We start from the raw sequence: 72089 nt of genomic DNA on the forward strand, positions 1-72089 counted from the left end.
TTAATGGTGTTCTAGGGTTGCGGTGGTGGTGGTGGTGGTGATTGCATGGAAAAGTGAGGCTTAGCTATAGCCAATTAGAAATGTCTGATTCCATCAAGACAGATGTTATTGGGCTCAATATAGAAGTAATAAACAAGTTAGACTCACATTTATCATGTGAATTTTTCTTTTTGTGGGCATTTCGAGATGTCAGGGGCAATATGCTGTACATTTCTGTGTATACACTACGGACAATATCCAGAAGGATAAGCTGGGCACTTGTTTGGTCTCCTGAAGGGTAATGCAACAGGTGATCCCTATTTTGAAGAACTTCGGAGAGGAGGGTAAGTGGTGCTACCACATTGTATTGTGTGTGTCTGCAGAACAGTGGTATACGAAGACCACCTGTTTTCTCTATCCTGAGCTGCTTTAGGAAGAGATGACAATCAACAGTTCTGGTTTGAACGCCATCATTGTGGGCGTGAAAATAATGGTGCGATAGATTGATTATTGTCTACATTTTCCAATGTCGTGTTAAATAAGTGCTGAAAGCAGATAAAGAACACGAGTTATGTCAGCAGTGAGGATAAAAACACTAAGCGGAGGAAGCTGTCAACGTTCCACAATAATCGAGCTTGTGAGTATTGTTCTTAAAGTGTTCTGTTTTTATTCATGTAAAATGTGTATTTCTAACTTCAGTGAATGCATTTACTGATGTATATGTTTCTTAGTACCATTTTACGAAGAGCGTACTTTTATCACAATCATTGTGTTCGTCTAAATGTAGTGAAGTTTAAGTCATTCAAATTCGGACACGCCCTCTTTTCTCTCGGCCTCCGCTTGACAGATAGATACAGCGTTGCCAAGCGTACCTTCCGGCTTTAACTGTAGATGGCTCTGGTGGTTTGCTACTAAGTTTCAGTACCATTCCTTGGCTCAATTTGAGTTGGTATTATTAAATGAAAATGAATGAATGAATGAATGAATGAATGAATGAATGAATGAATGAAGGAATGAATGAATGAATGATGTTCTAGTTTAAAAAGCCTAAATGCTCTCTATGCGTTATGTAAAAAACTTTCCACCTTACTGAGCTATTTCCCCTTTTGTACGGTAGCAGGAAGCCATGCAATACCGGTAAGACGTATAATCATATAGATTCGAAATTGTAGCCAAGACAAATCTCAAATTTGTTCTAAAGCAAGCAAAGGCATCTACTGTGGCAGCAGGAAATTATATCAACACACTAGGGAGCTAATTGACAAAACCTGTACGGGAAAAGCATTATCTTCTTGAATAATGGCTTTGCAATTGCTTCAGTAAATTAGATAATGGGGCTTCATAACCTGGCAGATGTACCAGTTAGTAGTAGTAGCATCAAGAAACACGAAGGGCTTGATTGGTGGCGCCTTCAATCAATCACTACTGATATGCATTTCAGGCAGTAGCTCTGGTGGTAGATCCCTATCTGTTATTTTCCTAGCCCTTTCTTAAACGATTTCAAAGAAATTGGAAATTTATTGAACATCTCCCTAGGTAAGTTATTCCAATCCTAACTCCCTTTTCTATAAACAATATTTGCCCAAATTTGTCCTCTTGAATACCAACTTTATCTTCATATTGTGATCTTTCCTACTTTTACAGATGCCATTCAAACGTATTAGTCTACTGATGTCATTCCACGACACCTCTCCAATGACACCTCGGAACATACCACTTAGTCGAGCAGCTCATCTCCTTTCTTCCAAGTCTTCCCAGCCCAAACTTTGCATTATTTTTGGAACGCCACTCTTTTGTCGGAAATCACTCACAACAAATCGAGCTTCTCTTCTTAGGACTTTGAGATGCAAGAGAAAATAGGACAGCACTTAAGAATAATTTATTATGCTGCCTTTTTATGGCTTATCAAACAACTACCGAATTCCTGTAGCATATTTCCTCTCAAATAAAGTTTCTAGTCTAACGCTACACTAACGCTATTGGTAATTAAATGAGGCTTGTGGGACAATCACAAAACTTATGCAAACATGATGAGACAATTGTCGGAAGGAAAAGAATTAAAGCCACAAATATGTCATTCAGAAGAGTAAAGCAGACCTTTAGTTCTAGTTTTTGACCAAAGCTACATCTTAAATAATGTTAGAAACACTTTTTCTAGGAAAGATGGTGACTGATGAACATGAAAAAATAACTAGAAGGCATCTAGCAAGTTTTATAAACAACAATCAAAAGAAGTAATTAAGCCGTTCCTTTCCTGGCAAGCAAACACTTTGTGCCTGCGAAGTTAGAGAAGATGACTGTTAAAAGAGCTAAAGAAGTATTCTCTACAGAGGTCATAACTGTTCTAGACTATTTGAAGGAAAGCATTTCCCATTTGAAAGCACAAGCTTTCCAGAATTACGGTTCAACGATTGCTTCATTGAAATTCATAAAGAAATGGTTCCGTGGGACATAAACAGTACTAATGAACTTCACCATAAAAAGAACATGTACTTTATTTAGATAAGCGACGAGATATTATCTTGGTTGGAAAATTAAATTCTGATGCATCTGGCAGGAATTAAGAAATGCAGTGAAGAAGGGAATACAGGTTTTCTCAGTAAATAAATGTATGAAGCTATTCTACAGACTGCTTCTTCAACTGTTAAATGTACTAAGCACCTCCTGTCTTCTAGATTTCATTTCGTACTGTACTACCGTACCATTACACTATTCCGAAAGTGAACTTTCAATCAAGTCAGAGTAAACACGATTACCCGTAAGGAAATTAAGTAGATTGAATAATTCCATCGTATGTCACAGAAGGCTAGATTAAAATACTGTAATATTGAAGGATATATAATCATGATGGCAGTGTAAAGACAAAAACATGGGATTTGGATTTTTGAGCAGACCCAGAACTGAGAAGGAAATGACAAATTCATTGGCAATCTCAGCATACGGACGTATCGAAGATAAGAGGAAAAATTATTCCTATAAAAACTGCGTAAAAGAAGAGAATTGAACACAAGGAGCATATTAACCATACTGATCAATTATGTATTCTAATTTCATAATCGTGCATCTCAAGATGGTATCACATTAGGAAGATGGGCGACAGGTTACCCGAGGTTACCTTAGCCGAACCATGACGAGCCCGAATCGCAGAGAACGTCTGCCTAGCCAGCCACCAACCACGAGTATCGCTCCCAGCTGCAGGGAGCCATTCCAGGAGCGGACGGACATAAAGTTAGATTCTCGCGTGTGATTTCAGTATAGATTGGTGTAAAAAGAGTTTGGTAGTGTTCCACATAAGTAATCAAATCCCAGTTAGATATTAAAAGAGATATGCAATCCAAAAAACGTTATGCCATAGCTGAAGACGAAGTTATTATAAGAAGAATGTGTTTTGAGATTATATAATTTCCAAATAGTAATATGAAAGGAATGTAGGTGATATGTTCTGAGAATGCAAAGAGGTAATACGTTGTTATTTTAAGATGTTATGAGATAAAGAAACGTCATCAGATATTCTATTACAAATTAAGATGTTAATAGCATATGAGAATAAGATTAATTGTGCGTCGAGGGAAATAATTATTATGAAACGTTGAGGTTAATAAGAAGTAATATGAGTTGAAATGGATAATCTATGAAGGCATACGGTCACTATAGAAAAGAAATTAAAGTTGAATTCAATGAAAGGATATACGGTACTGTACCGGTAAAAGAGCCCGACTCTCAGATTATATTTTAAAGTAAGCAAGTATATAGTTCTCAGGGCAAAAACTGGGTGACTAGTAGCTAGGGATCGGTACAGGAGGTAGGGTCCTATCTACAAGAAAACTTTGACATTGACTGAACATGAGTTTATTCATATAAGACATGAAATTGCACATCACCTCCAGGTAGATATAAGCTGTCTTCCACATAGTCCTATAATATGGCTCGGATTCTCCAGTTCACCAAGCCGAGCAGGTTGGAACACGTTCCAGAAGATTCCAGGGACTCCGTACAGAAGCAGCTGGACTGTCTGGGTTGGTAGAAGGTAGAGATGCCTCGAACTTTCGAGGCCCAGGTTGAACCCCGATGATCCAGGTGATGTTGCAGATGATCATTTATTACCTCAGTCCAACATGACTGAGAGGGTTGATGTCTCCAAGGTCACTCGCAGTACTGATAAATCTGAGTTCATGAAAACCTTGGGTGATTAACCTATTAGCGAAGTCACTGGTTATTATTCGTCAAGACTTTCAAAATTTAACACTCGTAAAATGATATGTCTCTGTATACGAGGATTATGAGTACTTTCAAAGTCCTCATCTCTGAATAAATACTGGCAAAAATAACACAAGTCCCTTCTCATGAAACTATGACCAAATTTAAAGTTCATCACTGGCGAAGGTACAAGTCTTTGAATGAACACGGACGAAAAACACAAGTCCACCCACATGAATAAATTTACAGTCTATCACTGGCGAAATTTATAAGTCTTTGAATCAACACTGGCGAATGTACAAGTCTTAGAGTGAACAAGGACGAAAAACACAAGTCCATCCACATGAATAAATTTACAGTCTATCACCGGCGAAATTTATAAGTCTTTGAATCAACACTGGCGAATGTACAAGTCTTTGAGTGAACATGTACGAAAAACACAAGTTTATTAGAGGAATGAGTCTCTTAACACTCGCAAATATTGCAGGTTCAATTTATGAAGAATTCGTTCTTTAACATACGTAAATAACACAAGTCAAATTATGAATTTAATACACGTAAATAATACAAGTCCATTTCATGAATAATTGGAAAAATTCCAATCTCGAACACCCGTAAATATTGTAAGTTCAATTATGAAGACTTAGAAAATGTTCTTTAACACTCGAAATATTGCAAGTCCACTTGAGAATACTTGGAAGAATTCGTTCTCCCACACTTGGAAAAAATACAAGATCACTTTATGAATACTTAGAAAATTACAGAGTTCCTCGTCGGGACTGTCAGTACACGACGATAGTAGCAGCGAGAGTGTCCACACTGACTACTCAGCTGTAACTGAGTGAACAGGCTACAGTGGGCCCTCCTTTTATTCGATCCGGGACGTCTACGTCACAATACGGCTTGACTAAATATCTCCTGAATCCCTCGAGGAATTTACTTCAAACTCGAGCATTGCGACGTTCAGGTGATCCCAAACAAGACGACATATCGCTCAAGCCGCTAGCGTAATTATTACGGGAGTTACAAAATTTTCCCCGTCGAACAAACCAGAAGATGTGACGTGGAGTCTAGAATATACGAGTCCAGGCTGGGAACACGTGCGTGACCGGCGGGTGGTCTAACTAGACCCTGTAGCTACGTCACAGCTCACAGCTGTCCTTCACTCGTTTGCTTGCCCCGCTGACGGTAAACAAACCAAGCGTGCTCAGAACATCACACGTGATAATTAAATGTCATTTATACTCAAAAAATACTCATGTACAGGTCGTAACCGGTACATATCCCTCCCTCTCAGGGAAAAGAAAATACGATGAGGATTTTCTTTAGCTAACCTTATTCAAAGTATTTTTTTGAGATTGGAAGCATTGTAGATGCCTTCAAGGTTGCCATCTAATCTTGTGATCTCATAAGCACCGTTGTCCAAAGATCTAGAAATCCTGAAAGGTCTATGTCCATACCTGAAAATATTTCTTTCCATAAAATCGCTTAATGACATTTTTAAGCGGAGGAGGGTGGTCATATTGAAGGACCAGTCGGTCATTCAAGATACGAGCGTCCAAACACAAACGTAGATTACCATCGGGTTTCCTTACTATGGTAAGTGGATTAATATAAGGCGTAACGCATTTTGAGATAATTCCGTCAGCCTCCATCTGACGAATCAGTGTCCTGGTTTCATCCATGTACTTCTCGGGCACTGGATATGGTTTGCGTTTATAAGGCGAAGCATCCTTGACGTTGAAGTGGTGCTTAAAATTCTTAATTTCTCCGGGCTTCTCATCAAATACGTCCGGACAAGCCTGATATCTTCCACCGCCGCTGCTATGTCAGGGTGGTAATCTGGGGCTTCAGTTACACTGGAGATGTAGGTGAGAAAATCGGGCCCTTTGTCATTTAAAATTTCATCAATGGGTCCCTCTTCATCGGGATCTCCTTCTTTTTCTGACACGGGTCCCTTTTCTTCCTCGGGATCACCCTCTTCTTTCAGTACCTGGTCGACTGGGGCGGCATCGCCAATCACACCATCGACTTGTGTACAGGGTAAATCAATCCCTTGAAGCCTAAAATCTTCACCATCCACCAGCTGCAACTCTACAGATCCAATCCTACATAGATGAATGGTGTTGGCAGAGTAGTCAATAGTAGCCTTATATTTAGACAAATAGTCTGAACCCAAGATAAGGTTGAATTTCATAGGCGAAACTATCAGAAAGACATGTTCACACACTTCCTCATTAATGGTGAATTCAAGGAATACTTGCTGCTTGCATTTGATGTTCCGGTCAGGAATAATGCCCTTGATCTTCACTTGTGCAACAGGCAAAATCAGAAGATCACATTTATCCTTAATCAATGTTATCAGTTTGTCAGAATTTAGGGACACTTGCGCTCCCGAGTCCACTAATGATGATACTTGGAATCCTCCAGTGGTAATACTAATTACGGGTAAACTTCGTTGGACATGTTGACGAATAGGTAACTCGTCCTCAAACACTAAGTCATCATCGATATGCCAATAATTTATTATGTCTACGTGAAATGACACGACCTCATCTTCAGGCAATCTTATTTTTGAAAAATTTAAGTTTTTTTGGTAACAGCACCTGTGGATTCTGGATTTTGACCAAAGGTGTTGTTTCTCCTATGATATTCTTGATATTCAAGAGAAGTCGCTCCAGGTTGTTGACCCTCTTGTTTCATCTGATGGAGGTAGTCCTGTGTTTCCTTCCATCGTTTGTGCAAGTCCGAATTATTTGAGTCTCTACTCTCTTGTTTTTTTCTTGTTTTAACCAAGTAGGTTTGGTTTGGTATGGCATCTGGCCACGGTATGGGCGTTTCCTAAACCCTCTATACCGCGTAGGTGATGATTGAGTATCCCTTTCTTCCTTTCTATCCGTTCGTTCTGGACTTTGTCGTGGTTGTTCAGAAGCATTAACCTGAACTGGATGAGCAGCTATGTCCTTACTCTTGCTCAGTTTCAAAATTCCCTGCGCATGAGCAGTATCAAGACGTCGCAATACGGCATGTAATTGATCCAAGTTCTGAATGTTCGCAGCTACTAAGATCTCTTGAACGTGAGAAGGGTATTGTAATGTAATAACCTGAATAAGTTCCTTCTCAGGCAGAGGAGGATCTAAATACTGCATCTTCTTCAACTGAGATAATAAAAAATCTGCGTATCGAGAGGTGTTAATGGAGGTGTTATACCTTCTCGAATATAGTTGAAGTTTGATAAGGTGTTGAGTTTCTGCGTTCCAAAAACGGTCAATTAAAGCCTTCTCAAATTCGGAATATGCCTTGAAATTAGATTTGAATACGGAATACCAAGAAAGAGCTTTGCCTTCAAGTAATCGGGCAACTGTTCTTAGCTTTCTATCCTCGCTAATCTTATGTTCTTGAAAATATTCCGCTACATTAATCAGAAACTCGTTAGCAGTATAATCTTCTTTACCGGAGAATTTAGGAGGTTGTTCCTCTTGGATTTTAACGATAGTCGTCTGGTATGGTTCCTTCGACTCCTTCCATCGAACTAGAAATAGGTCTGGAAGTATCTCGAGATTCAAGATTAACGCCCTTAGTGGCTAGTTGTTCGAGATTATTTTTAACATCTCCCAACTGGAGTTGGACTATTCCTTCGACTTGTTTGACATCGTTCTTCAATTCAGTTTTAAGTTCACCAACATCTTTACAAATACGACTAATTTGTGTGGTCGTATTATCGGCTTGCTGCGTGAATCGTTTGTCAAACTCGCCCTGCTTAGCTTTTAATAAAGCAACTTCGTTTCCAACTTTGGACATGCCATTCTTAACCGTGTCCCGAAGAGTATCTTGGACAGAAACAATTTTAGCCTGTATTTGCGAAAGCTGACCATGTGACTCTTGAAATTCGGCCTTGAATTCCTCAATATCCTGTGAAAGCTGTTGAACGGAAGGAACAACCTTCTGTAAATCTTCCTTAACAACTTCTAAGACTTGATCTTTAATAGTTTTTCTCATCTCCTCGATGTTACGAGTAAGCTGAGAATTAATTTGCGTAAATCGGTTATCAATTTTCTTATTGGACTCAGAGAATTTTTCTTCTATTCTATCACTTGCTTGGTCGAAACGTGATCGTGTTCATTTCAGTAAATTGGGATTGAACCACGTCATATAAACGCTTATCTAACCTGGCATCAGATTCCGCTAACCGCCTATCTAGGTTGGCATTAGATTCTGCTATATTATTTAAGCACCTATCTAGGTTGGCATTTGATTCTGCTAAATTATAAAACTTAGCATTTGATTCAGCTAAGCGCCTATCTAGGTTGGCATTAGATTCAACATTTGCTTGGGCTAAGTTATTTAAACGTTGGTCTACATTGGCAAGATTAGCATTAGTTTGAACATTAACCTCAGCCAAGCTAGAAAGATTAGTATTAGTTTGAACATTAGCTTCAGCCAAGCTAGAAAGATTAATATTAGTTTCGGTAAGACGTCGCTCTAAGTTAGCACAAGTTGAAGTAAGCCTAGTCTCTAAATTGGCATGAGCCTCACTCATATTAAGCCTAAGGGCTTCAATTGCTGCTAGTATATTTTCCATGTTTAGAGCAATGTAAATATTTCAAAATGTGACACTTAGAAAATTTCAAATGGAAATTGCAATATCAGTGGCTTTAAAAGTTCAAAAGCACTCAGTTCATCATATATCAACACACAGAAATCAACCATATGACAAAGAACACATAAAACACAAATTATTTGCCACGTCCAGGGCATAAGTTTCACTTTGTAAACAAAAAAAGAAGAACACCACGTCCAGGGTGTTGTGATTGTCTATTAATTGATAGCACTGTTAACCTAGCTATCGTGCCCCAACGTGTAGGGTGCCACGTATATTACCCTCCTCTCTGTACCGGTAAAATAGCCCGACTCTCAGATTATATTTTAAAGTAAGCAAGTATATAGTTCTCAGGGGAAAAACTGGGTGACTAGTAGCTAGGCATCGGTACAGGAGGTAGGGTCCTATCTACAAGAAAACTTTGACATTGACTGAACATGAGTTTATTCATATAAGACATGAAATTGCACATCACCTCCAGGTAGATATAAGCTGTCTTCCAGATAGTCCTATAATATGGCTCGGATTCTCCAGTTCACCAAGCCGAGCAGGTTGGAACACGTTCCAGAAGATTCCAGGGACTCCGTACAGAAGCAGCTGGACTGTCTGGGTTGGTAGAAGGTAGAGATGCCTCGAACTTTCGAGGCCCAGGTTGAACCCCGATGATCCAGGTGATGTTGCAGATGATCATTTATTACCTCAGTCCAACATGACTGAGAGAGTTGATGTCTCCAAGGTCACTCGCAGTACTGATAAATCTGAGTTCATGAAAACCTTGGGTGATTAACCTATTAGCGAAGTCACTGGTTATTATTCGTCAAGACTTTCAAAATTTAACACTCGTAAAATGATATGTCTCTGTATACGAGGATTATGAGTACTTTCAAAGTCCTCATCTCTGAATAAATACTGGCAAAAATAACACAAGCCCCTTCTCATGAAACTATGGCCAAATTTAAAGTTCATCACTGGCGAAGGTACAAGTCTTTGAATGAACACGGACGAAAAACACAAGTCCATCCACATGAATAAATTTACAGTCTATCACTGGCGAAATTTATAAGTCTTTGAATCAACACTGGCGAATGTACAAGTCTTTGAGTGAACAAGGACGAAAAACACAAGTCCATCCACATGAATAAATTTACAGTCTATCACCGGCGAAATTTATAAGTCTTTGAATCAACACTGGCGAATGTACAAGTCTTTGAGTGAACATGTACGAAAAACACAAGTTTATTAAAGGAATGAGTCTCTTAACACTCGCAAATATTGCAGGTTCAATTTATGAAGAATTCGTTCTTTAACATACGTAAATAACACAAGTCCAATTATGAATTTAACACACGTAAATAATACAAGTCCATTTCATGAATAATTGGAAAAATTCCAATCTCGAACACCCGTAAATATTGTAAGTTCAATTATGAAGACTTAGAAAATGTTCTTTAACACTCGAAATATTGCAAGTCCATTTGAGAATACTTGGAAGAATTCGTTCTCCCACACTTGGAAAAAATACAAGTTCACTTTATGAATACTTAGAAAATTACAGAGTTCCTCGTCGGGACTGTCAGTACAAGACGATAGTAGCAGCGAGAGTGTCCACACTGACTACTCAGCTGTAACTGAGTGAACAGGCTACAGTGGGCCCTCCTTTTATTCGATCCGGGACGTCTACGTCACAATACGGCTTGACTGAATATCTCCTGAATCCCTCGATGGATTTACTTCAATCTCAAGCATTGCGACGTTCAGGTGATCCCAAACAAGATGGCATATCGCTCAAGCCGCTAGCGTAATTATTACGGGAGTTACAAAATTTTCCCCGTCGAACAATCCAGAAGATGTGACGTGGAGTCTAGAATATACGAGTCCAGGCTGGGAACACGTGTGTGACTGGCGGGTGGTCTAACTAGCCCCTGTGGCTACGTCACAGCTCACAGCTGTCCTTCACTTGTTTGCTTGCCCCGCTGACGGTAAACAAACCAGGCGTGCTCAGAACATCACACGTGATAATTAAATGTCATTTATACTCAAAAAATACTCATGTGCAGGTCGTAACCGGTACAGTACTACGATGAAATGAAAGAAGAGATGGAAGGTTTAGAGTGACGGTACGTAACGATTGACGCAAACTAGGATCGCATGTGCTACTAATTGAGTAATATTGTATGACATCAAGAATCCACGCATTATAGTACTGGCAAGGTATAGTTTTTTAACCTCGATGAAGTAGGATGATAGGTCGTGGTCATCTAAGGGTGTCACGAAAGCAATTGTTTATTGTACTTGGACATTTATGTAGAAATTCTTTTCAATAGCTACAATTATTTTAAATGAATCATAGCATCATTAGATTATCGTAGAGGATCATTGCTACTGGATATGAGAATTCGTACGGGATTGATATCGTATTTGTCTTCAAGCATGAGTTTTCCCTAACGTTAGTTATTTTGCGCGAGATATGATAGTTCTAATTATAATTTAAAGGGCGGTCTCCTCTGGTTAACATTTAACAACAACATGTTAAATGTTAAAAGTGTTAAATGTTAACTGGTGATACCATCAACATGTTAAATGTTGAATACTGTTTCATTTAACATTGTGTCGACACTTAATAAACATCTTAAACTTGACTTTCTTTGTTTATATATAGGTAGTCCATCATATCAATTTGTGGTAATACATTTAGGTGGTGTCTGGTATTTTCAGACAAGGACAATGGACTCAGATGAAGAGGATTTTGCCTTTGCTATTGCCACTGTTGCTTCTTGTTATGATTTAGAAATGCAGTTCTATTAGACACATTTCCTCCCGTCATCCTGCTCATTGCTTCAAAAGCAAACCATTTTGAAGTATAAATTTTGTCCGCTCCCGCTGATAGTTTTTTGCAATACTCGACTGTACTGGTAGCGGAGGGACGCTAGATTTTTTCGATGCACTCGCGGGAACAATTATAGATAATTTAGAATTCCTGGAAAATGTCGGCTTACTTCGCTTTATCACTGGATTCATTTGATGAGACATCCCGCAAACAAGGCCTTTCTATTATATCATTAATTAATTCCAAAGTAATCATGCTCTACTCCATTTCTGACTATAAATTTTAGTATAGTGCAGAGAGAACGACACGCGCGCGTGTATCGGTACCGGTACTGTATTTGTAGCTTATAACAAAGCGAATGAGTGTTGCGGAGTGTTGTAACTATAATCCTACTTCACGAGAAGCACGTCGTTTGCATCGTTTGGCTATCTGTTGACATGGAAACGGAAAGGAAGTTGCCGAAGCTGTGCCAACATCTCCCGAACAACGAATTGACTTGACATGTTTTCCACTTGGAGCGGAAAACACGCCAACATGTTAAAAGTGTTAACCTCAACATTCTGAGTTAACATGCAAAGTCAATTGGAACACCCAATCACAATAGACATGTCAATTGTAACATGTTAAATTTAACATGTTGGTGTTAAATGTTAATCAGTGGAGACCGGCCTTAAGGTTGCATATGTCAAACCAGATTTTTGGTAGCTTTATTTTGAACAGGAATAGTCAGTTTATGATATACTTATGAATGATAGAATAGCATTAATTTATTGTCAGCATATTTTTGGCTGAAAAGAGAACAATAAACTTATCGAATTTCCTGATGCTTGTGAACCGAGAGAAAATAATATAAGATAATTCAAGAATAAAGTTATTAAGCATTGTGTTTTAATGAACTGTGGTATTAACATGTAAGAATATTTCAGACTAGCAAGATACCCGTGCTTCGCTACGGTATTATACTGAAATTTATAATTGAATGATTAACGTTTTATCCGCCGAAATTCGCGATCTAACTCGTTTCCTGAGAGAATCCGCCAAAAATATTGATCTGACTCGTTTTCTGAGAGATTACGACAAAGTACCTACCATTTTTCAATCCTTCTTTCCAGCAATCGATTTCGTACCTCCCGGGCTAGATCCAGATATTCCAGCGGGTCCGTTGGGTCCCTAAATCTTCACCACCTTTTCCTATAAGCATGTTTAATATGGATCAAATGCTTGAGGAGATTCGGCGTGGTGTCGTCTTCGGTGTTTTGGCGGTACTGAACCCGCGGCCGGCCTGCATTCGTAGTCATTAACCGGCCAGGACCCGTTACCAGCGCGGTCCCCACATTTTGACGACGGTCCAGAACTTTATTATTATTATTATTATTATTATTATTATTATTATTATTATTATTATTATTATTATTATTATTATTATTATTATCTATGTTCTGGACCCCACAGCAAGTTGCAAGACCGCTACTTGGCGGTAAATTACATCTGCTGCCATTGTTATTGCTGACAATGTGACCAGAACCATTGCCGCGCGTAGGCAAGTGTGCGGGATTTCTGGGACACGAATGATATACTTCCGTGCATTATTGAAATTATAATAGAAGTGAACAATTGCACAGTCAATATCATTCCTATCGTTTATTTCAAATGTGAAGACAGTTTTCCGTGGTTTCCCATTTTCAAACCAGGCAAATGCTGGGGCTGTACTTTAATTAAGGCCACGGCCGCTTCCTTCCCAATTCTAGGCCTTTTCTGTCCAATCGTCGCCATTTGACCTCTCTGTGTCGGTGCGAAGTAAAACAAGTAGGAAATAGCTATTTCAAATGTGTTCAAATTTTTATTTATATGCCAGAAGAATCTACTGCAATCTAACTTTAAATTTTCCAACGGAAAAGATGGCTCTTGAAAACGAACCCAGGAAGGATTAAAAATGACCGGTTTATGATCAGAATAATTACATTATGAACAGTAAAATTATTGGACTCGTCTCCTTTTTCACCGACCGCCGTTAAAATGATTTACCCCCTCCCCCCGAAAAAGGATGGCGTGTTTCTTTATGTTTAAATATGTTTAAAGGAGATTCCAAATACCAATGTTCACGTCTGTTCCCTTCAGTTTTGAGATATAAGTATCCCCATCAAAAGAAATCACTTATTTTCACTTTCTTAACTGATTTTCCGGCAAAAAATATTTATTTCTTTAATAGTAAAGGATCTTCTAAATACCAATTACCACGACTCTAACATCTTCCGTTTTTGAGATATGTGCCGTCATGAAAGGAATTCAACTTCTTTCCATCCCCGCCCCCAAGATGATTTCCCCCCAAAACGCGTTTTTCTTTGTTTTTAAAGGGGATTCAAATACCAATTTTCACGTCTGTAACAACTTTAGTTTTTGTTCCGAGGTGTCTGTGGAAGAGCAGAGGTGAAAGAAGGTGCCGGGGTGAATGGGTCTAACTACAAAGCCGAGATATGAATTAAAATTTCATTGCAGGTTATATTTTCGAAATTAGCAAAACTTAACAATTTTCACATAGAATTTCAAAATTTAACAAATAACAACAAGTCAACAAATAACCGACAATCAGGTACAAGACAAGGAAAAGCCAAGATACAGAACAATTCTGGCCTTACGCCCCTCGCTTTACAATTCCCTTGAGCCCATAGCTCAAATATACCAAGCACAAGACCTTCAAGGGCAGAAAACCCCTTCATTCAAGGAGCACTTGCTCCTAATTACAATATCAAGCCTCCTAGAGGCACTTTTCCAACAATAGAAAAGAGCTGACACGCTCTCAGTTTTTCAAGCCTCTTCAAGGCCATACCATACTTTACAATTACTTGCCATCAAGGCACAAATTACACCACTGAAACGGGGGCATCTTGTACTCAATCTACTGGGCCTTAGCCGAAAATGAACAGGTTAAGTGAATGGCTCGCAATACCAAAGGAATGGATGCGAGTACTTGCACTCCTAAATACACATTTTAAAACCTGACAGGCACTAGGCCGATGAAAGAGTGGCTATTCCCAAACTATGGAGGTGACTCGTATAAAAAATAAATTTAACACATTAAGGAAGATTAGAAAATCAGTTACCAAAACGTAGTCACCTCAAATCAAAATGAAGGGGAACTCGAGAGGGTAAAGCACTCTCTATTCCCGATTTACAGTTATGACATATGAAGTTTTTACATATGCCGGCACAAATTTACATTTTTAGAAAGGTAGGTTACATTGTAAAAATTTCGGACCTTTCCCACGGGTTAAACTGCTGAGCTAGCAAGAAATAAAGATGTTAAGCGGCTATTACCTTACTGAAGAACTGCTGCCTGAAGAAAGAGGCGCTTCCCGCCTCCTGCTACACGTCCATACACTAAGTTAGATGTTGATGAAGTGGCCGAGAGACAAGATAATCAGCCGTTTTTGTACTCTCGTGGAAGGTTCGAGATCTATCATGAATAATTAAGACACAACCACGGGGGTTTATTGGGTAGCTTACAGTTACACATCAAAATAGAAGAAGAAAGACACGATTGGTCAAAAATTAATTACAGAAATTCTGGATTGGCTAAGTTCAAAACTGGCGGAAGGAAAGATTAATATTGCCAACCCACAAATGAAAGAACGAAATTTAGTAAGGACAAAAACTTATGAGTACAAAATTTCTTCAAATAAAACTTCTTCACTTCGCACCAGGGTGCATGATCATAGTTTTTTAGTAGAGACATCTATGAGAGAATGTCCACTCTTCTTGATAAATAGTAAACAAAAACAAGTCGAAATTCGCACAGTGACATCTTCAGAGGAAAAGTTTAAGTTTGTCTAGTTCCAAGTTCAGTGTTTCTCCAGTAGAGGAGTTCTAATTGGCGCAAGATTTAAACGTGCGGCGTAGAGATGTACCACCCGGTACAGTTTTTATTAGATGTAAGTATCCTCATACAATTAATTCAATTAAATTTTTAATACTTTCATCCACCCCTTCATTGGATTTTCCGAGAATACATGTTTCTTTACTTTTAAAGCAGATTCCACATCCTAATTTTCACGTGTGCAGAAACCTTCGTTTTTGAGATAATAGTATTTTCATACAAATATTCAACAAATTTTTAAATTCCCCCATCCCCTTTTAAGTAGATTTCCTAAAACAAAAATTACGTATTTCTTTATTTTTAAAGGAGATTCCAAATACCAAATTTCACGTCTGTAACATCATCTGTTTTGGAGATATCAGTATCCTAATTAAAGAATTCAACCCCACTGTAACAGCCCCTTCCTTAAGTTTTTTTACCGAAAACAGAAATATACATGTTTCTTTACTTTTAATAGAGATAAAAATACCATTTTTCACTTTTGTAACATGTTAAGGTTTTGAGATGTACTGTAGAAATGCTCATTTTAAAATTTAGCACACTTTTTAGTTCCCCCTTATGTGGAGTTTCCAAAAACAAATCATCTATGTTTCTTTACATTTACAGGAGATTCCAAATACCAATTTTTACGTCTGTAACATTTTACGTTTCTGAGATATACTGTAGATATAGTCTTTCTAAAAATTCACCCCAATTTTTCACTCCTGTTTAACCCCCATTAATTGGATTTTCCAAAAACAAAAATACATGTTTCTTTATTTATTTTTATTTTATTTTATTTCAATGTAGGCACCTGATCCAAGGCTCTTCTTGGTGCAATACAAATAAATTACAATGACAGCTATATTCACAATGTAATTACAAAATAAAATACAGTAAGTATATAATTTAACATGATGTAATAGATAAGATAGGACAAAGCTTCCTAACCAAAATTACCATACTACTTCAAGTATTTAGTTACATTACTCTTGAAGATAGATAAAGTTGGTAACATTTTTATACTTTTTGGAAGCGAGTTATACATAGTTATAGAAAAATGCCAAAGGGAGTTTTGTCCATAACTAGTGGAATGAATCTGATTGTAGTGAATATTATGAATAATTCTTGTTTCATAATTATGAATCTGTGAATTGGTAATTACTGATGTGTTTGAGCGGACCAATTTGTTTTGAATTTTATAGATCATAATTATAGAAGCCTTTATGCGGAGGTTTGGAAGTGATAATATATTACAATGTTTATACAGATCTTTAGTCGGCGTCAGAATGGGCAGTTTGAAAATTATTTTTAGTGCTCTCTTCTTAAGGACCTCTACCTTTTCAAATAATTCTTTATTACAGCATGCCCAGACATGTATTATATGCGCCGTTCCCGCGTCCAGGCATGGACACAAGAGATCCTGACTAGCTCTAAATTCAATTGGTCCGGGTGTGAGTTCCGTAATAGAAAAACGTCCAGGACGGTTAATGGTAGATTCTAACTAACGCTGAAAGACGTCTCTTACCCGTAACTAGTTAGATACCATACTGTTACTAGCTCTTAGAGAAGTTGTCGTCAACTGAAACTACTATAGTCTTACAACTAATACTTATTCTAGGAACACGTAGAAAGAATATTGAGGTTTCACTATCCCATATTTATTCAAATATTAAATCAGACATTTAATAAAAATTATCTCAAATTTTACCAATGAATACTTCTTGAAGTGAGTGACTCATTGTCATTCCTACAGTCTATATTCGTCATCAACATTTCAGAAAAATTACGTCTTCCGAATTCATCATAAATAAATGTCTCCTCGGATTACATTATTTCACTTCATAAGTCCATTGATCTCTCAAAATCATATAATATTAGAATAAATATTATGTAACATTTGAGAACTATTGAGAAACATGTGTTTTCATCCGTATGCAACTCACTTACGAAGTTGGGCGATAACGAATTAAATTAATGTGAATGAAATTAATTATATTTACATGAGCCGCACTGGCAAGAAAATAAACATTAAAATCAAGAATACTAAGAGTATAGGATGCATCCGTTAAGAAGAAAAATAAAAATTGTATCAATTACTATTTGCAATATCTCTGACTATACTCTACTAAGAAATAAAGAACGCTTGTGGAATCGTCGAGTTAATGTTCAGTTAAGAATTGGAGTTCAAGTTGTCTGAATATCAGTTATTCTTGGAATAAATATGAAATTCTGTTCGTTACCACCTATTCCTTACTCTTTAAACTGACACATTATTTAATTTTCACTAACTGTCTGTCTCGATGCAGGTTTAAAATTCTCAATAAAAATTATCACAAAAGTTTCTTGACTTTGAATTGACAAGTACTCTCTTGTATGTTTCACAGTTTAAATATTCACTTTCACATGCTTAATTGCTTCTTAGTTACTCATATTTCCCTGTGTCACACCATAAGCTAAGCTACGTCCATTGTAAGTCGTAATCACCCTTCAAGTATCGTTATCGTAAGATTTAACTTATGAACTTAAGGTAATGTGACCTTAATTTTAGTGATAAGTATTAGTCTACGTGCGTATTTGGTTGCAAGAAACGTCACCACACATATACTATGTAGTTATCATCACACATACTACTAACGAAAAATCTACTTGGTCAGAAGACACTATCTCCGACTAAAAATAATTCTCTGTTGAATATCTATGTCACCAGTGATTAGTCTAGTAGGTTGAATTTTGTCCAGAATAATGTTATACACAGTAAAAGTTTTCAAGATCATCCTAAATTAATCAGTGAAGGCTTAAATCTTATCATGACTACATATATGACTCTCTAGGCAATCCTAACATGGATAAAAACATCGCTCTACCAGTCTCGAGATCATATCCTAAGCTATGTAAAAATGCATAGGATCAAGAATTATCACATGGAATTGGCGAGAATTCACTGACACTCTCAGAAACATCATTTGAAATCACGAGATCTCACTTCGCACAACCATGACTATCTCTCTCGAAGAAACTAATAAATATGACCATAAATCACTATCATCCTTATACAATATCTATAACGCGTTAATTATTACACACATTTCACGTATAACAAATCTCTCAGTTCATCATATTCAAATCACTTCCTTAAACCGCACAACGTGCCTTGACATTCATAAAATGCATACTTTACTTCCTAGTGTCATAGTGCCAAATTTAACATCATAACTCTGAGTAGTCTACTGCCTAATTCCTTCATAAAACACTTCCTATATACGATCTCGCACCGAGTGACTTTGATTAAAATAGGGCACACTGTCTTAATGCCAACTTCACTCTTTACTCTTCACTGATAGTAATAATAATAACTCTAACTATCTATCCTCACATATCACTGGAAACATTACGATCGGAATATCACTTGGTGACCACGCCTACTAATGGAATTGACATTTCATATAGATGAATACCTACTTCCAATCATCTCAGCTAGACGTTTATCTACGCACTGTCTTCGAACAAAACACACATATCAACATACAATAATAAAAGATAATATTCTCTTACTTACGAAAACGACTTAGATAATGGACTTAGCTTTGCTCAAGGTGGTCTCGATGTCTTCTCATCTCCGGTCATCTGAGATTAGGATCTCGTCATCTGGTTCCTCCACAAGTGATCGGGTACATCGTAGCTCCTCAACACTGATTACTGGTCATCCGGGATAGCCAACATCGTATCGCCTCATCAGGATCCAAATAGCGTTGCCTTGCTTCTTTACAGGCTCATAGTGGAATCTCGTACGTATGTAACAGAATAATAACAAAATATGTGATTCATTGCTGTCATTCTTCAACTAATATATCTCTTGTGAAGCTCAGATTGTATGGACTTCGGTATGGTACAGTTAATCCAATAAACTAGCTCCAAATCGACTAATATAGATGTTAAATATTTATTCCAATTTGAAAATGAATTTCTTTCCTTTATATTTTTGTTGGTGTGAATGCACTCAACAGCTGATCAGTAAGTTTCCTTCCCTATTAAGCGGTATCGGGCAAATTTATTGAAGCTCTGCGCCACTTCGTGTAATCTGTTTATTTCCTTTTTAACGTATTTAATCTTCCGCGCAGCGATTAAATCTTGATAACGGCTGTTTGGCGTGTAGTCGCGAATTATATTTCGTTTCCAAATTACAATATTCAGTTCAGCTGGATAATCCTTTTCAATCTAGTCTTGCGTCTTCTTACTGCTTCGAGGTCAGATTATATAGTAGGTGATGAGCAAATTTTTCTCTTGAATAAAAGGTTTAAATAATGTCCATTTGTCATTCTTTTCCTGCGCCTTCTATACATGGTTATTTCCGTAACCGACTGATGAAAATACATTTCGGCCCGTACTGACGTTAAATGCATTTTATTTAACATTTTGATCGCAGAGACTCCATCTTTGTTCCTACAGCTCTTATAAAGAACTGTGAAACGGCATACATGTAAGAGATGTGGCTTTCAATAAGAGCATAGTAAATACCCTTCAACAACCCACGAGAGAACTTATATTGCAATCTACTGAGGATACCAATCACAGGGATAATTTTATTACAAATGGTCTCCACGTGATTACTCCACGACAGATTTTCATCTATAATCAGTCCTAATAATTTAGTACTGTGTACTTTCATTACTTTGTGATTGAAGAAAAGCAGATTTTTATCCAGATTTAATACATATAAAGGTTTGTGAAAATTTATGTAGTTTGTTTTTGTTAGATTTATCGTTAATCGGTTGGAATTAAGCCATGTTTCAAGTAATCGAATATCCTGCTGCATATTTTGTTCAAGTTCCTGATTGCTAGAGCCTGTATACGAAATATTGGTGTCATCAGCAAAGATGGATAGTCTTCCATTTAATTTAAGGTGACCAATATCATTAATGAAGATAAGAAACAATAAAAGCCCCAGCACAGAACCCTGAGGCACACCAATGGATATCACATTTACATTACTCTGAGTATTATTACATGTAACAAACTGCTCCCTATTAGAGAGGTAATCAACAAACCAATCCAATGCAATACCTCAATTGCCTGCTACTTCTAATTTATGTAATAGAATTTTATGATCAACTGTGTCAAAAGCCTTTTTAAGATCTATAAATAAGCCAGCTGCTAACATACCTGAGTCTAAAGCTTGTTGTAGTTTAATAATAATATCCTCAATAGCATTACTGGTACTCGAGTGAGGTAGGAAACCATACTGAAATTGATAAAAATATTTATTATTTAACAAAAAAATCGAATATTCTTTTTTTAACCACTTGTTCTAAAATTTTAGATAAAGGAGGTAGTACCGAGATTGGTCTGTAATTACTTACAATAAATTTATCCATGCCTTTATAGATTGGTACAACTCTGGCGATTTTAAGTTTGGCTGGTATTTTGCCCTCTGATAGAGATTTGTTAACTAATTTTGTGATGTGAGGTATAAGAAATTTAGAGAGTCTCTTTATAAGAGTATTACTAATACCAAAACAGTCAACACTACAACTGTTTTTAAGATTATTAATTATTTGTTCAATTTCATTTTCATTAGTAGGGGTTAAAAACAAGGAATTAGATGGGCCAGGTTCAAGGTGAGGGTATTTACACTGAGGAATGTTCTTAGCTAAAGACAGACCCATATCAGTGAAATAGTCATTAAATATATTTGAAATTTGGCTAGAGTCAGTCACCAACTTATCATTTACTTTCAATTGTATTTCTTCATTGGTACAGTTATTAGTTGTTAAAACATTATTAATAACTTTCCACTGATTATTTGTGCTGTTGATATAATATTGATATAATAATTATTTTCTAGATCTCTTTTCATTCTAGTAACCCTGTTGCGTATGTCTTTATAGTCTTGTATTAATTGCTGTGAAATATAGCCACATCCCATACTAAATCTCATCTGTTGTCTTTTAATTTTATAATATATTATTTTTGTTTGATTAAATTTAACAGCTCTGAAGTAAACCATGGGCAGAAGGGTCTAACTTTCTTATTTAGATTAGGACTTTTATTTTTAACTAAAGCAGTACTTTCTTTAAAATATGTCATTAATTTATCTGTTATGATATCCGAGCCATCCTCTTCATTTATAGTTAATGGCGTTTGAGACATGTATTTTTCCATAGATGGGACATGGTATTTTGGTTGCATTACATAATTTCTTTGTGTATTCATATTGGGTGTAATATTAATATCCAAGATGAATAAATTGTGATCACTCAGATCATTTATTATGCTATATATTTTGTATTTGCAGACTCTGTTTACGTAAAAATGGTCTATAAGTGTATTAGTTGTCAATGAAATTCTAGTAGGGAAGAGAGTGTTACATGAACTCTGATTATAACACCCACACAGATTCTGAAGCTCAGCAGATATGTGACTGTGTTCTAATTTATTTATATTAAAGTCACCAACAGTAATGCAAAATGTTTTGCCACCTTTATTCCAAATATCTTCTAAACATTTTAGAAAATCTTTCGAAAATTTAGTATGAGGGATAGATACTGCTACTAAGTGAATGTCATTCACAAAACCCTTTATCTCAATTAATAATATACCATATGAACTAGAATTACTGTTAATAGATAATAATACATTAGCCTTATAGGTTCCTTTATATAAATGGCAATTCCACCACCCCTATTATGTGATCTAGGGCAAAAGAGACCAACATATCCATTCAGATTGAAATATTTTTCTTCCTCAGGAGAAACCCATGTTTCAACAATTACAATGATTTCAGGATATTGTGCTTCCTGTACTGTATAAAGTAAATTATTCCACTTATTACGAATACTTTGGGAGTTGATATATAGAATTCTAGTTCCATCTTTGCTAGTAAGCTCTTGTAGTTCACTTAGTTGGAATTCAGAACCTTCCATAAAAATAACATGGATTATTCATCTACCTACAAGTAAATAGCCTACCTAAGTCCTAAGGGGAAGAGAGAGCTAAGACATCATCTATGTTTCTGATATGTGTAATGCTAGAAGTATCATTTCTCCTTGCAAAAATTCTCCCTTCCCTTGACCACACATACTTGAAGCCTTTTGCTCTAAGGTCTTTAGATCTCTTAAGAAGAACTTTAGATTTAGCTGTTAGGTGGTCATTGATGTAAATAGTATGGCTAGTGGCATTAATATTAAGTGCAGTGGATGAAAGTTGACTAACATTTTTCTTTGCAACCATAAGTTCATGCTTCTCCCCTATTCACGAACTTAACCACAATAGGTCTAGGCAGAGATTTATTGGATGTCGGTGTTCTATGAGCAATGTCAATGTCTGTTTTTTTGATCACACAACCAACTGCTGACCCAATATCCGTGACTAATTTGTATACAACTTCACTTTGTAGTTCTGGTATACCATGAATTTCCACGTTATTACGTCGCGAGTATTGATTGAGTTGATCAATCTCGTCACAAGATCTGGATTTCATAGTTTCCAATTCTAATTGCAGTTCTTTTATTTTTGTATCTTTTTCGTTTACTACCTTTCTAAGATCTTCAATAATCTTCGTATTGAAGTCGATGCTGTCCTTAAGCCTATCAATTACTTTATCGATTAGTCGCTCAAGGATACAATCGAAGAACGTAGAAGAACTCAGTATTTCACGAACAGTTGATTCAAGATTGTCAAGTCCACTTTCAGCAACTCGGATGTTAGTTTCGTCCACTTCGAGACACTTTAACTGACCCTGGGTATTCATCATGCTGTTGTTCTTGTTCTTATTCTTTTGCTTTTGCTTTTTCCGTAACATAACCTACAATTACACTATCACCAAGTGAGAATACGAAATTATATAATTACACAGCACTTTAAGGTTAGCCAGCAGTACGTGATTTTTCCTTTCAATAGTCACTCGGAAATGAACATTACTATACGTAGGAAAACTTCAAATTCCTTTAATAACCCGCCACGAACACTATTATAAGAGACAAACATACACCACACTATATTAGAGCCCAACTACCAATTTTCAGGTCTGTAATATCTTCAGTTTCTGAGATATAATTATCCTCATTAAAGACTTTCAACCCATTTTCAACCTTTTTCACCCCTCCCATTGAGATTTTCCGAAAACAAAAAATACATATTTGTTTATTTTTAAAGGAGATACTAAATTCCAATTTTTGCATCTATAAACCTTCGAAGTTTTGAGATATAGAAAACTCATTGTAAAAAATTAACCCTCTTTTCACATCCCCATTAATTGGATTTTCCAAAAACAGAAAATACGTGTTTCTTTATTTTTAAGGAGATCCCACAAACGGCAATTTTCAGGTCTGTAATATCTTCAGTTTCTGACATATAATTATCCTCATTAAAGGCTTTCAACCCGTTTTTCACCCATTTACACCCCTCGTATTGAGATTTTCCGAAAACAAGAAAATACGTGTTTCTTTATTTTTACAGGAGATTCTAAAGTCCAATTTTTACATCTGTAAACACTTGAAGTTTTGAGATATAGGAAAATTGTAAAAATTGACCCTCTTTTCACACCCCCATGAAATGGATTTTCCAAAAACAAAACATACGTGTTTATTTTTAAGGAGATCCCACATATCAATTTTCAGGTCTGTAGTATCTTCAGTTTCTGAGATATAAGTATCTTCATTAAAGGAATTCAACCCCTTTTCACCTTTTCACCCCTACTATTGGGATTTTCCGAAAACCAAAAAATACGTGTTTCTTTATTTTTAAAGAAGATTCCGAATACCACTTTTTACATATGTAAACTTTTAAAGTTTTGAGATATAATTACACTCATTATAAAATTTCACCCCCTTTTACACCCTCTTAGCGACGGAATATTCAAAAATCCTCCCTTAGCGAGCACCTACACTGTAATATAAATGTATCCTCAAAATTTCATTTCTTTATGTCCGGTAGTTGTGGCTCGGCGATGATGAATCAGCCAGTCAGTCAGTCAGTCAGTCAGTCAGTCAGTCAGTCAGTCAGTCAGTCAGTCAGTCAGTCAGTCAGTCAGTCAGTCAGTCAGTCAGGACATGCTCTTTTATATATAGAGCCTAGCAAGATACCCGTGCTTCGCTACGGTATTATACTGAAATTTATAATTGAATGCTTATTGTTTTATATATAATCCGTCGAAATTCGCGATCTAACGCGTTTTCTGAGAGAATTCGCCAAAATTCGCGATCTGACTCGTTTTCTAATAGATTACGGCAAGTTTTCTCCAATTTTGTAATCCTTCTACCCAGCAATCGATTTAGTACTTCCCGGGCTAGGTCCAGGTATTCTACCCGGTCAGTTGGGTCCCTAAAACGTTCCCATCTTTTCCTATAAGCATTTTTAATATGGATCAAATCCTTCAGGAGATCCGGCGTGGTGTCGTCTTGGGTGCCTTGGCGGTACTGAAACCGCGGCCGGACTGCATTCTTAGTCATTACCCGTCCAGGACCCGTTTCCAGCGGGGTCCGCACATTTGACGACGGTCTACATTATTATTATTATTATTATTATTATTATTATTATTATTATTATTATTATTATTATTATTATTATTATTATTATTATTATTATTATAGATGTTCTGGACACCACAGCAAGATGCAAGACCGCTACTTGGCGGTAAATTACATCTGCTGCCATTGTCATTGTTCACAATGTGACCAGGACCATTGTCGCGCGTAGGCAAGTGTGCGGGAATTCTGGCGATAGGAATGACATACTTCCGTGCATTATTGACCTTATTATAGAGGTGAACAATTAGACGGTCAATCTCATTCCTATGGTTTATTTCAAATGTGTTTAAATTTTTATTTATATGCCAGGAAAATCTACTGTAATCTAAGAACGTTCTCCGAAGGAAAATGGCTCTTGAAAACGAACCCAGGAAAGATTAAAAATGATCGGTTTATGATCAGAATAAGTACATCGAATATCTACAGCCTGTGTCCAGTCATTCGACAGGGTCAGGAATGGAATGAATAAAGCCCCATCTAGCGGCGACAATAGGAATTGTGCCGGCTGGCGAAGCCTGTCCCACTCCTCTGGGGCAAAGATTAATGAATGACAAATGAAATGATATTGGACAGTGTTGCTGGAATGAATGATGGCAGGGAAAACGAGGGTATCCAAAGAAAAACCAGTCCCGCCTCCGTTTTGTCCAGCACGAATGTCACATGGAGTGACCAGGATTTGAACCAAGGAACCCAGCAGTAAGAGGCCGGCGCGCTGCCGTCTGAACAACGGAGGCTCCTTATAACTATATTATGAACAATAAAATCATTTGGTCTAACCTCCTTTTACACCCCACCGCCGTTAAGTTTCTTTAGCCCCACCAAAAAAAATTAAAAGAATGCGTGTTCCTTTATGTTTAGAAGATATTCCAAACACCAATGTTCACGTCTATTACCTTCAGTTTTCAGATAAAGGAATCCCCATACAAATAATTCACTTTCTTTCGCTTCCTTTCACACTCCTCCCCACCCCCCAAGTGAATTTTCCTGCAAAAAATACACGTTTATTTAATAGTAAGGGAACTTCTAAGTACCAATTATCACGACTCTAACTTCTTCAGTTTTTTTATTTATGTGTCCTCATGAAAGGAATTTAACTCCTTTTCACTCGCGCCCCAAAATGATTTCCCCCAAAACGCGTTTTACCTTTGTTTTTAAAGGAGATCCAAATACCAATTTTCACGTCTGTAGGCCCTAATAACTATGGTTTTTATTAGATGTAAGTAGGCCCTATTCTCATACAATTATGTCAATTAATTTTCAATTCTTTCACCTACCCCCCTCCTTAATTTGATTTTCTGAGAATACGTGTTTCTTTACTTTTAAAGCAGATTCCAAATATCAAATTTCACGTCTGTAACATCTTCATTTATGAGATATCTGTAGCCTAATTAAAAGAATTCAACACCATTTTCAATCACATTTACCACCCCCCTCCACCCAAGTAGTATTTCCGAAAACTAAAAATACACGTCCCTTTATTTTAATAGAGATAAAACTACCATTTTTTAATTCTGTAACATGTTAAGTGTTTTTGAGATATACTGTAGAAATTCTCATTTTATAATTTCACCCCTCTTTTAGTTCCCCTTAAGTGGAGTTTCCAAAAACAAATCCTATGTTTCATTACATTTACAGGAGATTCCAAATACCACTTTTACGTCTGTAACATTTTACGTTTCTCAGATATTCCGTAGATATAGTCTTTCAAAAAATTCAGCCCAGATTGTCACTCCTGTTTAACCGCCATTAATTGGATTTTCCAAAAACAAAATAATGCGTGCTTCTTTATTTTTAAAAGAGATCCCAAATACAAATTTTCAGTTCTGTAATATCTTCAGTTTCTGAGATATATTTATCCTCATTAAAGGCATTCAACCCATATTCACCCTTCTACACCCCTCCTATTGGGGTTTACAGAAAACAAAAAAAATACGTGTTCCTTTATTTTATTTTTAAAGTAGATGCTAAATATAAATTTTTCTTGTGCAAACTTTTAAAGTTTTGAGATATAAATACACTCATTTTAAAAGTCCACCCCCCTTTTCACCCCCCCCCCCGCCACTATTTGGATTTTTCAAAAGAAAAGAATGTTTCTTTATTTTTAAAGGATATCCCAAGTACCAATTTTCAGGTCTGTAATATCTTCAGTTTCTTTGATATAAGTAGAGGCGTGATTTTTTCGCATTCATTTTTGAACGATTTCGCGAGAAGGATACTAATTTTCGCGTTATTTCGCGAAATAGATATTGCCATATCGCTTTAATTTCGCTTTGATGAAATTCTAAAATTAATCATTAAAGGTTTAATTACTATCACTGATCGTTGATTGTGGACGATTAATTGATAGACTGTACATACCTGATACATTCTTTTGAAGCCATTTCCGAACTGCAGGGTCGTCCTTCTCCAGCGGGATGTTGGCTTTGAGTAGCATCGCTGTTGTTTCGTGAATACATTCTATTTATTTACTCTTAGCTTTCTTTTTCATATCTAATGAGAGTTCTATTGTTGCCTGCCGTTTCACTGTTGGAGTACTAAATTTATGTTCTGAATATTCCTTATTTTTAAGACAATGTTTTGAGACAGTATATTTTTTCTCCCACTCGATACGAACATTACTAAATTTACACATTAAAAACTGTGGTTTCCGAAACGTATAAACCTTCACTCGCAAACTGTTTAGCTCTGCTGTGCACCGTAACAATTGTCGAGCGACCCATCTTCACTATTGTCTGTGATCACTTTCTTAATTTTACCTGACCACGAAGCCGAAATACACCAGTCAATTGTGCTGCTTGTAGACGTCATTAGGGATTGCAGGATTGCACAATGCCGTGAGGAGACAGGTTGGGGTGGGATTACCAGCCACCACAAGAACAACATTCCAAACATTTCGTTTGGCAAGAAACCTGGAGCCAACCCCTTTTCTTTGATGCCATGTCCTAAAGAGATTTTCCAGAACATTAATGATACAGTAACATATCGACGCTTCACTGGTAAAACGTTGTATCCCACAATACTCTTCCTATCCATTATTCTCCTTAAGACTGTTCAAGCCTCCCAGTCTTATATGGATACGCAGTCCATAAGAACAATGTCCGTTGTGTTCGTTTTCCTATGTCGACGATTAAACGAAAATGTACCTTACATGCATTGTATACTAGGAGTGCCTAAATACGTAAAGCAAACGTACATGCCTACAGTACGGTACAGTAAGGTTCATTTTCCTTTACACTTGGGCATAGGAAAATGAACACAAAAAAATTTGTTCTGATGGACTGCATATCCATACGTGGCTGGGAGGCGTGACCAGTCTTAAGGAGAATAATTGATAGGAAGAGCTTTGTGGAATACAACCTTTTACCGGTCGAGCGACGATATTTCTTTCCTGTTGATGAATCTTTCTTCGCTCTTCCTTTTCTTTTCATACATAATCTTGGAACAAGTGTCGAGTTCGTTATTCACTACAGATTTCGCTGTAATATCGCGCTTATCGCGGAATTGAATTTCGCTTTTAAAATGGCCTTATCGCTTTAATTTGCGAACATAATATCCATTTTTTCTTAACCAGAAACATATGATTCGTAAAGATATAGCAAAATCGCTTCAAAATATTTTTGTCGCGTTTATCGTTAATGCGAAAAATCACGCCTCTAGATATAAGTATCCTCATTAAAGGCATTCAACCCCTTTTTCACCCTCCTATTGGAATTTTCCGAAAACAAAATTACATGTTTCTTTATTTTTAAAAGAGATTCTAAATACCAACTTTTACTGTATAACCTTTTAAAGTTTTAGGATGTAGATACACTCGTTTTAAAAATTCACCACCCTGTTCACCCCCCATTATTTGGATTTTCCAAAAACGAAAAATACCTGTTTCTTTTTTAAAGTAGATCCCAAATACCAATTTTCAGGTCTGTAATATCTTCAGGTTCTGAAATATAAGTAGCCTCATTAAAGGCATTCAACCCATTTTTCACCCTTTTCCACCCTTCCTATTGGGATTTTCCGAAAACAAAATTTTATGTTTCTTTACTTTTAAAGGGGATTCTAAATACCAATTTTTACATCTATACACTTTAATAGTTTTGTGATATAGATACACTCATTTTAAACTTTCACCCCTTTTCACCACCTGCCCATTAATTGGATTTTCCAAAAACAAAGAAATACGTGTTTCTTCATTTTTAAAGGAGATCCCAAACACAAATTTTCAGGTCTGTAATATCTTCAGTTTCTGAGATATAAGTATCCTCATTAAAGGCATTCAATCCGTTTGTCACCCCCTTTTCACCCCTCTTATTGGGGGTTTTCCGAAAACAAAAAATGCGTGTTTATTTATTTTTAATGAAGATTCTAAATACCAATGTTTACATCTGTAAACTTTCAAAGCTTACAGATACACTCATTTTAAAAATTCACCCCCCTTTTCAGCTTCCCATTAATTGGATTTTCCAAAAACAAAAAATACGTGTTTCTTAATTTTTAAAAGAGATCAAAAATACCAATTTTCAGGTCTGTAATATCTTCAGTTTCTGAGATATGAGTACCGGTATCCTGATTAAAGGCATTTAACCACTTTTTCACCCATTTCACCCCTCCTATCGGGATTTTCTGAAAACAAAAAAATACGTGTTTCCTTATTTTTAAGGAAGATTTTAAATACTAATTTTTACATCTGTAAACTTTCAAAGTTTTAAGATATAGATACACTCATTTTAAAATTTCACCCCCCTTTTCGCCCCCTTATCGACGGAATATCCAAAAATCCTCTCTTAGCGAGCACCTACGTCTTAATATGAATGTATCTTCATAACTGCATTTCTATATGTCCAGTAGTTTTGGCTCGGCGATGATGAATCCGTCAGTCGGTCAGTCAGGACAAGTTATTTTATATATATAGATAACGAAGTATATTAACTTAAGAGAACGTTATCGTAACGAAACTTAATTCTTTTTTCAGGAGAAATTACATGTAATAATAATTTTTATTGAGCAATGTTGTAAATAAGAGGAGTTTTTAGCCGATTTCAATGATGACACGCAGAAATGACAGATAAAATGTAATCATCAACAAATGAATTGAACATACTAGAAGGTTATCAAGAATTCAATTTTGAATTTTTAAGTACATTACATTAATTTTCTCTTCCTAGATTTTTACATTCGTTCTTGATAAATGACGAGTCTTCGAGTAATAACATAGACCCATGCATACGTCGGATGGAGAGGTCCATCGAATTTACTATTAGATACGTAATATAGGATTCGGCGTATCAGCTTTTCTTTGATCCCACGTAAAACAACTAAACATTCAAGAACCTTGAGAAGCTGGTTGGGATTCCTTTTACGTAGGCCTACACCATCCTGGACGTGGGAAGCGCGTAGTACTAACTAGAACATTTAACAGCTATTCAACTGGAAAATTAGTATGTTAAGACATATTTTGGGAAGAATTGATATACTGGATCGTACGGCGGTAATATTCTACATGGACAGGATACTGAAAAGAGGCTTATTCTTTGTCATCCCACACGCACAGAAATAAAGGACAAATGGAAATACGATCACATCAGATGAGAATATGCAAAGGAAAGTGGTTATACAGGGATATATTCGAAGCTCAGTGATGAATTTCATTAGACAACTTTAATGGGCATCACAAAGTTGAATTTTCACAACGTGTTTATTCATATTCTGTTATGTTTATTGATTTCTTGACTATGGAACATGTTTAGGTGGTGTGCATTGGAGGTGTTATAGCACCCGTCAAATGCAAAAGGAAACTCAGTGTAAATTAAGCAATCAGCCTACCAGCAAGGATAAAATTAGTTTCCCTTTGACAGATTTAATTTACACAAGAGACACTTCAGATATCTGCATTGTCCAGCTGAAGAACTAGTACGGGTAATGACCATAATATCCTCATTAACTTGTGAAGCTGCAAAATTCATGCCTACCAGAGTGTGTGGAAGAATGACCAAAATGTTTCTGATTGTACTGGAAAAAATCTGCTTTACTAATGTGCACCTCATCTTCTGACAGCAGTCATAATGTGCAGTTAAGCAAACTGACTTGTAAAATAGTAATTCCAATCTTTCGTGACAAAACTGCTTGCAGAACAACAGAATAATTTGAAAATGTTAAGTACCTGATCGGAAAACTTTTTAAGTCGGAAGATATTAAGAAATTAAGCTGCCCACAGCAGATACAAAGCCGGCGAGAGACATCCTTGTAGCGCTTTGAGGTGTGCAGTGGAGGATTGTAATACTGCTGAATTTATGTGGTTCCGGCTGAAGTGGAGAGGTGTTATAAGCACAGCAGACAGCAATGACTGATCATACAGAACTGCAGTAAACCTTTGCGCAGCTTTATGTTTGTAAACACAAAATCAATAATCAAGAGGAGACGGGTCAGGCAAGTAATGCAGGTCACCTAAGGCATACTCAACGTGTTTTATGTATTGGCCAATTGATACTCTGTTCATATTGTTGTAAAATAATTATATCTGCATACTGTACTTATGAACCACACTGTTTACATAACCCTTTGTGTTCCTAATTCCCTCTTAGTAGTGAGGTTGGTATTTGTCCTCTTTCTTTAACAATAGGCAGATAAAATTGTTTCACCCCATGAAACAACCGTAGTCACTATCCCCACAGGATATTAACTGTATTACAGACCATTTAATCAGCAGTAAATTATATAGTTTAATTGTATCTTCGACTGTTTAGATTTTAAGTGATATGCCTCATGTCAGAATTTTGTCCAACAGGAATTCTGTAACATACTCAAAGCCAATGACGTGATTCGTCAGATTTAAATATCCTCAAATGCCACCAACTTTTGTCGGGGTCAAATCTACCTTGGGAGCATAATGACTACAGCTAACCAACCGTACTATTGAGTTAGACTGTACCACACACAAGGATATAGGTTGATTATTATCTCAAGAGGAACTTCACCAAGTAAACTCACTTTTTTAATCTGAGCCTCTTGTTCATATGTCTTGATGAAGCAGCTATCGTTTGATACTGTGGCTAAGGGGGTATATAGGCTTTACCCTATGCTGACCAGGTTGCACTCAATATACTGTAAAGAGAGAAACGCAAATATGCATCTGCAAACATGTACACAACATCCAGGGAGTTTATACAATATTCATTAACTTTGTACAGACTACCTCAGGGACACTGAAGTCTGCAGGTTTGAGTCATTTTTGACTGATAAATAATTTCTTCTTATTGCAGTCATGTATATCAGGAGAAGTTCATACTATGTTGTTGATATCGTTGAAAACACCACACTTCTAGTTCACATGCAGATCATTTACTGCTAATGGAAAACTCCATTATTTGTCCATCTAAATCAAAAGCGAACTCCTTTAGTGTGACAAATCGTTTGGAACAATTATATTTGTATAGCGTGGAAATTCGGTATGAATCCTTCAAGAATGGTTACACATTTGATCATCATGAAATGGTTTACATGACTAAAGGAGTTTACTTTTAAGTTAGAGGAGTGAACTTGTGTCATCACTGCACTGACTTGGTGTTCGTGCTGGAAAGTTGATCATTTCATGATCTCATAACAAATATTTTAACTCCTAACATCTCCTATTCAAAGGCAGAGATGAGTTCACCGGACAAAAATTAGTCACCCTAGTGCGCACGTACAGATGGATCCTTAAGCCAGTACAGATGGCACAGCGAATGAGTCCTGTGCTCAACCGCATGGACACTATCTCTACGTGAACATAAGGCAGTAGCGATCAGTAAGACCTTGTGGTTTCCAGCGGACGGTCTACGTAAACATAGTGACAGAGTGGCAACAAAAGGCAGTCATGTTTGTACGTACCCTTGGCCATACAGTGCGTGAAGTTGCTGGATTTGTTGGTATTTTTCAGCGGACTGTTCAACATATCTACAAGCAGTGATAAACTACGTGTTGCCATGAAATACAATGTCAACATTGTGCTAGGAAAAATCCTGACTGAGAGGGACCGGAGATGTGTTTCACGGCTTGTGAATCAAAATCGCTTCCAAACCCAACAGGAGTTGCTACAGGCAGTGAACGAAGGTCCAAAAGAACCTGTTAGCGAGAGAGAATTGCGACGGGAACAGTATGCAATGAACATTTCGAGTCCGTCACCTCACAAGAGGCCATTGCTCACACAGGCCTGCACGTCTTCAATAGGCTAGAAATTATCGAATGTGGACAGTAGCTGACTAGCGGAACGTAATGTGGTCAGACAAATCATTTTTGCCTGTATTCCAATGATGCACATCTCGACTACACTGAAGGGCAAATGAGCATTTCATCCTCGATGTGTGCAAGGTCAGGTTCAAGACGGAGGTGGGTCTGTGATGTTTACGATTACGATTACGATTACGATTACGATTTTTTAAAATTGCATGTCTCTTTGCGTTATCCAGAAACAGCAGGAGGAGGTTCCCATACATTGTTTCCAATATAAAGTGTGAGTTGCGGAGTTGTGATGATAACGGCAGGCTCACTTGTCTACTACCATTCACAATCGAGTAGGTAAGTTTTCATTAAAATGGGAGGCCCCATCACCTAATTAGTGGCCACAGGCGATTTTGGGGAGTTGTCGTTACAATGGCAGCCGCCCTTTCCTACTTCCAGACAGATTAAAGTTGGGGAGCTGTTATTATAATAGCAGGCACCTCCCCTACTGCCAGTCAAAATTGAGCTGTGCTGTCATCATTATAATCACAGGCCCCTTTTCTTAACGACAGTCACGCCGAGTTGGTGAGTTCGCATTATAATAGCAATCCCACTATGCCTAATGCCAGTCACATTTTAGATGGGTAAATGTGTTTATAATGGCGGGCACACATGCTTACTCCCAAACACAATCGGTTAGGGGAGTTTTGAACAAAATTTGCATGCCCCTTTGACTTCTGCCAAATCAAATCGAGAAGGGAATTATTACTTACAATGGTAGTCCCTCCTTACTAACGCTAGTAACAAAGGAGTTGGAGAAGGATCGCATTCCTACCGCCAGTCAAAGTAGATGTGGAGAGTAATGAATACAATAGCAGACGCCCTCTTGCAGAGAGTCGGTGTTGATGTAAAATATTAATTATAATGGCAAACACACCATTTTCACATCGCTACAGAGCGACTTCAATGAATATACAGTATACAGATCGACATACGAAGTATATCCATGCTTACAATATTGCAAACCTTCATTTACAGATTAACTGCTGGTAAAGGATTCACCATATCGACAAACGGATTGTACGGTAAGACGCCTCATTTAGCGGCGTAAATGGCTGGTCTTAAGATATTTTCTCCTGTCTCATCTATTTATGGGTAAAATTGAGTTATAAACATTGAATAGGGTGAAATTTGGGTAAAGTTTTCTTACAGTGCATTACTCTCGGGTACTAATATGACAACTGAAAACATAGAATTTGGATCACGAATGGATACTGGGTGGGCCGATGTTCGTGCAGTATTAGATGATTATATATTTCGTATAAGTGATTCGAACTACGAATTATACGTATACACAGAGCTAAATGTAGGTATAATCGAGATAAAGTCACAAATCTAACATATAAGGAATAGAGATGCGACGAAACATCATAGGACCAAAGTTGTAGATCACTCCAAATTGAATTGCCATCCGTTTTGTGATAAGACCGTTTAGCCAGCAAATACCTCAAGATGAACGTCTGCACAGTCATTAAATTTGCGTCCATATTTCGATCTTTTTCGGGGGTACAAGGTGAAATTTTTGAACATCTTGGAATGCTTCCGACGGTTACAGGCTTAAAGGTATAATTTCGCCAAATTTAAATTATCTAGCTCGTCTGGCAGATTGTGCCGCCATCTTGATTTGGGGGAAGGAGGATAAAATGAGGAAATTCCTGAACATTTTTAAGCCCACGAAACTTATATGTTGTCGCTTTGGGTAAATTATACGTATGCGTTCTGAAGCTGAACCCAAAATTTGAAGAACCCCAGCGTGCTCCCTTCAGGGAATTTTGAGAATTTTCGATTTTTCTAGGGATCTTGGGGTCATCAGCTTCTCCGGTACCAAGTTTCAAATTTCTGAGATTTTCGGGAGTGCCTCATTAATTCGCGTATATTTTCATTTTTATACCTTTATATAGATCTCCCCAGACGGACTTGCTTTTATACACTGACTGACAGAGTAAACGCAACACCAAGAAGGAGTGGTTCGAAAGGGATGAACGTTGGGGAAAAACAGAGACGGCACGGACGATTAATTGATGTTTATTTCAAACCGATATGCAGGTTACACAATGCGCACGGCATCGACTCAGTAGGATGTAGGACCACCGCGAGCGGCGATGCACGCAGAAACACGTCGAGGTACAGAGTCAATAAGAGTGCGGATGGTGTCCTGAGGGATGGTTCTCCATTCTCTGTGAACCATTTGCCACAGTTGGTCGTCCTTACGAGGCTGGGGAAGAGTTTGCTAACGGCGTCCAATGAGATCCCACACGCGTTCGATTGGTGAGAGATCCGGAGAGTACGCTGGCCACGGAAGCATCTGTACACCTCGTAGAGCCTGTTGGGAGATGCAAGCAGTGTGTGGGCGGGCATTATCCTGCTGAAACAGAGCATTGGGCAGCCCCTGAAGGTACGGGAGTGCCACCGGCCGCAGCACATGCTGCACGTAGCGGTGGGCATTTAACGTGCCTTGAATACGCACTAGAGGTGACGTGGAATCATACGCAATAGCGCCCCAAACCATGATGCCGCGTTGTCTAGCGGTAGGGCGCTCCACAGTTACTGCCGGATTTGACCTTTCTCCACGTCGACGCCACACTCGTCTGCGGTGACTATCACTGACAGAACAGAAGCGTGACTCATCGGAGAACACGACGTTCCGCCATTCCCTCATCCAAGTCGCTCTAGCCCGGCACCATGCCAGGCGTGCACGTCTATGCTGTGGAGTCAATGGTAGTCTTCTGAGCGGACGCCGGGAGTGCAGGCCTCCTTCAACCAATCGACGGGAAATTGTTCTGGTCGATATTGGAACAGCCAGAGTGTCTTGCACATGCTGAAGAATGGCGGTTGACGTGGCGTGCGGGGCTGCCACCGCTTGGCGGCGGTTGCGCCGATCCTCGCGTGCTGACGTCACTCGGGCTGCGCCTGGACCCCTCGCACGTGCCACATGTCCCTACGCCAACCATCTTCGCCACAGGCGCTGCACCGTGGACACATCCCTATGGGAATCGGCTGCGATTTGACGAAGCGACCAACCTGCCCTTCTCAGCCCGATCACCATACCCCTCGTAAAGTCGTCTGTCTGCTGGAAATGCCTCCGTTGACGGCGGCCTGGCATTCTTAGCTATACACGTGTCCTGTGGCACACGACAACACGTTCTACAATGACTGTCGGCTGAGAAATCACGGTACGAAGTGGACCATTCGCCAACGCCGTGTCCCATTTATCGTTCGCTACGTGCACAGCACAGCGGCGCATTTCACATCATGAGCATACCTCAGTGACGTCAGTCTACCCTGCAATTGGCATAAAGTTCTGACCACTCCTTCTTGGTGTTGCATTTGCTCTGTCAGTCAGTGTATATGTAGATAACAGATAAGCATGAGCACGTTTAAGAGTGCAGACCTTCACTTCGAGATTCACTATTCCTAAACGTTTTATGATATCAACAAACGGTTTGCGCCATCAGACGCGCCATTTTTCTTCTTCATGTTTGATTCTAAAACATTTTCTCGTATCTCCCATATGTATGGGTTAAATTGACTTCGAAAATTTGAATAGGGTGAAATTTGGGTATATTTTTAATGCTTTATATTATTTTTACATATTTATGTATAAGCTAGAATCATGAAATTTGGTCCACATATGGCCCTCGATTGTGTCAATGTGCGCACCATAAGTGTGTTAAAAATTAAATATACATGTAAAAAACAAATTTACGAACACTCCAGAAATACAGCCAAATCTAACGTATAAGAGACAGAGATACGACAAGAAGACATAGGACCAAAGTTGTAGATCACTCCAAATTGAACGGAGATCGTGCCATCCGTTTTGTGATACGACTTACTGTTTAGCCGAGAAATACCTCGAATCAAGGGTCTGCACGGACATTAAAATTGACTCAATATTCCGAAATGTTTCGGGGGTAAAAATGAAATATTTAAAGATGTTGGAAATTTTCCGTCGATTACAGGCTAAGACATATAAGACATATAATGTTGCCAAATTTCAATTTTCTGGCTCGTCTGGCAGACTGTGCCTCAATCCTGCTTTGAGGGAGGGGTTAAAAATTAGGACTTTCAGGAAACTAAAGCTAACAAATATGCAGATGGTCGTTTATACACTTGAAACGGGCAACTGTAGGAAACTTTCGCCAAAATAGTCAATGTACAGACACACGGTCGTTACGATTTTATTTATATATAAAAATTTGCTCTACGTACAGCACATTTTTGGGCTATGTGCGCTGTTCATGATGTCTCAATTATTAATTCTCCTATCGAAAAAAAATCACATGAGAAAAAAGTTTTCGAAATGAATGTCCATCAAGGTTGGTCGATTTCCAGTCAGGTTAGTCTTGTATGTATTGTGGGAGAGTAAAGTCACTATTTCGTTTCCCAATAAACCCCCAGTCCATTCCGAGAATTTGAAATGTCATGGACCTCAAAACCTATCTTTGGAAAGGTGGATGCTAAATATGAAGTTTGGTTGACATATCTCCAGTAGTTTTCAAGTTATAAGAAATAGGCTTTACACGCACACGCTCTTGAGTTAAGTCCGGTGGGACTTGTATGAAAAAACGGTCCGTTAATGTTATCTCCCTTATTAATCCTCGTATCGAAATGATGCATATGAGGAAAAAGGTTTAGAAATTGATTTCCAATAAGGCAGGTAGATTTCCATTAAATTAGGTTGTGTATATTTTATGGGAGAGCAAAATCACGGTTTCGGTTTCGTATAAACCCCCAATGAATTCAGTGATTTAGAAACAATATTGGCCCTAAAACCTACCAAAGGACAAGTGGACTCCAAATATGAAGTTTGGTAGAAGTATATTCGGTAGTTTTCAAGTTATAGACAAACAAATAGACACACAGACAAACAGACACCAACGCTAAAAAGTATTCAGATGGTCATTATTACACCTGAAACGGATAACTGTACTCCACCCCACCTGCGTCCAAGTCGGAGTATGGATAAATCCCAGTAGCGTCTTAGGGAAGAGATTCATCTCATTATTATCATACTCATTTATCGTAGGTTCCAAAGAAGATTATAGGCAAGTCCTCTAAATTTCGCTTATTAAACGGATTCTGCCTGTGGACGTCTCCATTCGACATTCAATAATAAATAAATACTACCATTAGTGACTACAGTATATTACCTTATCGCTACAGATCTTATCCTAAATTCGAAATAATAACTCAAAAATAAATCTAACACTAGTTTATTAGCATGCTAATATGAATAAAATGGAAATAAAGTGTATTCTAGAGAGAAAGAAAAAAGGATACTTAACAAATAATCAACACATGTTTACATTTTTTTCTGGTAACGACATAACTGAAATGGGGTCTCTTCTTGTATGCTAATACATTTATGAAGTACCAAAAGTCGTTTTATTGAATTAAATTAACATCGTCTCATAACTTCCAAAATCATAATTCAACTCCACTGTCGAAAAGTTCAATTTTATGATATGAACAACATGCCTTACTAAAAATTAAATGGTCACAAATTGATCACTTTCCATGTAAATTCATAATTGATCTTCCAGTTGTCACTATACAAGGTTTTCATCTTTATTATTATTTATTATTGGGAAAATTTTCATATTGGGTCTTTTTCTGAACATATTTTTGACTTATGAGAGCCGAGATATTCAATTTCCTTACTATTGCTAAAGATTATTGCCATACCCTCAAAATAGCGTTAAAATGAAATATTTATATATCACTCCTATAGTAACTCATTTGCAACACTAGCAATCATAAACAGGCCAACTATACTTTAATTAAAATTCAGGAAACTCAATCGTCAAAAATTACCAGTGTTTCGCCCAGAGTGCGGCATGGGCTCATCTGTTGGATACCGCACCTTTTCCAAGACACTGGCCGGCTAGCACGCCGGTAGCGACACCACTGCAAGTCATACATGTGATAAGCACAATGCAGTGCCGACGTTGGACGTACTAGGGGAGAATTGCATCTCCACTTGCTATATTGCCCTCCCGGGCTAGCATGACCAAAATATGGCTTCCGATAGCTATCTCAATCGGATATGACTCTTCTCATGTCCTTTCTTGCTCACTAAACCACTGCACTCTGCTCTCGCCATTTCTTGCTGCTCACCCTCACTCACCCCTTCACTGTTCTGATCTTTTGTATCCACACGGCACTGTCCATTCTCACCTGGGTTGATCTCCTCACCTTCCTCTGATCCACCCCTCATTGTTTCTTCTTGCCCTGCCATCTCTCCCCCCTCGGAACTAACGTGTTCGTCCATCTCTTTCAGCTTCACCACTGAGTGCTCCCTAACCCATCATCCATTCGTCACAACTAGCCTCTGACCTCTTATTCGGGCCTTTAGGCCCTGTTGTCTCGCTCTCCACAGTGTCTGTTCAGATTCTTCATTATTTCACTTCCTTCTTTTACCATGTCTCTTTTCATCCCTACTTTCTGGCCCTGTAAATTGTTACCGTTTCTTATCACTTCTTTTCTTATCACCAGCTCATTCTTGACCTCCTTCCTCTGCTTCACCTGCCATTTTCCAATCGCGGCCCGGTACTGCTCAATACCGACCATGTTCACGGCACGCACTGCACCACACGATTTCACTCCTCGGTTGCTCAAGCTAGACTGGTGATCCAGACAAGTCAACAATAGCTGAGCACGGTCTATCAACGGATCACGGTGCCATTTCTGCCATTACGGTAGAGAAAAATTTCACCCTAATTGGCCTCCGTCCTTTAGTTTTTTCCACTCTATCCACATCGTCTATGTCCACTTCACTGAAGTTTATCTTCATCCTATCCCTTATGACCTCTACCACCTTGGAGATTAGGTCAATATTGCCTACGCTCTCACCTTCTTCCACACCATATATAAATATGGCTTTCTTCATTCTCTCCTGCCTGTACCCCTCTGCTTCTCCCTTCTTCATCATCACCTTCTCTTCTAGATGTTTCACTTTCCCCCTTGAGAACTCTATTTCCTTCTCATTGTTGCCCACTCTCCTGTTTGATTCCTCAGTCTTCATCTAAACATTTCTTCATGTTCCCTCTTTCTCTGCTCTTCCATCATGTCCTTTATTTCTCGTACCTTATCCCATTGACAATTTTCTTGTATTACTTCGCTCACTACCACCTTAAGTACAGCCAAGTCCTCCACGCTGAATTTTCCGCTGGTATTTGGACCTGGATTAAATCTCCCCCCCCAATAACCAGCAGCACAGCTATTATTGTCGCTACCAGCACCGCTTCACCCATTTTTACTTCTTCTTTTCTTATCACCAGCTCATTCTTGGCCTTCTTCCTCTGCTTCACGTGCCATTTCCCTATCGCGGCCCGGTACTGCTCAATACCGACCATGTTCACGGCACGCAGGGCACCACGCGACTTCACTCCTCGGTTGCTCAAGCTACACTGGTGATCCAGACAAGTCAACAATAGCTGAGCACGGTCTATCAACGGATCACGGTGCCATATTCCAAGATGTCTGAGCTCTTACCCACACTAAACACTACAGGTCTAGGATTTGTGGGAGGCTGTGGAAATATGTAAAAATCCTAACAATTTCACCAGGGACACTGGGTATCATTTAAAAAGTACGGGGTTGCCATCCATTAAGGATTCACGTCCTTTCACTATTGTTATTTTGTTCCGGCGTTTTTCAAATTCGTACTCTCGTCATCACCAGATAATTCACTCTAGACTACGTGATATGGGTCATACTTTCATAACCTATATACACCTGTTTCTGTATTATTCTTACATATTTTCCTCCTGTGTCTACAGCCTCATTGTATTACCTCCTTCTTCTTCCCCCTCCCCGCCTCACAATTATTTTTCTGCTACGCAATTTTCTTTTCACCTTCAGCGCTATTCTATTATTCTATCCTGTCAGTCTTTTGTTGCAATTTATTTTATTTTTTCATTTTTTAATTTGTATTTATTTCTTCTAACACATTCGTCTCTGATTCGTCTGAATACCTTCCTGTTTACTCCACAGCACACATGCAATAAAACATGTCTGTCAAGTTTAATGATTTAAAAGTGAATGGGGATGCAGAATTCCAGGATAAGGATCCATAGATTATAACAGGCTGAACAAAGGCTTCATATGTATTTATAATTTGGAAGGCTTTTTGTCCCCAGGTTTGACCTACCAACAGGCAGAGAAAGTGAAACCTATGGTATACCTTTTCTTGTAAATTTGTTCAAAATGTACATTCCATCTTAGATTTTTTTAGGAACGTGATATGTAGGTAAGTCAGTATAGAGGTTTCTGTTAGTGATGGGCGGTCTGAGGCGAGGTCTCGAGATTTCTCGAGACTAGCGCAGGCACTATTTCTCGTGAGAAGTTTCGAGAGATCTCGAGAGCGTTGTCCCCGCATCGTGGGGCGAGCAGCGTGTCGTAGGCCTACAGGTGGTGGGAGCTGAATGTTGTTTTCACCGAGTATGCGAATAGCAAACCACGGGCATTCTTCATTTCGGAAATACGTGTCAACAAGGGATTAGGGCGTTCATTTCTATCGAGATCTGTTTTGACGCAGTATAACATAATTAAAAAGGATACGTATTCTGACACTGTATGCAGTGGTAAGTACACGAATGAATAGGCTAAGTACAGAAAGTGACGGCTACTGTAGGTACACCTACCTGGATACTAGGCGTGCATTATTCGAACTCGAGACGAGGCAAGATGCGCCTTGATGCATGTGTAACCACCATTATGCATCAGTGGAATGTGTAATCAAAAATGCTTTAGTTTGCTCCATTTCTTCCAACAGGTAGGTGTACATTGTTATCAGACCCCACATTCAATAACATGACCACTGCTTGTGTTTACCGATATTATGGTGACGAAGGCATAATTCCTTACAATGTTAGTATTAGCGTCATAATTAGGTACTTCGATATATGACGGTGCAATGTGAAACTGTGTCTAGTTGTACGCGGCAACTTGAAGACGATGTCCGAGACGCAACGTAAGTCGTGGATGTCGGTTATTTTGAAAAGATGTCACATAGCACAGCCCGCTGGGTTGTTTGTTCAAAAGAAGTAAAATACGTCGGCAGAAATACTTCTGGGATGATCCGGCAATTACAAACGCATAATATCAATGAAGAGGAATCGTCACAGAACACCTCCGGCCCGATCTGCATCACAAGAAACTACCCTGTTGACTGGTGATGGGCAGTCTGAGACGAGATCTCGAGATTTACCGAGACTAGCGCGGACACTACTTCTCGCGAGAAATTTCGAGAGATCTCGAGAGCGTTGTCCCCACATTGTGTGGCGAGCAGCATGTCGTAGGCCCACAGGGAGTCGGAGCTGATTGTTGTTTTCGCCGAGTATGCGAATAGCAAACCACGCACCTTCTCCATTCCATAATTACGTGTCAACAAGCGACTAGGGCGTTCATTTCTCTCATTTCAAGCGAGGTCTATTTTGACACAGTATAACATAATTAATATAACCACTGCTTGTGTTTACCGATTAACTGGCATTGCAAGCAGTGGTAAGTACGCGAATGAATAGGTTAAGTACAGAAACTGACGGCTACTGTAGGTACATCTACCTATATACTAGAGGCGTGCATTATTCGAACTCGAGACGAGACAAGATCCGTCCTGCTGCATATGCAACCACCATTACGCATGAGAGGAATGTGTAATCTAAAATGCACGCGTTTGCTCCAACTCTTTCGACAAGTAGATGTACATCGTTATCAGACCCCACATTCAATATATATTATGAGCACTGTTTGTGTTTACCGATATTTTGGTGACGAAGGTTTTTTTTGCTATTTTTTACGTCGCACCGATATAGATAAGTCTTTTGGCGGCGATGACGAAGGAAATAATTCCTTACACTGTTATGGAGTATTCGTGTCATATGTGAAGTTAGCATAATTACCCAACAACAACAACAACAACAACAACAACAACAAGGCTACAACAAGCAATTCCATGGAAAGGGAATATTACAAGAAGTGCTACTAATTTAATTTTATAAATCCTGCATCATCATACGCAAATTCAGTATTTCCAGTGTATAACACTACCGCTTACAATACTATAGGTTGAGCTTTCTACCAGCTTAACATTACAAGTGATAACAAAGTGAATTTAAATCCTCATTACCCTACAACTATAACGACAACAACGTCGAAAGAAAATATGAGAAGAAATTGTACTAGTTTAACTTTCTAAATCCAGCATCATTATATACAAATTCACACGAACTTAAGTATTTCCATTACTTAACACTACGGCTTACAATACTATAGGTTGAACTTACTACTAGCTTAACACTACAAGTGATATTAAAGTTAAAACATAACTGCCTAACAACTACAACAACAAGAGTACAACGAGCAATTCCATGGAGAGAAAGTATTAGAAGAAATACTGCTAGTTTAACATTCTAAATCCAGCAGAAAATCACAAATTCAGTGTCCGTCGTTTACAGCTTTTACTTTTCACCTTACACTAGCAATAACCATCATCTTAAACGATTTGATACCGGAAGAGAATCTATCAAAGAATGCTGCAGGTAATTTATTCCAATCCTTTACGGTCCTGTTTACAAAAGAAAACTTACCCACATCAGTATGCTGATTATTATTACACTACTGTAAGTGACCATTGCCACCGGGATATTTTCCATTTGCGATGTATTTGTTAATAATAATAATAATAATAATAATAATAATAATAATAATAATAATAATAATAATAATAATAAGGTACTTCGGTATATGACATTATAATGTGTAATTGTGTCTAGTTGTATGCGACAACTTCAAGACGATGTCCGAAATGCAACATAAGACGTGTATGTCGGTTATTTTGAAGAGATACCACATAGCACAGCCCGCTGTGTTGTTTATTCAAACAAAGTAAAATACGCCGGGAGAAATACTTCTGGAATGATCCGACACTTAAAAACACACACCGGTACCTAATATAAATGAAGGGGAATAGTCACAGAACACAGTGGCGGTGGGCACAGCGGCACGTGCCCTGTCAAGTTTTTGCACTCCGAATTTCAATAAATAATTTATTTGGGCTACAGCCGAACAACAGAATTATTTCTACAAATCTTATCACGATAAAATGTTATATTCTTAACTGGATTACGGATTTTGGTAGGTATTTAAACCCACAATGTCTTTAAGCATGAAGAGACGATACCTTTTGTATTTAAAGAGACAAGCTGTTTCTGTCAGCGCGACAATGACTGCAGGAGCCTTGGCGAGGCGAGTGGCAGGCGAACTGTGGAGCTCTCGCTCTGGGCACTAGACCGTCTTGTGTCCAAACAACGCGTCTACGCATTAGAACACAGTATTTGAAGATGGTGAACGTCCACGACAGCTGTGGGCTTGTGTGGGGAGAGGGCGATGGGGAGGCCTTCTGCAGCGCATGCGCATACAGCAAATAACAGATCACGAGAAATATCCACGCTTTACAAACATCAGTGTATCCAATTCACCAATTCTGTAACTAAAGTAAATTTAATCATATTTTAGTCTTGTTTATTTAAAAAAGCGTTCATATCGCTCCTGCAGGGATTTAGTTGTTTTCAGATGTTTGAATTATTAAAATAAGTTATCTTACATGAATTTACCGTTTATATATATGACATAAGTTATATCAGATAACCAAGTGACCAATAATTACCAACAGTAACACTTTGTTCCGGCACTTACACGCGTTCTCTTTTCCTCGATAAGTTGCTGATAAGTTAGTTACAATAACACTGGGTGTTCTGACGGTATTTGAAGAGTTTAAAGGTATCGGAGTACCTGGAGATTGACTCATCTAATCATAGTCAACTTTCCAACAACGTCATACCCCGTTGATTGTAATGGAACATCACTTTGGATTTTGCATGTGCCCGCAATCTCTTGAGATCTGCGTGATTCACGGGAGCCGTATCCTGGCGTGAGACACGCTATCTGCATCGGTCTGCCATCTAGCGGCATTCTCCGTACTCAACTTGTTCTCGTGATCTCCGACCTCCGTGGATATCTATGTACACCGACCGGTATTTGTTTTGATTATTGGAGTTCTTGTCGAAGGTTGTTGACTAAAAGATTGGATCTCATCGCTGCTGGTGAAAAAGGATATTGAAAATTAAGTGAAGAAGAAGTAGGAGGCATGGTGTTCGACACTGGGTGAATTACTCGCCATCCGGCGAGAACCAAAATGTCTGCATTTCCTTTTGTTTTCTTTATTATATGTTCGGCGAGACTGTGAGTATTGATAACCCTTAAGTCTTGATCTGGGGTCTGGATTCATCTCAAGAAATGCATGCTAACTGAAAGTCGAATTGTTATGATCTTTCTATAACCAAGGATTTACATTTGCTTTTTTTTTTTGCTATTTGCTTTACGTCGCACCGACACAGATATGTCTTATGGCGACGATGGGATAGGAAAGGCCTAGAAAATGGAAGGAAGCGGCCGTGGCCTTAATTAAGGTACAGCCCCGGCATTTGCCTGGTGTGAAAATGGGAAACCACGGAAAACCATCTTCAGGGCTGCCGACAGTGGGGCTCGAAGCCACTATCTCCCGATTACTGGATACTGGCCGCACTTACGCGACTGCAGCTATCGAGCTCGGTGATTTACATTTGAATATGTTTCGACATGATGTTACACTTCGTAATAACGATATAATTTAAGTTATTGGGGTTTTCTTTAATGTAAAATGTTGGCTATGTTTACGCCTATTAATTATTTCAAAACGAGTTATGTTGTACTTTTCATCTTAAAATTCAAATGAAATGTAACTGCTAAAATCTGATGTTACTCATTGACTGTGGCATCTAAATAGTATTTTTCAAGCATTATATTATGGGTGGGTTTATTCTTATTGTTTTCGATTTTTGTGTATGTTAGCAGTTCATTCTGGAAAAAGGTTAGTTAGTGAGAAGAAAACGGTTCATTTGACTTCCTTGGTTGTTGATGGGCAGCCATTTGTCTTGGGTCATGTGACCCGGTTACTATGACTGCACTTGTAAACATAACTGTGATGGGAGCTCTCTGTTACGAGCTAACAGCTGACTCTCGTTGTCTGTCGTGAGTATTATTTGGGGTTGTCAAGGATATGATGCTGATTGATTTGGATGATCGTGAAGACTGCTGAGTCAACCGCGGGATCCGTGTTAAGAGTTTAATGTTTATTTCCTTTCACGTTTCGTTCTTGCTAATTCTTAATTTGTGAATTAATTCTATTTCTCTGTTTGCCCTTGATGGAACTTATTCTGAGGAGATATTGCTTGGAGTTTACTCTTCTATAACCTGTGATTGTCTCATAAGGAACCGTTTTCTCCTCTCGTGCTGCAGTCAAGTGTTACCTTTTGCTGCATTAATTTACTGTAATTTACTAGCTGTAGTTCTGGGATCCCAAGGTCTGTTTAAGGGTTTTCTTACTTTTTACCTTTTTAAAAGGGAGATCTCGCCACATTTTATCTTTAATTTTTTTAAAGAATTATCTTAATGGCAGACTTTTAAACGTTTCTTTTCCAATTAAATTCCTAATTTCCTTCAAATCGTTGTTTTTATTTTAGTCAGTAGTAATTTATTTTATTTTCTGGTAATTTATTTTTCTTTATCCACCTGACCTCGGTGGGCCCTAGTAATCTTCCACGTGTTGCTACGACCTTCTATTGGGAATTTCCCTGTTCTTACTGCCCTGGGTCGTGCAAATACTATCGTGCTATACCTCCTTGAAAGTACGCGATAGTGTTTTTGGTCCCAGTAGCGTGGTTCATTTGTTTTGTTTGCATTTTAATTTTCCCTGTGATTCTATTTCCCCTTTGGTAATCTGTTCGAGGTCATTTTTACCTATCTTTAGAATTGTTGGATACTGACTAAAATAATAACAAGGTACATTTTGAAAGTGCTTAGTTGTAAAGAGGAAGGCAAGATTCGGCTTGTGTTAATGCAAATATATTTCTGTTCCATGAGCATTTTGTCATCTTGGGGGAGCCCATCGCTGCTGTGTGAGGTATCTGAGGGTTATACATTCCTGATTCTTTGGCTTGGGAGCTTGGTATGCTAGCTTGCTGCTGGAAATTTGCTTTGATCTAATCATAAGGCTAACAACCGGTGAGTTATTTTATTTGATTTTCCCTTAGTAATTTCTCAGTCCTGTAACTGAGAATTTTATTTGCATGAAGAAAAGTGAAAACATCTCACACTGTTATTTGTCTTGGCGTGCATCTGTGTCTTTCTGCCTTGTGTTGATGATTCTATGGGTTTGGCATACCCCAAATTAACTGCGAAGTAAAGGTTACTGGATCTCTAATTGTTTTCTCGGTACCTGAAGGCTCTTATGCGTCGCTTATAACCTTTCTTTGGGGGTGTTGACCAACCTGTTCTTTAGTGGAAATAAGTTTAGCGAAGGAAGTGTGTATTGGGCGTAATCTTTGTTTCAGTGTTCCTTACCCAAAAACTATGTCTCGTACGGTGATTTTCCCTATCAGCTTCGAGAGGCTGAGTTGATGTATGAACTATCGATCCGGAATTTAGAGGTACCTGGTACCATAGGAGAGTGTGCTGCCTTACTGACAGCAAATGTTCATGTTCCCATTGACCTGTCTATTATTGATCGAACTAAGTGTGGGGAATTTTTAAGTGTGATATGTGACTCGTTGCAAGAAAGTAACGTTATTAGGGAAGAATTTTCCGAATTACCTCCTTCGAGAGCTCAAGTGAACAGGTTAAAGGCCAGAGCTCATCACTATCTTGGGCGCATTCAGGACATTCTTGCTGTTAAGCCTGAGGACGAAATTATGACACAATGTATCAAGTGAATAACTATTGTTTCGGGCATTTCAGCCGAACTTGACCTTTTGTTGATCAACAAAGAGTTTAGTAATATGGGAATTTATGAGAAAGTTAACTCCATTACGCCTTCGTCTGCACCTACTCCAGATACTATTGTATCCTCTCCTCATAACCCTTGTAACTGTGGTATCACAACTTCTGTTCTGGAAAACTTGCTAACTCGAGTTAATTCTGCGTCATCTCCTAATTGTTTGAAGGAGATTTTTAAAGGAGTAAATAATTTTTCGGTTAACTCTATTGAGGAAAGCATCAGGTTTTTAAGATTTCTTGTGGAGTTGACGGAGTCAGCTAATGTTTATTCTGTGGACGATTTAGGTATTTTTCGTGCTCTTTTCCCTCACTGTGAAGGGATTTTGAAAAGAGAGATCTCGGAAGCTATATCACGGAACCTATCCATCAATGCTTTCCATGAGCTGGTACTAGGGAAGTTCATTCCATCTCTTGCTCTCCAGAGCTTAATTCCCAAACACTGTTTCAGAACTAAGTTTTTACATGAAAATTTGTTCTTATGTTTTGGACTTGAGATTTTACTGCAAAGTATTTATGATCTCTGTTCAGGAAAGTGAGATGGTGGCTAGGATTTTTAAAGGCATATCACCCTCGTATCGTTCCTACCTCTCTTTAACCCGATGTCCCACCAATTTCCGAGAACTGGAAGAGGCATGCTCATTCGCTGAGGATGTGAAATATGGTGACTCTACCAGACCTGTCAACCTTCCTCCTCCTGTTAGACCTGATAATCCTACTGTCTCTTCAGTTGATAGGGATGGAAATGTTCGCAAATGTTTTAACTGTGGATCTAGGGGTCATTTGAGGAACACTTGTCCAGTTGTTAAACGTCATTCTGGTGGTTGCTATTCCTGTGGATCCAAACAACATATCAAGAAAAACTGTCCTTTGTCAGTTCAGAGTAGTAATCAATGACTAGAGGGCAACAAGTTAGAATGTAACAGGCCTAGCGTTGAAAATCCTTGGACGTCTGAAAAATGTATTTGCCCACATCAATGTAACAAGATTTCTGTTCATGTTCCCTCCCAAGGTACTTGTACTCCCGTAGAAATCAATAATGAACCGGTAAACGCTTTACTTGATACCGGAAGTGTGGTGTGCCTAATTAATTCGACATGGTACTATAAAATGAAATCTCCATGTAAATTGCCGGAACTGGAATCTACGAATGTCAAATGCGTCACTGCTAACTCTCAGTTTTTGAAAATTTTAGGCTCAGTGAAGGTTAAGTTGAGGATTGGCAGATTTACCTGGAAGGTCAGATATTTAGTAACGCCTAATTTGACTTGTAACGTAATTCTTGGTTCGAATTTTCTGTCTAGTGTAGGTCTAGTGTTAGACTTACAGAGTAGGAATTTCTTTTTAAAATTTTCTCCAGACGTTAAGTTTGCTTTGATTGATGCTCCGTTGAAGATACCCATTTCTTCGTGTGTAGGTTACCCGTATCCTGAGGAGAATAGTGATCTGAATTGCCTTGATCTGGGACATCTAGGGGAAATTGAAGCTGAACAAGTGCGAAACCTCTGTAAAGAATTTCCGGAAGTCTTAACAAGTAACTTAGGGTTGACTGATGTCCTAGAATATGACATTGAGTTGCTATACCATCAACCGGTTAGATCTCCTCCGTATCGTCTGTCTCAACCACGTATGCTAGAATTGAAGAAGATTGTGGAACAGATGGAAAAGGATGGTATTATCAGACCTTCCACCTCTCCATATGCTTCTCCGGTGTTCTTAGTGCCCAAGTCCTCTGGCGGTTTCCGTGCTGTGATAGACTATCGAGCCCTAAACAGTAAGATAGTACTCCAATCGATTCCATTTCCTGACCTCCACACTTGTTTCGGATGGTTTTCTGGGGCGAAGTTTTCACCGTTCTGGAATTGAACCAAGCATACTACCAGGTCCCCCTTTCCAAGAGATCCATTCCCCTGACTGCTTTTATAACCGACTGGAACCTGTATGAGTTCCTGAGGCTGCCGTTCGGTTTGAACTTTCCAAGAGATCCATTCCCCTGACTGCTTTTATAACCGACTGGAATCTGTATGAGTTCCTGAGGCTGCCGTTCGGTTTGAACTGTGGAGCAGCTGTGTTGTCGAGACTGCTAAATTCCATTCTGTCGGACATAAAGTTCAAGTCTGTGTATAACTATTTGGACGATGTCGTAATTTTTTCAAACACTTTCGAAGAACATCTAGAACATATTAGGGAAGTTTTGGTACGCCTGAAGAAGGCTGGACTTACTGTCAAGCTATCTAAGGTTGCCTTCGCAAAGCCTAGCATGTCCTTCCTGGGGAACGTAGTTTCCTCAGATGGTGTTTCCATAGATCAGTCTAGAGCTCAAGGTATCAGGGACTTCAAACCTCCTAGGGACGTTAATGGTGTTGCCCGCTTCATTGGTATTGTCAATTTTTTTCGGAAATTCATTCCAAATTTTGCAGAAATTTCTGCTCCCTTGAATTGTCTTAGACGCAATGGTGTGAAGTTCACCTGGGGTAACGCCCAACAAGTAGCCTTCGATTCTCTGAAAGCTGCCTTGACCAATGCTCCGGTGTTGGCAATTCCTGACTTTAACAAACGATTTGTTGTGCAAACCGATGCTTCCAATAAGGCTATTGCCGGGGTACTCTTGCAGGAGTATGATGGTGCGCGTAGACCTATTGCCTATGTATCTAGAACTCTTAATAGTTTGGAAAGCAGGTACTCCGTCTATGAACTAGAATGTCTTGCAGTCTTGTTCGCTCTTGAAAAGTTTAGTCCATTCATTGAGCATGTGAACTTCGAGTTGGAAACGGACAATCAGGCTCTTTCTTGGGTGCTAAATAGGCCCAAAAGAACCGGAAGGATAACCAGGTGGGCGCTCCGTATTTCTTCTTTCAAGTTCAACGTTCGTCATATTAGGGCTACTGAGAATGTCATTGCAGATTGTTTAAGTAGAATGTTCGAAGGTAATGACGAGTCTGAACTGAATCCTAATGTGGGAGAACTTGAAGTCAATGCTGTTGGTGTCGGCGCAATCCTTTCAGACTTTCCTCTATTGTATCATGAGTTCGAAGATCATCAGAAGTCGGATCCGGAATTGAAGAAGATCATAGACGCAATTAATGATGGTACGGAAGTAAAAACTCTTTGTCTAAAGGTGTCCTTTGTTGTAAGGGTCGGAAGGACCGTAACCTAAAAATCGTCGTTCCAAAGGTTCTTGTACCCATCATTTTTTAAGTACTATCACTCTTCGCCCATTGGTGGCCATCTAGGTACTTACAAAACCAGGCAAAAGATCCGACAGTTTTTCATTTGGAAGAAAATGGATCATGACATTCGAACGATGATAAAATCTTGCCAATCTTGTGGCATTAGTAAGCCTAACTTGAACAACAGAATTGGATTGCTGTCATCGTCCCAAGCCTCTCGCCCCATGGAACGGTAGTTTTTAGACTACGTTGGACCTTTCCCCCGCTCTTCCCTAGGAAACACCCATATCTTTGTATGTGTTGATGCTTTCTCTAGATTTTGCTGGATATTCCCTACCCGGTCCACTGACTCCCGTACTTCTATTAACTGCCTAAATTCCATCTTCCCATCCTTCGGTCCTCCCAAGTTTCTGGTTTCGGACAATGCTAGTTCCTTCACTAGTAATTCTTTCAGGAAATATCTATTTGAATTGTCCATCTCCCACGTTACTACCACCCCCTATTATCCGAACCCTTCATATGCTGAAAGGTTAAATAGAAATTTAAGATCTGCTCTGATTGCATATCATCACGACAACCAATGCAAATGGGATTCTTGTTTGCATTGGCTAGCCCACGCCTTTAACTGTGCTACTCATGAGTCTCATGGAAAGACACCTATGGATCTTATGTTCTGTTATACTCCATATTCTCCTATGTCCAATCTGTTGTCTATTGAAGATCTGTTGCCTGAATTCTCTAAACCTAAAGATGTCCAAAAAATTTGGGATGAGGCGAAGAAAAATTTGGCTGTGTCCTATGAAAAAGTTAAAAATAGGTATGATAAAGGGAGGAAGTCATCAGAATTGAAAGTTGGTGATCAGGTCTATGTGAAGTGTTACCCCATCAGCAAGGCTGTCCATAATTTTTCTGCTAAACTTGCCCCCAGATATCAAGGGCCCTGTACCTTGTTGCAGTTTCTAACTCCGGTATCTGTCTTAGTCAGTGATCCGATTGCTAAACGTATTAGGCGTGTTCACCGTTCTCAAATTAAACCTGGTTAATTGGTAGTTTTTCTTATTGAAACCTTTTGTTAAGTGTAACGTGGGTGGAGAATTAACACCCTTTGTTGAACTTGTTTTGCATTCTACTGATTGGTGAGTGAATTTATTATTTGCCTTGTGTTAAGTACTTTCGGATGGTTCATTTGGTAACTTATTGATGATTTTCTGATTGGGAACTTGTAACTTGTGAAGTTTTGGTAATCTTCTCTGTTTTAGTGTTCTTGTGTTATTTCCCAAATTATCATCATTATTTATTTGAAAACTGATGCTTGTGTGGTGTACGACTGAATTACCATTTTAGTAATTTATCGTGTTTACCTTGCTAATTGTACTTCCCGGATAGTTTCTACCTACTAAGTGGGTAATTTAACCTAACGAGTCATGTCCTGGTTGTTTCCGCATTGAATGTTGGACACCAGATTAATTTATCGCGATGTGACTTGATCATTGCTATCCTGAAGAGTAATTGTGGTGATATGAATCATGGGTGTTTACTGCGTGAATGATTTCCATCTGTCATCTTTTCATTGGGTGTGTGTGTGTGTGTGTGTGTGTGTGCGGGATTGGTAGTGATTCGAGCGACGTCCTATGTTATTTATTTTGGAGTGGTTATTGGTTTTGATGTTGTATGATCAGTTTGTGGTGGAGATAATGGTTCGTTTGCCTAGTGCATGGACTCTGTGTCTTAATAGAGCTTCATTTCCTACATACTGATACCTAGTACTTATCTATAGCTCAATGACCTTGTGTTCTCTCCTTGGTTAGCCTTGTGAACCACTTCTGGGTTTGTTCTAAGCGTGAAACTTTCCCTAATCTTTTTTAATCTGGTAAATGTATTAACATTGCTTACTTGGGTGGAAATTATATTGGAATTCTAATACCTACTTCTGGTGTAATGGAATTGGGTTGTGCACTATTTGAGTATGGTTGTTGAATTTCTTTAACTTTCAACCTTAGTGGTATCTCGGGTTTGTTTTCATTCTTGAGTTGCAGATCACTGCTGGTGTAATGTAATTTACCTATCTACTGGTTGTTAGTATTATTTTGGTTTTGCTAATGGGATCTTTTCCGAAGCATGTATCTTCTTGGACCTAATCGGTATGACTAAGGGCATTGATTTATGATGTTTTGGCGGAGTAATTCTAATTTAATGTTTATTGAGATGGAATTATGGCTGAAGATCATGGTGTGGAAGATGTTTATCTTTTAAACTCTAATGAGTTAACCCATGTGTCTTGTCTGTGGTCGTTCCTATGGGTATCGTGTCAAGTATTTCGTAGCTATGGCACTTTGGTATGGGTGTGTGTTACCTTTAATTGTACCTCTGTGTCTCAGTAGATTTTGGGAGGAATTAAGAGGTGTATCTGCAACTCATAGTGAATTAACTTGTCTTGCTATTTATTTCTTCTTGGTTTCGTGTACCCTGGTTGCTTCATCTCACGTTTCTCTGCGTTACCTGCTAATCCGACGTAATTTTGAGTTTGCTTTGTTTTACTACATGGTTCTATTTATGTTATGTGCTACTCTCTGACGTTTTCTTTTCCCCAGTGGTTCTGTAAGAGACATCCGGTAGTGTACGTTGTGTAGAACATCGCTCCTTATCTTCCTTCTTGGTTATCTAATCTGAGGTCTTACCTTTACCTTTTGATTTGATTGGATGTGCCATTGTGGAATGAATTATTTAGTAATGCCGTATAATAGGTTGGTTATTAGATTCCGGATTGTATTCCCTCCTGAGTTTTTTTAGCTCCGTTTCTGTCCTGTTAATTCCATGTTGTTTATTATGCTCTGACGAGTGTTTGCTGTTGATCTGTAAACTATTCTTGCTTGGTGTTACTTGGCTAATCTGTTGTCGACGACAGACTATGCGCAGCCCTACCATCTTCATTCGAAAACGGTCTCCAACCGATCGGCTCAAAGTTTCCCTTGCTTGAAAATGGTTTATCTTATAGTCATGGTATTGGCATTGATTGGTATTCTGTGCTTTCTGTGTTTATCTTCTATTGGTAGTGTTGAATCCTATTCTCCTTTTCCTTCCTGTTTGTGATGCCTTGAATCCGTGAGATGTTGCTCCAAGTTTTGAAATGATTCTGTAGTGTTGGTTTTACAACAAAGATTTTGAAATATTGACTATTTAACTCACTGATTGGTAGTGCTTGTGCTATTATGTTCAAAGTATATTTTAACTTTCCTTGTTTTCTATTTAATTGAATTTGTTTGAGACCTGGCCTTGGTCTATGTATTATTTTATGGGGTGATTTTGGGTATGCTTAGAATTTATCTTGAAATGAAACTGATACTCTATTTTCCTTAACTTGGTTTATGGTCCTGTGTTGGGGATTTAATTTTTCCGTGTTGTGAATCCTTTTGTGTGTTTCCTTTTATCCTTAAATAAATATGTTTGGATAAATCAGTTTGAATTTACAAGAGAATCATGCCTTTTTCTAGAGTGGAAACCCCGAAAATTTAATTAACGTATGCTTTTATCTGTTTAAAAAAACTAAAATGAAGTGCGACCTAGTTTTCTTCGAAAGGAATGATTTAATGTGGAATTCGGTGTTATTTTATGGGAAGAAGACTTTTGAATTTGTGTGTTCATGTTCTGCAGATTTTGGTTCCGGACCCAGACGTATATTTAATCACAAGTATGCGGTTGGTACTACTTGTCTACGGTGAAGTATCTAAGGTTACATTATGACCTGATCCTTCACCCTTCCTGCAAGTCAAGTCATGAGGATTTTATTTTATTAAAAGTTAGTATGAAGATTCTTTGCTCTACTCCGCTGTTCCGCCCATCCACGTGTTAATCTTTTGGCGGGGGAGACTCTGACGGTATTTGAAGAGTTTAAAGGTATCTGAGTACCTGGAGATTGACTCATCTAATCATAGTCAACTTTCCAACAACGTCATGCCCCGTTGATTGTAATGGAATATCACTTTAGATTTTGCATGTGCCCGCAATCTCTTGAGATCTGCGTGATTCACGGGAGTCGTATCCTGGTGTGAGACACGCTATCTGCATCGGTCTGCCATCTAGCGGCATTCTCCGTACTCAACCTGTTCTCGTGATCTCCGACCTCCGTGGATATCTATGTACACTGACCGGTATTTGTTTTAAACCGACTTACTCTTCACTGTGATGTCAGTCTCTCTTCCAATCAACAACACGCCGGCGTTCAAGAAAATCTCCAGCTAGCTATGCCACACAACTCAGGGATTATCCTATTTCAAACTAAAATGTTGTATTTTCCTTTTTTAACGTGAATCCGACTGAGATACGCACCTCGAATATATCCATCATGTTTGCCTGACTAACAGGTCAATAATTCAAAATACGATCAATCTTAAATTCCATTATTTCCATATGAAATTAACTTAAATTATTCTTATATCCTATAAATAATATTAATAAGTTAAATTCTTAAATACTAATTTTATTCAAAAATTATTTTTGTATTAATAAGCTGTTATTTAAATGATTCTTATGTACATTTAGGTATCTCATCAAAAATAAAAAAATATTGACTTGAAGATATTACTCTCATTATTGGTTTACATTTCATTCACATTATTAGTATTTTTTTAACACCCACGGTCTCGTCTATTCTGATAATCAATTGTGAAGTGGAATCGGGAAACGGTACAAGTGCCATAAAATGAAAAATGCGGTTTTTTCACTAAAATTGATCTATGTGCCGTTGCCAATAATATGGAAAAGGATGTAAGTTGAACCAACCTCCCTTTTGTAGTTCAAACTCTTTCCGAAGGATAGAGCCTGATACAAGTCCAACGGCATTTTTGTAGGGAGTGATACAAGTGCCAGCCAGAAATTGTCACGAAAGCCACGGCAGCTGGGTTGTAACCAATCTTCTTAAAATAGTTGCTTACTTCCTTCTTGATTTCCTTAAAACGAGCCTCACTGTAAGGGGGCTTAGTAGAGACCATTTTTGTTAACATCTACAATCAGCTGCTTGACACCCAGGGTGAAAGCAAACAGAGCATATTCACGGGTTTGACCGTTCTTCGAGATACAAGTTTCGAATTCACCCATACCAACTGCTACAATCAGTGCAGCACCGTCAGCCTACGAAGTATCCGTAATCACGTTCTTGATGAAATCTCTGTGTCCAGGAGCGACAATAATTGTAACATAATATTTACTAGTTTCGAACTTCCACAGAGCAATATCGATTATAATACCACGTTCACGCTCAGCCTTCAGTTGTCCAACACCCAGGCATATTTGAAGGAACCTTTGTGTAAGAAATGTTATGAATGAACAATATTAGACCTACTTCGCTGTCTCATATATTTGTCATCAGTTGCATAATATAGTACGTTCTTTAATAAATGCCGTTCAGTGTAATAATATTCATTGTCGATATCGTGCTCCGTGCTCCTCACACTTGTATCACTTTCTAAAGACATTTCGCATGGCACCTATATCCTTCCCGAAAACTGTACATTTGTTGCACTTCTGTGTCTCAATGAGCAGGACTGTACTACACTGTTCTATATCATTATCTTTCTTTTAACCTAAATGATACCTGGAAATTGTCAAAATGTAGTAAAACATATCAGTTTCAACGTAATATAGTTTTCTTTAATTTCCCACGTTTTTATTTTTTTATTTTTTTATTTTGGCATATATATCGCCCCCCAGCTCCACTCCAGAATTATCTTCCTCAATTTCTCTGGGGAATTATATTATTTCAGGAAGCTCTCCTGACCTGACATGGATTACCTCCTATATCTCCTCAGTCTCATATATAAAAGAATTAAAATGATCAGTCCACTAAACTACCATAAAAATAATTCTATGATTCCTTTGGCTACTTCAAAATTAATGAACTGTTATATTAAGAATGAACTAACATGAAATTATCTGAGAATAGGACTCTCAAATTCTCCTTAAATATCAAATTCTAACTTGTTATTAACTTTTATCAAGATCTTGAATAATTACATAATATTATGTCCTACATATGTACGTAATTATTAAAAGGTTTGTTCGGCCTTGTATTTAAAGAATGCTTCTTTTTGGTGTCTCATCCTAACATTATTTCATTTTTGTAACTGTATCATTAATAACGTAGATGGAGTAAGCAATGTTTCACATGTGTAGCTTTCAATTGCTACCTAGGCTGATATACCAATGAACATAAAATATATATATATATATATATATATATATATATATATATATATATATATATACCTATATATGTTTGATCATACTTGGACATATACAAAATATTCCCAAAGAAATATGTAATAATTGTTCAATAAAATCTCAACAAGTTTATGTCTAGGTCAAATAAAGGTCGAAATGCTTTATAAATCCAATCATTGAGTGCTAATGGTCAAGGGCTACCGTTGATGAAACTTCCACACTCGCAAATAGCAATAACATAACAGTATGAAGACACTACTGTCAATGATTTACTGTCCCCACTTAAGTCATTTTAAATATTGAGTAACATGTAAAATTTTCTTAGAAAATGCCGTCATTATGCTCTACTATAGGTTATCTAGGGTTATTTTTGAGGATCGTACGTTATTACCAATCTGCAAGTTCACTAACCAAATGTCAATAACTCAAATAATAAGACAAGCCATGTTACATATCCCTATATGCGTCAAATATATCCTGATCCATAGCTGCTTGAAATAAACGGACATCAATTCCTTATTCGTCGTCGTATTAATCACAATTCCACGCCTAATATCTCAATGCATATATTATTTATAACATTGACAAGTCTTACCTCAATATTCCCGACGTATATGAGCTCACCGTAAATATAAACATCATTAATTCTTTTCAAAGTACCGCTCAATTCACTATATTCAATATCTCATCAGAATTCACATTATATGGATCAACAACTATCATTTATATAGACGCATACTTCTCTCATTAAAGTATGAAGATACTAGGCCTGTACCAATTTACATTAGGTAAAAGTTGACGTCGTATCCGTACGTTAACCTATAATTCAATATACTATATATTCTCGTTTGAAATATCTCATTTCACATTATGTACGGCAATATTCTTTGAAAGAAAACTAAACATTGCAAGCAAAGCACATCATTTGCGAGTGTTATCTTTCCTACACATGGGAGTGTTTATTAGTTTTGGAAGATTACCTAAATCCATCAGTTAAACATCAACATTGGTACATTCGCGCTGAAACTCGATATTGAGATCACCTCTCGAAGATATATATCGACCTAGCTCTCGTACAATCACCATCGACAACTTGATATCACCATATAACTACAATTTAAGAAAAGAAATTTGTGAAACTTAACTTAATCCATCTGCGTTTCTGGACTGGGATGGCTGCTTCCTGGTTCTCCTAGGACGTTCATCTCCGGGTTATCGCTGCATCATGACCGGGCTGCGGCCACGATCCTCGGGTCCGTAGGAATGGTTGGCGGGTTACCGTCAGACTCTCGTCCCATCTTCAGTTTAGCCGGTCATCACGTAGCTCTCGAAGACATGCATAGAACACATATTTGAAGACATCATTAGCTTCCTTAAACTATACTTAAGTTGAGCAGAGTAGGTTATGTAACAAACGTCAATATTATAATTTGAATGATCTTAAGAGGTATCTTAAGTGTTGCTGTGTCTTCACTAGACACATTACTTGATCGATTTTCGCTAGTTTATTCGGAACCTGCGCTCCACTATTTTCTTTGTTTATTCCCTTTTTTTTTTTTTTAATACTCTGCTTGAGATTTCCGTTACGACTACGAAAAATATATTCTTCTGTTCTAGTTGCCTATCAATTCATACGTAAATCTCTTCCTGGCGACTTCATGCGATGTTCACCCGTTCTTATTGTTGTTTCTTCCAATTAAAAGTCACTGCATTCATTTAAATCACGGCCATTTGGATTCCACATGTCTGCACTTTCTTCTAAGATATTCATGGCCTATTTAATTCTGCACGCCTGTATATTACAAGTCGTATTTTCTGCCGCATGATTTCCGACACTTTATCGCTATTCACGGCAAAACGGCGATTTCAACATCGCGATTCCAAACGACCAGGGCAATGAAATGGTACAGTTTTGATTATTGGAGTCCTTGTTGAAGGTTGTTGACTAAAAGATTGGATCTCATCGCTGCTGGTGAAAGAGGATATTGAAAATTAAGTGAAGAAGAAGTAGGAGTCATGGTGTTCGGCACTGGGTGAATTACTCGCCATCCGGTGAGAACCAAAATGTCTGCATTTCCTTTTGTTTTCTTTATTATATGTTCGGCGAGACTGTGAGTATTGATAACCCTAAAGGCTTGATCTGGGGTCTGGATTCATCTCAAGAAATGCATACTAACTGAAAGTCGAATTGTTTTGGTCCTTCGAAGCGGGAAAATTCTAAATTATATCGTGCATGATCTTTCTATAACCAAGGATTTACATTTGAATATGTTTCGACATGATGTTACACTTCGTAATAACGATATAATTTAAGTTATTGGGGTTTTCTTTAATGTAAAATGTTGGCTATGTTTACGCCTATTAATTATTTCAAAACGAGTTATGTTGTACTTTTCATCTTAAAATTCAAATGAAATGTAACTGCTAAAATCTGATGTTACTCATTGACTGTGGCATCTAAATAGTATTTTTCAAGCATTATATTATGGGTGGGTTTATTCTTATTGTTTTCGATTTTTGTGTATGTTAGCAGTTCATTCTGGAAAAAGGTTAGTTAGTGAGAAGAAAACGGTTCATTTGACTTCCTTGGTTGTTGATGGGCAGCCATTTGTCTTGGGTCATGTGACCCGGTTACTATGACTGCACTTGTAAACATAACTGTGATGGGAGCTCTCTGTTACGAGCTAACAGCTGACTCTCGTTGTCTGTCGTGAGTATTATTTGGGGTTGTCAAGGATATGATGCTGATTGATTTGGATGATCGTGAAGACTGCTGAGTCAACCGCGGGATCCGTGTTAAGAGTTTAATGTTTATTTCCTTTCACGTTTCGTTCTTGCTAATTCTTAATTTGTGAATTAATTCTATTTCTCTGTTTGCCCTTGATGGAACTTATTCTGAGGAGATATTACTTGGAGTTTACTCTTCTATAACCTGTGATTGTCTCATAAGGAACCGTTTTCTCCTCTCGTGCTGCAGTCAAGTTTTACCTTTTGCTGCATTAATTTACTGTAATTTACTAGCTGTAGTTCTGGGATCCCAAGGTCTGTTTAAGGGTTTTCTTACTTTTTACCTTTTTAAAAGGGAGATCTTGCCACATTTTATCTTTAATTTTTTTAAAAAGAATTATCTTAATGAAAGACTTTTAAACGTTTCTTTTCCAATTAAATTCCTAATTTCCTTCAAATCGTTGTTTTTATTTTAGTCAGTAGTAATTTATTTTATTTTCTGGTAATTTATTTTTCTTTACCCACCTGACCTCGGTGGGCCCTAGTAATCTTCCACGTGTTGCTACGACCTTCTATTGGGAATTTCCCTGTTCTTACTGCCCTGGGTCGTGCAAATACTATCGTGCTATACCTCCTTGAAAGTACGCGATAGTGTGACGTAAATTCTCTTCAGTGTTATATTTTGTGTATTTGTGTGCTTGTTTATTTCAAAACGAATAAAGTCAGTGAGTTAATTGGAAAGCAATTACATTTTGAGACCAGAGTTCGTGCCTAGAGTTTAGGACCACCGCGACCTGATATGATTATTGTGCAGCAGACGGAAGGAAAAAAAGGGAATTTCAACAGAAAATTTAATAGTGGTATGTATGCTAAAGCGAAATGGTTATGTGGATGCGAAGAGAGAAATACATTTTTTTTTGCTTTCCTTGCATTCTGTTCGGTGGTGACGATGCGTGGAGCACAATTGGTGTCAAAGATTTAAAGCATTTGAACGAAAAACTGGAATAAAAACCCCACAGTGAATCGAAGAAACATTTAAGCAACGAAATGGATCTCGCCCTTCTAGGTGAGCTGGACATAAGGATGAAACTTGACAGTGGGTACAGACTTTCACTTCGTAAACAGCATGAACAGGTCGATAAAAATAGATATATTTTATCTTGCCTGATTGATTGTGTGAAATTCTGCAGTGTTTTTGAACTTGCGCTCCGCGGCCATGATGAATCAACCGATTCAAACAATCCTGGAATATTTCGCGGTTTAGTTGACTTAGCAGCTAGCTTGGATATCGCAATGAAAGAACATTTAGAATCTGCAACAATTTTTAAGGGTACGTCGAAGACGATACAGAACGATATATTAGATGCTATGCTCGAAGTATGCCAGTCGCTCCAGTAAACGCACCGAACTACTAGATACAGTTGTAATGCGCCGTTTGCCGAAAGCAGCTCAAACACGTTGGAACTTTCAGACCCGCATTTCAACACAGTGTTTGAAAACAGAGACGTCCTGATTGAATGATTCCAAACAATATGCGAAATAGAGACAGATCAAAACACTGTGGACAAGCTTCTGGATTTATCAGATTACTGAAAGACGCTGACTTCATATATTGGCTGAATTTCTTCCATAGAGTGATGCCTCATGTTGATATACTGTTCTCCCAAATTCAGATGCGTAATATTGACCCTGTCTTGGTATCTGAATTCCTAGCGAACTTTGTTCGTAACATCAGAAGCATTCGCTCTGATTTAGAGGAAACTGATGACTACGAAGCTTCAGTTCCTCCTAAGCGGCAGCGAACTATCCAGCAACGAAAACGAATCGCTGCTTTGGAAACATGTGATACTATTTTACTACATGCAGAAGAAAGATTTCGTTTCACAGGTCATTTAGCAGCTGCCAACCTTTTTCGGTTATCAAGTTTTGGAGAATTTTGTACTCGCTTTCCGGAAAAAGATTTCGCGTCAACCGTAAACACTTACCCGAAAGTGAACAAAGCCAGGCTCAGGACTAACGGCCCTGGCGATGCTTTCAGTTGAAAGTAAAACGGTACGTTCGATTCCCGACTTCAACCAGCGAGTTATCGAAGTATTTGCTCAAGCAAAGGATCGAAGAATGGACTTCATCTATACATAAGAAGGTTAGTGTATTCATTATTACTTGACTTGTAGGGGAACAGGTTTTAAATGAAATGTGGACCAGCTTATCCCTAGCTATTTACCTCAGTGAAATAACACTTGACCGGAAATGGAGAAGTCACGGTTTCGTGTCCCGTTTCCTTTGACCCCACCTTTCATTGTCTTTTTCCTTGGTGTTGCCGGCCCCGTGGTGTAGGGGGTAGCGTGCCTGCCTCTCACACGGAGGCCCCGCGTTCGATTCCCGGCCAGGTGAGGGATTTTTACCTGGACCTGAGGGCTGGTTCGAGGTCCACTCAGCCTACGTGATTAGAATTGAGGAGCTAGCTGACGGTGAGATAGCGGCCCCGGTCTTGAAAACTAAGAATAACGGCCGAGAGGATTCGTCGTGCTGACCACACGACACCTCGCAATCTGCAGGCCTTCGGGCTGAGCAGCGGTCGCTTGGTAGGCCAAGGCCCTTCAAGGGCTGTAGTGCCATGGGGTTTGGTTTGGTTTCCTTGGTGTTAATATCTAACTGGCACCAACTTTAAACAGGATAAGCTCTTCTACAAGTCAGTTGTTAGTGTATTTGTTCACATGCGCATTAGTGTTATTTTGCAACCGATACCTTAAGTTGTGCCCCGCCGGATAATTTGGCCACGGGCCGCCACTGACAGAACACCTCCGGCCCGGTCTGAATCAAAAGAAGCTACCCTGACGACAACGATTGTGAGGCATCCAAGTATGTTTACATCCTAATAACGGTTATTAACAAATTATACTGGTTATTCAGCTAAGAGGTCCATCTGATATAACTCGTGAACAGTTTGAGATACTGGCATTCTGTTTTCACTTTCGTTAATGGTATTAAGGAGCTAATTGTTCAACATGCAGTGCTTTCCTATGCTTTTGACAAAACTAATCATCACACACGTTTCCATATGAGAACTGCTGGTGATAACTATCAAGCTTACACTCGTAGTTACTGGGACGTCGCGTCGCACAGTTCGCAGCACATGAAAATCGGTCTCGAGAGCGTTGCTCATCACCCCTGCTGAAAGAATGGGAGCAAAGCCGGGCATTTTAGATTACACGTTCCACTCATGTGTAATGGTGGTTGCATATGTAGTAAAGTAAATCTTCCCCGTCTCAAGTTCGAATAATGCACGCCTCTAATATCCAAATAGGTGTGCATCCCATCTATAGTTACCCACAAATTATGCAGGGTTATTCAGCTAAGATGAAAACCTACAACCTGTTTTCCAATATTTGACCGGGTCAGGGATGTAATGAATGAATCAGATATAGGCTGTTATTACGATGGGGTCGCCACTCCCAAAGTGATTTATATTCATGAGTGATAAATGCTATGAAATGAGTATGGAGTGTGTTGCTGGAATGAAAGATGACAGGGAAAACCGGAGTAAAACCTGTCCCGACTCCGCTTTGTCCAGCACAAATCTCACATGGAGTGACCGGGATTTGAACCATGGTATCCAGCGGTGAGAGGCCGACGCGCTGCCGTCTGAGCCACGGAGGACCTCAGCTAAGATATCCATAGCAAATGAGCCGTGAACAGTTTAAGATACTGCCATTCGGTTTTCACTTTTGTTCATGGTATTAAGGGGTTCATAGTTGAGGTTTTTGAAAAAATGTATTGGCTCACACGTTTTCATATGAGAACGTTATTTTATGCAATAACTGCCAATGACATAGGGCCCATTATCAAGTTTACAGTCGTAGTTACGGGTACGTCGCACAGCTTGCATTACAGGAGGATCGGTCTCGAGATTCTCGCGAGGGTCTCCAGATCTGTGACGAGAGTCTCGAGCGAGAGCGTTGACCATCACTGCTTAATAGCATCAATAATGTAAATTTTGAAATAACACCAATAAATAATTATTAATATAATCCTAAGAACTATAAAAATGTTTCAAGGTAAAAAGTTGTACTCAAGGGATATTTTGAAAATTTTCAAATTATTTATATACAAACCGGGCGAGTTGGCCGTGCAGTCAAGGGCACGCAGCTGTGAGCTTGCATCAAAGAGATAGTGGGTCGGCAGCCTGAAATTGGTTTTCCGTGGTTTCCCATTTTCACACCAGGCAAATGCTGGGGTATACCTTAAGGCCACGGCCGCTTCTTTCCCACTCCTAGCCCTTTCCTATCCCATCGTCGCCATAAGACCTATCTGTGTCTGTGCGACGTAAACCAAATTTATATAAAATCGTACACAAATCTGAAACTATGTTACAATAAATGTTCGAAATGTTATAATAATCCTAATTTCGGTAATACTGGATGAAAATTCCGATAGTTACAAGTCAGTAGGGCACCCTTTAAGTGAATTTTAAAATGGAATTCAAAAAGGTGAGAGAGAAAATACTTAATAGTAGTGATGGGCAGTCTGAGACGATGTCTCGAGATTTCTCGAGACTAGCGCAGGCACTATTTCTCGCGAGAAATTTCGAGAGCGTTGTACCCGCATTGTGTGGCGAGCTGCGTGTCGTAGGCCTACAGGTAGTCGGAGCTGAATGTTGTTTTCACCGAGTATGCGAATAACAAACCACGCACCTTCTCCATTCCGCAAATACGTGTCAAGCGACTAGGGCGTTCATTTCTACCGAGGTCTATTTTGACGCAGTATAACATTATTATAAAGGATACGCATTTTGGCATTGTATGCAGTGGTATTGTAAGTATACGAATGAATACGCTAAGTACAGAAACTGACGGCTACTGCAGGTACTCCAACCTGGATACTAGACGCGTGCATTATTCGAACAAGATGCACCCTGCTGCATATGCAACCACCATCACACATGAGTGGAATGTGTAGTGTAAAATGCTTGAGTTTGCTCCAATTCTTTCGACAGGTAGGTGTACATCGTTATTAGACCCCGCATTCAATATCATATTATCACCACTACTTGTATTTACAGATATTTTGGTGACGAAGGAAATAATTCCTTAGAATGTTGTAGAGTATTTGCGTCATATGTAAAGTTAGCATAATTACCCAACAACAGCAACGACAACAAGAGTACAACAAGTAATTTCATGGAAAGGAAATATTACAAGAAGTACTACTAATTTAACATTCTAAATCCAGCATCATTATACACAAATTCACACACAAGTATTTCCATTACTTAACACTATGGCTTACAATACTATAGGTTGAACTTAATACTAGCCTAACACTACAAGTGATATTAAAGTTAAAACATAACTACTCAACAACTACAACAAGAAATTCCATGGAGAGAAAATATTAGAAGAAATACTACTAGTTTAAAATTATAAATCCAGCAGAAAATCACAAATTCAGTGTCCGTCGTTTACAGCTTTTACTTTTCACTTTACACTAGCACTGATCTTCTTAAACGATTTGATACCGGAAGAGAAGCTATCAAAGACTGCTGCAGATAATTTATTCCAGTCGCTTATAGTCCTGTTTACGAAGGAAAACTTGCCCACATCAGTATGCTTGTTATTATTACACTACCGGTACTGTAAGTGACTATTGCCACCGGGATATTTCACATTTGCGATGTATTTGTTAATCATTATAATAATAATTAAGTGCTTAGGTATATGACAGTGCAATATGTAATTGTGTCTAGTTGTACGCGGCAACTTGAAGACGATGTCCGAAATGGAACGTAAGTCGTGGATGTTGGTTATTTTGAAGATGCCACACAGCACAGCCCGCTGTGTTATTCAAAAGAAGTAAAATTCGTCGGCAGAAATACTTCTGGGATGATCTGACACTTAAGTCACATCATATAAATGAAGAGGAATAGTCACAGAACACCTCCGGTCCGGTCTGTATCACAGGAAGCTACCCTGTCGGCAACAATTGCGAGGCATCCAGGTAGGTTTACATCCTACAGCTCGCAGCACACGAGAATCGGTCTCGAGAGCGTAACCCATCACCTCGGCTGAAAGAATTGGAGCAAAGTCAGGCATTTTAGATTACACATTCCACTAATGTGTACTGGGGGTTGCATACGTAGCAAAGCACATCTTCCCCGTCTCAAGTTCGAAAAATGCACGCCTCTAGTATCCAAGTAGTTGTACATCCTATCTACAGTTATTCAAAAAATTATACAGGGTTATTCAGCTAATATGTCCACCCCAAATAAGTCGTGAACAGTTTAAGATTCTGTTTTCACTTTCGTTAATGGTATTAAGGGGTTCATGCAATACTTTTCCAGGCCTTTGACATACCGTAATGTATTGGCTCACACGTTTTCATATGAGAACGTTATTTCGCGCAATAACTACCAATGATATACTATCAAGTTTACAGTCGTAATTACTGGTACGTCGCACAGCTTGCACTACAGGAGGATCGGTCTCGAGATTCTCGCGAGAGTGTCGAGATCTGCGACGTGTCTCGAGAGTCTCGAGCGAGAGCGTTGCCCATCACTAAGTAACAGATCTACAGTACATTTCTGAGTGGAGGTTGAAGGATCATTATTGTGAGTTGAGTACTGTAGTTGCCCCTGTAACAGCTTGCAGTTCCTGCTTGGTTTAAGTACACTGGTGACAGGGTTTTTCTTTTGAAATTATGTGCATCCTCTGCATTAACAGAGCACTTAACAGTTGTGTTCATATATGCACGAAATGCAGTCTTGTTCGTCCTTACCAAACTAAGAACTCTTTCTATTGGAGAATTGCTATGGGGTAGCAGAAGAACAGCCTCATTAGCTTACTCAGTGAAGGGTACTTCCTTATTTAGAAGCATCAATGATCTTCAATATTTCAAACCAAATTCTGTCAGCCCTTTGAATCCACGGAAATGGAAACTACTAAACTCTGTTTCCAAAAATTCAATTTCTTGTGTCAGAATTTTACAAAACCAGTCAATCCTAAATTCTATAGATTAAAAAAATCTTTGATTTCTTCTGGAAAACATCAACTTCAGTATGCTCGAGAAACTTATCCCTAATACGCCATTTGTTGACAATGTACACATGTTTTTGTATACAACAGTCCGACATCAGCATACAACTTTTTCAATGTAGTTTCATCTAGAGAATCTGCCCTTATGTTTGTCCCAATGACCAACTCACTGTCACTTTTCTGTAACTTAGCAGAACCAAATTTCACATCAAGCAAATTAATACGGGACTCTGGAACCGAGGATGCTCTCAAAAAGTGAACAATAAGGACACTGAAAAAAATATTTAACTTGGAAGTTTATTAATAAGTGGTGTCTCTTGTTGGAGGAATACATTTAAGGAGTTGAAAGGGGAAGAACAAGAGGTAAAGCATAGTATAAGTATTTTCAAACAGTTCCTTAACTTAGAGGTGAAGCTACCAAGGTGTGTAGAATTATTTAGTTTATTTTCCGGGGTGAACCATGTTGTTTTCTGTACATTACGTACAGTTTGCCGACATTCTGCCTGGGAGACTGATTACCTCGGATCGAGTAGGGGTATTTCAGTCGCCTTGACAAAGAATACTGCAATGTATTCGAAATGTCAGCAAACTGTATGTAATGTACAGAAAACAACAACAGGGTTCAACCGAGAAAATAAACTAAATAGTTCCTAAACTTCCAGAAATTTTATAGAGTTGGCCTAGAATCTGATTCACAGAAGAGTATTTTTAAAGGGTTTCAATGTTCTTAGACCCTTGATACACACTGCCAAAAGAGATAACCACCCGGTAGAAACACACTTAAAAATTTTGTGAGGCTTTTCACCAATGATTTCCTGGCATACTTTTAAAAACATTTTGCCTCTTTGAACTATTTGGAAAGTAGTAATAAATGCCAATTAAAAACTCTTTCAATATTAACATTTGCAAGAGCACTGCACCCCCCTTTGAGCACCTAAGTACACAACATAAGCACAGCCTTGCACACTAATATTAGGATTTTCTTTACATATAAAGCAGCTCACACCTTTGGAAACACCATCATAGTACTTGCACTGTCGCATACACAAACTACGCAGTTATCCCTCATAATTCCCCTCCTCTTCAGTTCATCATCCAAAACATTGAATATTACTTTGTCTGTATTGTCAGATTCATGAATAGTAAGAATTATCGTTAAAATTTGCATAGTTTCCCCATCGAAAAGTGTCACAACTGATGGGTAGAGCTTTTTGTCATTCATATCGTTACTGCCGTCTGTAACCAGGGCAAAGGGCTGGGAGTTCTTTAACTCTTACTTTTTCCTTAACTGCACAACCAAAAGTTTTAACTAGCATTCCTGTTTTTGTTCCCGCAGAACCGTACTTTGAAGCTATTTCAGAATCGGGAAACATTTTCTTAAACGTCCCGAATGGTCACTGCAGGCTAAAGGAAAGTTGTGTTCAACAAGAAAAGTCGTGAACAACTCCGTGTTTGTACAGAGTTTTATCGTCCTAGAACTGAGCAAAAATGGTTACAATTAAGCAGTTATATTAATATAAACAAGAATAGTTTGTATTTTTCCAGCTAGTGATGGATTGCGACTGGAATCGGGTACATGATTCCGGAATCGATTCTGAGGACTAGCAGCACCACCTACAATGCAAATACGTAAACATGTTGTGACCGTATCGGCACAATTAATATTTGTTTCAGGTGATATGCTTGGTAAGGAAGCTGGCAGCAAGCTCTCTTTGTGTGGATGTTGGGAGTGTCAGCAGGTTGTGCAATAAGACGCCCGCCAGAGAGGCGCCTTCACCCGCCCACTGGGTGGCTTAAAGAATCCCCGAACTAGGCACACGTCATAGAAGAAGCAGGAGAAGAACACTATTTAGCGACTCCATATTGGAAAACAAATGCCAGCGTACAGCGATGCCAAAGCGATCGGGCTAAATTTAATGCATTATTGGCGTAAATAAGGCTTGATTAACAAAACTGCACCCGTTAGAGTAGTGTGCTGAATTTTGGTGGAATTATAAAGTCAGGAGTTCTGGTAGAAAATACTCTCCAAGCGAAAGGCGTTGGTAAACAACTTATATAACTCCGGTGGCGTACGTACGCCTAGTGAAAAACCAGATGCCTTCGGGGACTCCTTACTTCCCCTCCGAGCGGATTAATTAATTACTGCAGATCCGCCGAACATATCCAATTCCGCATATCATAGCGTACTTGTGCATAACCAAGTCACACAGTCTAGCGTATTGCTAATTTCGACAGGCTGGTTTATCCAGGAGCAGTCGAAATAAGAGTGGGGATGAAGTCACTAAACCGCCCCTACCACCGGGGCCAGTATAAGTTTTTCGCACTTCCAGGGAGCTTCAGCATTCGTTGAGGAGCTTTCGACGGGAAACGACGGTCGGTTCGCTATCGAATTACCGCTCCTTGGTATACTGTGTGAACAAAGCGGGAGTGAAATCTTTCAGTTTTTTCGATTATAATTTGTGTTAGGCAACAGAAGATTACGGTAATGAGATGTACTTTAGATCTCGGTTGCAAAGTAGACTAAAACTTCGTGAAATATGAAGTAGGATTTTGCATAACAACTACTTGATAGTACGTAGAATTTCTCGAGGAGAACAAAGGACTGTATAAAACCACGCTGTTTCTGAACAGAGCGCAGGTCAGATTATTAACTGATTAACAATCTAGTGAGGAGTGTTCCTGAACTATTAAACCATACAGAAGATAGGGATAGAAAATTCTGCATCATACGAATGCTGGGAACGCCCGGCTTAACAGTGCAATTTGGGTAGACTAGCTGAAAGTAGCCGATATATTCATCTCCATGTAACTGGCAGTGGGTAGACAAAGAAGTAATAGGAGTAAACGGTAACACGTGTGCAAGAAATTGATAAATTGTGTAAATTACAATCTAATTTCAGTGATCCGTGTGCTACAAAAATGGATTACGTGAGACAAGATATGGAACTTCTGAACTCCAGGACTCCAGGATCCAGTACCATGGAGTAATCCAACATGGCTTGTTTTTTTTTTTTGTGAATATGGTAGGGTACTCAGTGGTTTATGCTAAATCGGGTGATAACACGCACAAAACAATTGCGATAACACGCACAAAACAATTGCGATAATGCACAAAACAATTGCGATAATACACAAAACAATTTGTGTAGCATACATCCAAACTAATGTAATAATTATGTAAGCAATATAGGACACAGGCAATTCAAAGTGATAGTATGTGAAAAAGTGAAATCATATTAACAACCTCTCGGTTATTCTCTGTTTTGGTAGAGAGGGATATGGATATTAACGTCTGTGTCAAAAAGGAAAATTTATTGGAATAGAGAAAGTAACAACTAACGTTGCCGTTCACATAGATTTTGTCTGTGGAATGTGGAGGTAACATCTGATGTCAATGGCAGCCCGGATTTTTCCGCTGCTAAAATAAGTGATTGCTGATATCAATTGTGTAATAAGTATCAAGAGTGTATGTAAATTTTGTATATTTCACCGAGTGAATAGAAAATTGTTCCAAACGATTTTGCGCCTATCTATATCGAAAAACATGCATCCAGAATCCTCTTCCGTTCATTGTAGGCCTTTAAGATAGTTTATGTTTGATAGCCTCTATATGCCGCGAACGGTCTTCGGCCCTGAGGAGTCCGTGTTCAGACCTCAGGAACGGGAGAGTAGCTTTGATCTAGCTGAGTCGTATGGCCGACAACCTTCCATGTGAGTGGATTAAGTATACAATCCCAATGAGGGGAACTCGGCACAGACCAAAAAGATCCCTTGACTATCGACTTCCGTGGAGCATGGTCCCATGTGTTCGTGACCCGAAAGGGTTGGTTTGTTGTCACATGGTCCCATGAGTCATGGGGGACGGTGGGAAAGGTCCCAATGTGGAGCACGAATGTGTTCTGTAATTTGAGTTCGTTTTGTTTTAAACCAGGTCACTCTACAAGCCATGCCTGCCCCCATTATAGTGCCCTGGAGTTATATAATCTAATGCGATTGCAATTTGATCAGAAAATATGAGTCTCTGTTTGAAACAAATCAAAGCTTGTACCACTATTTCAACAAAATTGTACTACGACAACCTAACTAATGTTAAGCAGTGATGGAAACTTCGTATCTGCTTACCCTCCAGGGTTAGCTTTTCTCCCGGACTCAGCGAGGGATCCCACCTCTACCGCCTCAAGGGCAGTGTTCTGGAGCGCGAGACTTTGGGACAGGGGATATAACTGGGGAGGATGACCAGTACCTCTCCCAGGCGGCCGCACCTGCTATGCTGAACAAGGGCCTTCGTGGGGGATGGGAAGAGTGGGAGACACAAGGAAGAGGGAAGGAAGCGGCCGTGGCCTGAAGTTAGGTACCATCCAGACATTTGTCTGGAGAAGTGGGAAACCACAGAAAACCACTTCCAGGATGGCTGAGGTGGGAATCAAACCCACCTCTATTCAGTTGACCTCTCGAGGCTGAGTGGAGCCCGTTCCAGCCCTCGTACCACTTTTCAAATTTCGTGGCAGACCCAGGAATCGAACCCGGGCCTCTGGGGGTGGCAGCTAATCACACTAACCACTACACCACAGAGGCGGACAGTGATGAAAACAAAAATAGTAATTCTAACACTTTCTCATAATCATATTTAGCAGTAGTATGAAATTTTCCTCTTCTGCCACATTTCCCACACCTTCGCAGATGCGAACTGTATAGTACATGCAGAATGGGCCCTGTTTAGCGACCGGATGCCCTTCCTGATGCCAACCCCACATGGAGGGATGTAATCACTATTGCGTGTGGTGGTTGGTAATGTAGTGTGTTGTTTGAATATGAAGAACAAAGTGTTGGGATAA

Source organism: Anabrus simplex, chromosome 1 (genome assembly GCF_040414725.1).
Source record: "Anabrus simplex isolate iqAnaSimp1 chromosome 1, ASM4041472v1, whole genome shotgun sequence".
Lineage (NCBI taxonomy): Eukaryota > Metazoa > Arthropoda > Insecta > Orthoptera > Tettigoniidae > Anabrus > Anabrus simplex.